This window comes from Lathyrus oleraceus, chromosome 5 (genome assembly GCF_024323335.1).
Source record: "Lathyrus oleraceus cultivar Zhongwan6 chromosome 5, CAAS_Psat_ZW6_1.0, whole genome shotgun sequence".
NCBI classification, from domain to species: Eukaryota; Viridiplantae; Streptophyta; class Magnoliopsida; order Fabales; family Fabaceae; genus Lathyrus; species Lathyrus oleraceus.
Genome location: NC_066583.1, coordinates 49,636,222 through 49,708,310, shown reverse-complemented (window position 1 = coordinate 49,708,310; position 72,089 = coordinate 49,636,222). Strand labels below are relative to the sequence as shown.

At 36.1% G+C, this 72,089-nt stretch overlaps 2 protein-coding genes across 3 annotated transcripts; both read left to right on the top strand.

Annotated features, from left to right (window-relative positions):
* Positions 1–42,986: 42,986 nt before the first annotated feature.
* On the top strand, positions 42,987–50,283 carry LOC127084803 (sucrose transport protein SUC4). 2 transcript variants are annotated; one of them, XM_051025318.1, is made up of 6 exons: positions 42,987–43,737; positions 45,440–46,179; positions 46,454–46,517; positions 46,602–46,645; positions 48,285–48,444; positions 49,782–50,283. In XM_051025318.1, exons 1-5 carry the CDS (start codon positions 43,221–43,223, stop codon positions 48,441–48,443), a joined length of 1,524 nt encoding a protein of 507 aa, XP_050881275.1. In that variant the 5' UTR covers positions 42,987–43,220; the 3' UTR covers position 48,444; positions 49,782–50,283. The 2 variants fall into 2 exon arrangements, 1 of the variants encoding a protein (XP_050881275.1); XR_007788798.1 differs by having other exon boundaries at positions 42,988–43,737; positions 48,285–48,507.
* A 1,161-nt stretch (positions 50,284–51,444) lies between these two features.
* LOC127084802 (protein DETOXIFICATION 48) lies at positions 51,445–53,528 on the top strand. Its single transcript, XM_051025316.1, has 2 exons — positions 51,445–51,726; positions 51,893–53,528. The coding sequence occupies exons 1-2, from the start codon at positions 51,568–51,570 to the stop codon at positions 53,459–53,461; spliced, it is 1,728 nt and encodes a 575-aa protein (XP_050881273.1). The 5' UTR covers positions 51,445–51,567; the 3' UTR covers positions 53,462–53,528.
* Positions 53,529–72,089: the final 18,561 nt, after the last annotated feature.

The window sequence follows — 72,089 nt, the reverse complement described above, 5'->3', positions numbered from 1 at the left end:
ACTGAAGAGTTTTGTTGGGCGGTATGGAGATATCTTGACAGTATTGAAGACGGTAGTGGATCCAGTGCCTCTGCAGACGCTTCTTCAGTTCTACGATCCAGAGCTCAGATGCTTCACATTCCAGGATTACCAGTTAGCACCTACTCTTGAGGAGTACTCTATCCTGTTGAGTATCCCTATTCAGCATCAGACTCCCTTCTTGGACGTCCCAAAGGAGGTCGACTTCAGATTGATTGCCAGAGCTCTCCGTTTGAGTGTTGAGGAGGTTAGTAAGAGTTGGAAGTCCAGTGGGGATGTTGTAGGTTTGCCTTTGAAGTTTCTATTGAGGGTAGCTAGAGAAGAAGCGGAGAAGGAAAGTTGGGAAGCCTTTCATGCTCAGTTGGCCGTCATGATCTATGGGATCGTCCTATTTCCCAGTATGCCAAATTTCATTGACTTCGCTGCCATCAGCATTTTCATCAGAGGGAATCCAGTCCCAACTCTCTTAGCAGATACTTACTATGCCATCCACAGTAGGCATGGTAAGGGAGGAGCCATCAGGTGTTGCCTACCTCTTCTGTTCAAATGGTTCATGTCTCTTCTGCCAGCCAGTGGACCATTTGTGGATACCCAGAGCACTCTTAAGTGGACTCAGAGGGTCATGTCGCTTACTTCCTACGACATCAGGTGGCAGTCGTACCGGATGGATGTGAAGGATGTCATCATAAGTTGTGGTGAATTCCGGGGCGTGCCACTCATAGGGACCAAAGGTTGCATCAATTACAACCCGGTTCTTTCTCTTCGCCAGCTAGGGTTCGTTATGAGTGAAAGACCGCTCGAAGCAGAGATAGCTGAGAGTTTTTGTTTCGAGAAGAAGGATGACCCTGTTAGGTTGGAACAGATAGGGAGAGCCTGGAGAGATGTGGGAGTGAAGGATGGATCCGTCTTGGGGAAGAAGTTTGCCGTTGCTATGCCCGATTACACTGATTGGGTCAAGAAGAGAGTGGAAACTTTGTTGTTACCCTATGATAGGATGGAGCCGTTGCAGGAGCAACCACCTTTGATCCTTGCTGAGAGTGTGCCTGCGGAGCACCACAAGCAAGCCCTGATGGAGAATCGCCGTTTGAGAGAGAAGGAGCAAGATACCCAGATGGAGCTGTACAAAGCCAAAGCTGATAGGTTGAACTTGGCTCATCAACTCAGAGGAGTGCGAGAAGAAGATGCTAGCAGACTGAGAAGCAAGAAGAGATCCTACGAGGAGATGGAGAGTATGTTAGATGCAGAACACCGGGAGCGCTTGAGGCTGCAGAGGGCTGAGGCCAGTTATCAGAAGAAGATCAGAGATTTGGAGAAGCAACTCAGAGGCAAAGATGCTCAGTTGAAGAAAGAGATGGAGTTGAGACAGAAATCAGAGGACCACCTTGGAGGAGAAGTCTTGGAGCTCAGAAGACAGTTGAAGGAGAAGATCACCCCTCTACCAGAATGCTCAGAATGCTCACTGTTGATAGACCAGTGCCATTACTTGAAGACCCTCATTCCAGAAGACCGTCTGTCTTAGTTTGTATCTCTGATTGTATTTTGTTGAGAATCACCTCCAGGCTTGTTGGATGGGATTCATTTGCGTGTAAGCCATCTCTTGGATCTTTTGTTAAGAATCACCTCCAGGTTTGTTGGATGGGATTCTTTTTCTTTGTACGTTGTTTATTCAGATATTCTGTTGACATTGGTTGTATGCCTTTTTACCCTTATGTATATATAAGGATGTCAGCATTTCCTTGTATCTGTTTGTTCTCTTGTTGCTGCAGGTTGCCATCTTTTCAGGATGGGTCAGGCTCTTTGAATGCCTGAGAAATGAGCATATCATGTGCATCATACGCATCATTTGCATCATACTCATATCATTTTGCATAACAGGTGTTCTTGATCGTGACTTCTCACTCTTGGTTCCTGTTTAGGCAGGATAGCTGATCAACGTCCGCACCGCTACTCAACAAGACTGAATCAACAGAGAAGTATGGATCAATTTCAAGCTGAGTTGGCTGAGATGAAGGCTAGCATGGCCCAGTTTATGAATATGATGCAAGGGGTTGCGCAAGGTCAAGAAGAACTTCGAGCTATGGTTCAGAGACAAGAGGCTGCAAATCCACCGATCAATCATGCTCCGCCAGAGGGAGGCCCGGTCAATGATAACAATATTGCTGCTGCTGTACCCGTCAACAACTATGCTGTAGGTGATGAGTTGGGGGGTATTCGGATCAACGGTCAACCTATTGTTCCAGATGCCGCTAATGCTAGAGTAGTCCGTGCTCCGGCCCGTAATCCTGTTCCGATTGTTGACAGACAAGAGGATATGTTCTCTCTGCTCAGTGAAGACGAAGACGTTCTGGGAAGGGTTAATGAGAGAGATCGCAAAGTTGAAGCTCTTGCTGAGAAGATCCGTGCTATGGAAAGTCAAAATTCTCTCGGTTTTGATGTTACCAATATGGGATTGGTTGAAGGTTTGAGAATCCCACACAAGTTCAAAGCACCGTCCTTCGACAAATACAACGGTACTTCTTGCCCTCGCACCCATGTGCAGGCTTACTACAGAAAGATCTCTGCGTATACCGATGATGAAAAGATGTGGATGTATTTTTTCCAAGATAGTCTATCTGGGGCTTCTTTGGACTGGTACATGGAATTGAAGAGAGATTCTGTCCGCTGCTGGAGAGATCTGGGTGAGGCCTTTTTGAGGCAGTATAAACACAACATGGACATGGCGCCTAGCCGGACTCAGCTGCAGAGTCTTTGTCAGAAATCCAATGAAAGCTTCAAGGAGTACGCTCAGAGGTGGCGTGAACTGGCTGCTAGAGTTCAACCCCCTATGCTGGAGAGGGAGTTGACAGATATGTTTATCGGTACTCTTCAAGGTGTGTTTATGGACCGGATGGGGAGCTGCCCATTCGGTAGTTTTTCTGATGTCGTCATTTGTGGAGAGAGGACTGAGAGTTTGATTAAAACTGGGAAGATTCAAGATGCTGGTTCCTCTTCTTCTAGGAAGCCGTTTGTTGGGGCACCTCGTCGAAGAGAGGGTGAAACTAATGCCGTTCAACACCGCAGAGATCAGAACAGAATTGAATACCGTCAAGCTGCTGCAGTAACCATTCCGACACCTCAACCTCGTCAGCAACAACAACCAAGAGTTCAACAACCGCAACAACAACAACAACAGCAACGTCCTTTCCAGCCTAGGCAGAAATTGCAGGCTGACAGAAGATTTGATCCTCTGCCTATGTCCTACGCAGAGTTACTACCCGAACTACTCAAGTTGGGGATGATTGAGTTGCGTACAATGGCTCCGCCTACAGTGCTACCTCCTGGTTATGACGCCAACGTCCGTTGTGACTTTCACTCTGGGGCACCAGGGCATCATACTGAGAAGTGTCGGGCTCTCCAGCACAAGGTCCAAGATTTGATCGATGCCAAGGCGATCAACTTCGCTCCAGTGCCTAACGTCGTAAACAACCCTATGCCTCAGCATGGTGGGCATAGAGTGAACAATATTGAAGGGAAAGAAGCTGAAGATCTGGTTGTTAATGTTGATGATGTTCAGACTTCTCTGCTAGTTGTGAAGGACCGTCTGCTGAAGGGGGGTGTCTACCCGGGCTGTGATGAAGATTGTTTGGGCTGTGCAGAATCTGAGAATGGTTGCGACCAGTTAAGGGCCGGTATCCAGGGTATGATGGATGAAGGTTGTTTGCAATTCAGTAGGGCTGTAAAAGATCGTGGAACAGTATCAACTATCACCATTTACTTTAAACCAACCGAAGAACACGGACCAAGGGTCGTTAGTGCACCTGCAGCAAATGGTACCCCAGTTACCATTCCCGTGCCTGTAACCATCAGTGTTCCAACTACTATCGTTGCGCCTGGAAGGAGGGTTGTTGAGAATAGTAGAGTCGTGCCGTGGAAGTATGATAATGCTCACCGCAGTTACAGAAGGGCTGAAAGTCAGACGAGACCAGTGAATCAAGCTCCAGTGACGATTGCATTTTAATTTCATTTAACTATATCATGTTTATCATTCCTGCCTATATATTATGTTGGTTCTCTTCTAACTAGTTATTTAACCATTATTCCATGCCGGTAAACTAAAATTCAAATGACAATTATGGTCAAAGCAATAAACTGGCACACACATGGGAGCAGACCACACTGCATGTGGTGCCTGCCACACACAGCTGTGACGTCCATGTGAGGACTGTAACGCCTGCCACAAGCCCCTAGTGGCGCCTGCCACGAGCATGAAAAGTGGTATCAGCCACTACACTTGCCTTTCACATGCACGCTACTACTAATTGTCACATCAAATCACTTAATTATTTTGTCATTTGCATGCTTAACAATGCCTTAAAGCCTTTTCAACCATTTTCAAAATTCTTTGACCAAGGCATTGAATACCATAAATGAAATTTATTTTATCAATAAATTTACAACCACCATCACCTCTATATAAACCACCAACATAACCTCACCAAACCACACCTCTCATAAGCATAATTCTCCTCTCTCTTGCTCTACTCTTACCGCATTACACAAGAAGTGTAAAATTCATCATGGCACAGATGAGGGAATACGAAATAGTATTCAGAAATGGCGAGCCATGTGAATTATAGGAAGAGACGTACACGTCTCTAAGCACAAGAAAGATCGAATCAACAAGGTACGTCGATGAATCCTGTTTATTTGCCTTAGGAATTCTAGACAGTGTTAACTATATGCTAGACACTTTAAATTTAAATTATTTCCTATCTCTTAAGGACCCTGTCTATGCTCAATTAACACTAGAATTTCTAAGTTCGTTAATTTTTAGTCCCACACCCAACACAAACTGCTCTAGTGGGACTGTCCAGTTTCGTTTATTCAACGTCGAATATGCCCTTACATTTTCCCAACTAGTGAACTTGCTACATTTCCCCCATGGGAATGGTGTAGTAAGTGAGGTCCCAGATACCCAGGGTTGGCAACGCGCCTTCCAACCATTTTGGAGGGCAATAACCGATACAGTAACCCATAGTTTTGAGGGAAACAAGGTCACTTTAATCCACAACCCGGCTATTCAATATTTCCGCCAAATATTGGCATCCATCATTTTTTGCCGAGCAAATTCTAACAAGGTGAACAAAAAAGAACACTTTTATTTGTTCGCCACATTTTTGCCACAAAAGGTGAATACCGTCCCTTTTATGCTATCTCACATTCAGGCCATTGTCAATGCGAAGAGAGGGCCAATTATTTTTGGAGGTTTAGTAATCTCCATAGCCAGAGTCCTAGGACTCGAAGAAAAATTCTCCAGGCTAACCCCGCTCCCGCATCATGCCATTGACATAGACATGGCAAGGAGCATGAAATTAGTAAAACGAAGGGGTGACAGAAATTTAATTTAATAATTGCAAATAATGTCTTACAAGATTTCATCCTCCCAAATCCAAATCGCACAGATGTGTGTAACCCAGATAATTATTGTTATATTAATGATCTGGTGCCTAACCAAGTCCCCGTGCACATTCCTGAGAATGTAGCTACTGGCGAGGATACCGATGAGGATCACATTTCGAAGCAAACTGCTCCCACTACTGACCCACACACCACACACATGTCATCTGAAAATGTTGCAGGTAAATCCTTCAGCCAAAGACCCAGAAGAAGAAATGTGGCACCAGCCACTCTTGATGAGATCTATGATGAACTGCCGAGGCTCAGCGAATTAGACGCTCAACACGACCTACAAATCCAAAACATGGAAGCTCAGCAAACTGAAATGATGCAAATCCTTTTCCAAATGCAGCATGACCAGCACGACTACGCTTTCAGAACCGGACAGAACATGTCTGGCTTGATCGATGAAATGGCAACATTGATAATGCGTGTGGAGGACCTACAAGACTATACGCCACCTTAACAGCCAGAAAACGATGGACGTGCATGTACACGTGGAAGAAGGCGCCAGTAGCAGGATACACAAGTTCTACCTTTCTTTCTTATCTTATGTCGTTGCATTGGGGACAATGCAAGATTTAAGTATGGGGGAGGAAGCTTTATCACTTTTATTTATCGCTTTCTAGGTAGATTTGAATTATTGTTATTTCCTTTTGTTATTTTTGTTAAGTGTCATTCGAGTCAAATATCAATGTGTTGTCAAGTCTTTATGTGTGGTTTTCGTTATTTACTAATTCTCCTATTCACTTAAGCCATACAATTTTTCTTGCAAAAATCTAGACTTAGAGATACAATGCATATTTTGAAAAATTCTAACCTATAAATCAAACTAAGGTTGAATTGTAGAGATTTGGAAAAACTTTATAAGATCGGTATCGTTTTAACACCTTAAATCTCCCAAGTATAAGATCGATTTGAGTACTTGTCATGCCATAGCCTTAAATTCTATCCTTTAATATTCCTTAAGTAGTTTATCTAGCAGTCAGCACCATCCTAAGCACAGACTACATAAGAAGTCGATGCAAATAAGTGTATGATCTCAGACTTAAAAGAAGAAAAGATTATGAAATGCATGAAAAATGTTGTTCCTTCTAAGTTAGGTGACTCTCACCCGGTCATTTAGCCCAACGGTATAACCATCTTTAACTATTATTTGAGCCAAAGTGCGAAAAAGAAAGAAATAAACAATGATGAGATCATAGTCACTAACATATTATCTTGCTATGAATGTGAAAGGATAACGGGCTAAATGTGACTGCGCCAGAATGAAAAAGGATAAAAAGAAGGTTTAGTAAGGTAGGCTTAGGCATGACAACATGATTAAGATTGGTTTGTATATGAGAAAGACTTATGGTTGCAATATTGTGACTATGTGTTCCAACGATACCCTTAGTATGGAAGTAAGTACCTGTTAATACAATTTTGAACCAAAGTAAAGTTTATAAACTAGAATGAGTATCCGAATGCAATTGTGTCTTTTACGAGTCTTGATACTGTATGCTGCAAAGATTTTATAAAACAGTGTATTCATGTATACGGCATTTACTTGAGGACAAGCAAAGGTTTAAGTATGGGGGAGTTTGATAACGCGAAAACGTGTCGTATTTTTGGCTTCACATGCATTGCTTTTTACTTGATTAACACTTATTATTACGTAGTATTTTATGTTTATTGCAAGTATTTATCGATTAAAAGATTTACAAGCAAGTAAAATGGAAAATAGTAAAAAGGAAAGAAAAAGAGAAGAAAATGGAGAAAAATAGAGATAATGTGCCACCATACCAAATGGGCTTGTGGCGCCCATCACCTAGATGTGTGGCACCCGCCACATGAACCAAAGAGGGTGGTGGCACCCACCACCAAGACTGAAGAGTTTGTGGCGTTCAACCCTAAAATTGTGGCGCTCGCCACGGAGTCAAGGACTAGGGTTGTGGCAACCGCCACAACCTAGTCTTCCCTGCTATTTCTCCATGATTTTAGCCACGAATTCACTCATATTTGGCTACAATTTAGGGGAGTGGAAAATATATAAATGAGTTTTATTTTCAACCGCAGACTCTCTCTCTTCCAGCTTTCAATCTACGCTTAATTTTTAGTCAAATTTATTTTCTTTTAGTTTCCTAGGCAGTTTTTCCTACTTTGTAAAAGTGATAGTTTCTCCACATCGGGGACTGTTGCAATTTATTTTACGCATTTGAATTAAATTGTAACGGTTACTCATTGCCAAAACCTGTCGACATTATTTTAATTGAAGAATCAAGATTCAGTTCCAGTTCTCAATCCGTAATCCAGGTTTTATTTTGATTTCTATTTTATTTATTTATGCCTTATTGTATGTTTGATTTTCCAAATACCATGTCTGTTACCGGATCCATGTCCGCCTAAACCCTTAGGTATCGGTATGTAAAAACCGTCGAAACAACGGGATTTGTAAATAATTGGTGTTATTTTTATAAAACTTATTTTTCCGGTTTTTAGTTTCTTATTTTAATCAAACTGCTTTTCGTACGAGAGTACAAAACAAACTAAGGTTACGGTCAGCAAGAACGAGAGTTTGAGATTTTAACCAGATAGCTGAAACTAGGCATTAATCCTAAACACAACGAGAGCGCTTTAGGATTAATTAGACTTTATTCATATTCAAAAATTACTTTTAAATTCAAAATGAGACCGCGAGAGCCAAGCATTCTGGTTTAGGAGTGTGGTCAGAGTCAATAAAAACGAGAGTGTGAGACTAAGTCCTTTCTATAAATAATTTCTACTGAAGAATATTTTGACCAACAAGATTACACCAACTATCTATTGAATCCTTGAAGTTTGATGCGTTACATACCGATATCTCTTTATCATATATCTTTATTAATCTTCTATTTACGTTATAGTTATTTCTCTTCATCCCTCCAATCTTAGAACGTTAATCAGTCTTAGATTTACATAGTAACATTAGATAACGATAGGTTCGATTATTAGTCCTTGTGGGTTCGATAATCTTTAAAACTACGCGATAGGACTATGCACTTGCAGTCACGATTCCCATAGACTTACTAAGTCGCGATCAGTTGACCGTTCTCTACAACAACACAAGAGTCAATGACATGCTAGTTTTAATTGGTTAAAGCTAACGACTTCCTCTTTTAAGAAGTCAAAGAATGGTGTATAGTAGCATGTTTCGGCCCCTTTGTAACCACAACTTCTCTATTTGCAAAGCCTTACATTAGTATGGTCCATATGTCAACATTCTGAGCTATTTCCACAACTAAACATTTATCATCCCATTAGTATTGTTTATTTTTGTTAACTTGGGAGGAAATTTTAGAACTCTAAAGCTAATTTTTACCATCTGCTTTAAGCTTTAAATCCCCTCCAAATCTAGTGGGACATATATAATAAACTTATATCTACATGAATGGTGTTGGGGTTGGTTGAAAATGTACATATTGAAGAAGTCTCATATCGCTTAGTTTTATGAATGAAGAGAAAGCCTAATGTTATATATGGAATACAAGTTCTTTGAAGTCCCACATTGCTTAATTTATGAAGGAATATGGAGTCCAAGGCTATATATAGGATTCAAGTTCTTCATTCCAAGATGCACTAGTCAAAAACACTTTAAGCTTGTATTTGACTTTCTTTGTTCTCTTATATTCTTGTATTAAAGTGTTGTGAGATGTAGTTAAATATTTATTTTGGAGGGTATGGATGTACTGAAGGTCTGGGTTAGTTGAAGGTATATTACATGTTGTAAATTTTTTTACATTGTGTTATTCTCTGGTTGTCTTTTGACAACGGTCATGGTTTTTTCTCTGGTTTTGGAGTTTCCACAATATGTTCTTGTATTGTGATTGTGTTCCTCTTTTTTTTCTCCATGCTTTATTTCTTTTTTTCCTAAAAATTGATATCAGAGATTTTCGTTCGATTTGGGGATAATTATTCTTAGTATGCTTTGTGGTTGCAGTTTTGTCTGATATTCCATATTAGAAAAGAAGGGTGATGTTGTGAAAGAGTTATTGAGTTATAGTCACAAATTCTGCTATGCAATTTGAACTAGAGAAAATTGATGGAAGAATCTTTTTTTGACTTGTTAAAAGTTCAAATCAAAGATGTATTGATACAATCAAGATTACACAATGTACAAGATTATGTTGGTGGTTGAAGAGTTTCCTGCCAACATTGAAGTTGCACCATAAAGTTTCAACCTGGTTTTCAACATGTGAAATTCTTGAAGTAGTTTAGCTTCAAGTGAAATTTATTCTCCATGATAAAGTATATGATTATCGATGATGACAATGTAAAATTCTTGAAGTGGTTTATCTTCAAGTGAAATATATTATTCATGAGAGACTGTGATATATTTTTAAAACTATGATTGTCGGTGAAAATAATGTGAAAATTCTTGGAATGGTGTAGTTCAAGTGACTATACTCTTTATGGTGGAGTATGATTGTCGATGAAGACAATGAAAACTTATTAATTATTTTAAATCAAGGTGGGGATTATTGAGATTGGTTGAAAATATACATGTTGATACTCTTTATGATGGAGTATGATTGTCGATGAAGACAATAAAAGCTTATGTATTATTTTAAATCAATATGGAGATTGTTGGGGTTAGTTGTAAATATACATGTTGAAGAAGTCCCACATCACTTAGTTTTTTGAATGAAGTGAGATTGTAAATCTATATATGGAATACAAGTTCTTTGAAGTACCACATCGCTTAGTTTTGTGAAGGAATAGGGAGTCAAAGGCTATATATAAGATTCAAGTTCTTCATTCCAATATGCATCGGTCAAAAACACTTTAAACTTGTATTTGACTTTCTTTGTTCTCTTATACTCTTATATTAAAATATTGTGAGATGTAGTTAAATATTTATTTTGGAGGGTGTGCGTGTACTGAGGGTCTGAGTTAGTTGAGGGTATATTATGTGTTGTAACAATTTTCACATAGTATTATTCTCTTGTTGTGTTTTGGCAACGACCGTGGTTTTTTCTTTGATTTTGGAGTTTCCATGTTATGTTCTTGTGTTGTGACTGTGTTCCTCTCTTTTTTCTCTATGCTTTGTTTGTTTTCCCCCAACAAATGGACCATAAAAAAATAGATAGTACTAGCAGGGAGGTGCTTACTCTCTTGTCTTGTGTCACTTTAAACAAAAAGAACATACCTTCTATTTCTTGTGTTTGAGTTAAGTGAACAAAGTCTCAGGCTTGAGAAGTTTTGAAATTGCATTAAAACAGAGTCGAAAAGAACACATGATAATGCTACAAAATCACATACTCTGAAAGCTCCAGAAAAGGATTTGTTGAACACAGAGAAGAGTTCAACAAATGTTAATAATGTATATCCAGTAGGGAAGAATGTGTAAATGTTATCACAATGTTTGAAGTTGCAACTTTTGATTTGAATAATATCCAGGAAAAAAAGATGGAAATCGATTCAGTTATGGTTATTGGTGACCATGCAATTTAGCGATTGATTAACATGTTATATGACATTGAGAATCTAATCTTCATGTTGGATCTTGGTGGGATATTTTGAAATTTATGCCATAATGATAGGTTCATTGAAGGCATGGAGATCTTTGTATATGTTAGGTGGTGGAAATGATCTTTTCCTTTTTCCTTGTTTTTTCATTTGTTAGACTTATAATTTTTTTTGTAGGATATGATATTATGAATGTAAAAAAATGATACATAGAGGAGAAATAAAATTATGAAAATGCTTTAAGTGGTAGAATGATACATAGAGGGAACAACATTTCACCATATCCGAAGGAGTTTAAGGAGGTTTATAATCCCCATAATTTAATGCATTTTTTATTGAAGTATGACGTTGATCTTAAGTGACTTGGCGTGTCACGTCAACTTCCGTTAGAGGAAGTAGACGACATTGACCAAAATTGTTGATGAAAAACTTTAGGATGACTATTATTCAAAAGAATTTTGTATACGGACTACAATTGTTATGAGTTATTTATAGGGATGGATAATATATTTATCCCTAATTTTAAAAAAATAGGAAGCCGCCATTTTTCACCACGGTTGAGAATTCCAACTGTGGTGAAAAATGACTTCAAAATAAATAAATAAACAAATTCGTTGGTACCGGGATCCGAATCCACGAGCAGTGCAATTTTTCTCTACGATTGAAATTTTCAATTGTGGAAAATGTGGCTTAAAATTGAATAAAAAATAAAAGTGCAGGTGTTGGGAGTCGAAGCATGTCACTAGACACTTTTCCCCACGGCTAAAAACTTTGAGAGTTAGAAAAAGTGACTTAAAAATTAAAATAAAAGGATTTACTTTGATAAATTAGTTGATCGAAGAAGTTGTTCATTACGAAATGTACATTTTAATAAAATATACCAAAATTAACCTTAACATCATTATCATCCATAACAACATTCCTTATATCCAAATCTACACAACACTCAAACATTACCCCTTTTGTGTTTGAATGGATTTGTATGTGTGTACATGTATCCTCTCTAAAATATCACTCTTGTACTTTTTGGTTCTTTATGTTTTTACTATATGTGTTACTTTTTTATTATATGTTATTATATTCTAAATTTCTTTTGTAATTTTTTTACTATGTAGTAAATGTTTGGTGGAATTGTTATTATACATGTTTTTTGAGTAAGATAAAGTTGGTGGAATTATTATTATACATGTTTTTGGAGTAAGTTAAAGTGACTTGAAGTTTATTTTTAATTATAATGCTTATTTCTATGCTAGATGATAAGTAATATTGATACTATTTACTCAAATATTTGACATGATTTTACAACCAAAACTTCCATTAACTCTATGGTTGAGGCGCTTTTGGCATGGGCTCAAGCATCTTTGACAAAATATGAGAAGTGTAAGGATATGAGTGTGAAACCTCCTTAAAATATAACTTTGTCTTGTTCTCATATTGAGTGTGTAGTTGCTCTTGATGAGATAGTGAATATTTTAGATGACACCTATAAAAAAAGTTTACAAATCCTTATTAGGGAGAAGTGTTTACCGTCATGACTAACAAGATGAAGCGTGAATGGGTACTAAGGACAAAAATTTATTTGCGTATGTGATAATAGTTATGAGACATAATTATCTTAATATTTTGTTAATGATATCTATGATTGTGTACTTCTTTCTATTGCCTAAATAATTGTTTGTGTTTTTAGTTGTTATTTATGATTTTTTTAGTTATGTTAAAAAAAATTATTGAATGTCTCGTCATTTGAATATTTTTGTTAATTTGTATTAAGGGTGCTTATGGGTGCAGATTGACCCACAAATTTATTGATTCAAATAAAACCAATTTATAAATCACTCGAAATCATTCATATACGGGTATACCCATAACCATCCGTATAGTTTTGTTTTGGGTATCTGGTTTGAGTTTTGCAACTCGTAGATCCATTGACCTAACTCATTGATGTGCCTTTAGTAATTTCTTATCATTTTTATTAGTATTTTAAATAAAAATAAAAAATAATATCTCACCAATAACCATAATTTTAAAAAAAATATTCTCCATCAATACTAATAGACCAATGAGTTTATGTAATTCTAAGATTAAATGTTGTTTCTTATTTTCTTTTGTATCATTTCCAACTTATGTATTTTATAAAAATAACGTGTCTTGTTGAATTTTATACTATTATCAAGTATTATGTTGTGTTGATAAATTTTATTAGATATTATATGACGTGTTTCATCGTATTTGAGTGTTATAAATGAGTATGATTGTATTGAGTTGTGTTAAAGAATCATAAAAAATATTTGTTTTTATTAGAAACACAACTCACAAACCCAACTCCTAAACGAACGGTTCAAGTTGGTTTTGATAAAAAAATTACGGGTTGATTGACAGACTCAATCTATTGAGGTTTAAATGGATATGGTAACGGTTTAGGGCAAACCCGATTCAACCCAACTTGTGTACACTACTAATTCATATGACATATTACAATTAGAATTAATACTAATAAAATGGATGATTCTACCTCTATTGTAAAATGACAAATTATATACTTTCTCTTTAATGGTATGTTAATTATAAAAATGCAAATATTAATTATAGGATTAAATATGTTTTCAAATATTTTTGAACAAAAGGTGTGGTATTTTTGTTGGGGTCAATTTGGGAGATCAGCACGATGAAGTATTTTTATTTTGGGAATTTTCTTTATGAGCATCACACATTTGTGAGAGGCACATTACATACTCATTCAAAATTTTAAGGTGATATGTGTGTGAGTTCTCCAACTTATAAATGCTTAAATATTACATTTCTAACCAATATTGGACTTTCCCATACTACTCACACTTGTTATTCTCAACCCTCAAGTATGAGTCTATCCACAATGCTTCCCCTTAAATGGAAGTTCTTTCATCCACACACACTTGTACCAACATTGACACTTTTTCAACGGGACACTCTACCCACAACCACATGATGATACTTTCGATACAAGTTAGTCAATCCATTTACTCGAACCAAAGACTTTGATACCACTGTTGTGGTCAATTCAAGGAATCAACGCGATTTAGTATTTTTACTTTGGGTACTTTCTTTATGAGCAACACACCTTTGTGAGAGACACACCACATGCTCACCCAAAATCTTAAGGTGATATGTGTGTAGTGTAAAGGCAAAACTATCATACAACATACAATCATAGGTTTCCATGATGACAAATGACCACCATGGATGAATCGGCATTGTCGATTCCACCTCTACAAAACAAATGCAACATATCACCTATCATATCCTTTTCTATGCCCATCTAAAACTACTATATTTCATACAACATATGTGGATAAAATGTGGTCATGACAAATTGCATGAAAACCACAAAACTATGATTTTTTGCAGATTTGCAGGGTTTGAGTCGACCACAAGGGTCAGCACATGAGCCACGGGTCAGCGCATAACATAGACCAGTTAACTGGTCAGCGCATGGTGGCTTGAGTCGACCACAGGTCGGCGTATGGCATAGTGCAGTTGGCCATGGGTCAGCGCATGGAAGACTTGAGTCGACCATAGGGTCGGCGCATGAAACTTTCATTTCTCCCACGGGTCAGTGCACGCCGACCTATGGTCGACGCATACTGAAGCATTCTTCAGCCTGTCCAAAATTGCAGGCCATGCATCGACACATAGACCTGCTATGGTCGATCGCTCGTGCACAAACTCAGTTTCTGAATATTTTCCACTCTGTTTGAAAAGCTGTTATTTTTGGTTGGTAAGTTGGTTACTATATATAGAAGTTTAGTTACTTGTATCAACTAACATTTGTCAAATTGATTCAAGTGTTCAAAGAAACAAGAAAAAGTGAAATAGGTGTCCAAGATTCATCATCTTCATCTTCAACATCTCACAACACATCAACTACACACAACCATTTTTGAAGTGCTTTGTGATTGGTTAAAGGTGATAAGGTTCGAAGCCGAGATTGGGGAATCCGGTTCGGGTTGAAGCTTGTGACAGGTTTTTTCTTGAATAAAACTGTTAGGGTTTTGTCCTCCAAGACTGGTTTGTATTTGGGGGTTTCTGGACGAATTTCTTCATCAATTTTCAGCTGAGCGAAAGTGATTGAGAAGAGGAAGTCTTCATCAGTCTAGTAGCGGATTCAGTGATATTGAAGGGAAGAATTCGGGTTCGATTTGTTGTAGTTGAGATCAGCCGGGCCGAGGGTTTGAAGAACTGAGGGTTTTCCAACAAAGGGGCTAGAATCAGAGGTCTATCAACAATAAATCGAAGGACTTGATTCATCTTGAATCAAGGAACAAGGAGTGGAAGCAACATTCAACGTCTTGAGAGTTCGGTGTTTATTTGCTTTGCAATCCTTGTATAAACGGTTAAAATTCAACAGGTGATATCTATTAAATCATCTCAATTCTAGTTTTAGAATTGAGGGCAGACGTACCCCGAAGCGAGGACGGCGGGGGAACTGCCTCATCAAATTTTTGTCTTCTCTAATTTTCTGCATAATTGATTTTTAGCTTAAAAATTAAGTGATTTTAGTATAAGAACTTTTATCAAACATTGATATTAATTGAGTAAGAGGTTAAAACTCTGTTTTTGAATCCAAAGTACAATAGGATATTGTACTAGATTAATTGGAATCACTTACTCAACATAAATATCACTTGGAGTGTTTTTGCACACCAAGTGTTTGATAATTTGCCTAAACCAAAATTATCTTAGTTGTGTATCTAGTTTGGTTTGGTGTCTGAATCATTGGAACTAGAAATCCTAGTAAGTGAAACAAATCCTTGATTGTGTAACTAGTGTAGTGATTCGTATTTTACATTATCACTAATCCATAGGCTTGACGCATATCCGGTTTTCCAATAACAGTTCGTTTTAGACTATATTTTTCCTCAGCTGCTTCCGCACTTAAAACAAATTTTCAAAACCAATTTTAATTGGTAGCGCCGACTCAAATTTTAATTGGGATCTATTCAACCCTCCTTCTAGATCTGTGCCATAGTCTAACAAGTGGTATCAGGAGCTCCGGTTAACTCCGTGCTTCAAAATATAACTTTGATAGAAAATGGCTAACGAACCTAAAGGGGCTTATAATAGAGCTCCCGTTTTCAATGGTGAAAATTATAGTTATTGGAAATACTGTATGCGGGTGCACATAAATTCCATAGATAGAAAAATATGGAACGTTATTCTTAATGGTCCAATTGAAATAACCATGACCAATGAGAATGATGAATTAGTGCCAAAGCCCGAAGCACAATGGACTGGTGATGATGAAAAGAAATACAATTATGATTGGAAAGCCAAAAATATCCTAATCTCCTCATTAGGTGTAGATGAATACTATCGTGTATCCCATTGTCCTACTGCTAAGGCTATGTGGGATTCACTACAAATTGCACATGAGGGGACGAACGATGTTAAGTTGGCAAGAATCAACACACTAACACAAGAGTTTGATCTCTTTTTCATGGAGCAAGGGGAAACCATTGCTGACATGCAAAAGAGATTTACTCATCTCATCAATCGATTACATTCACTTGGTAGGCCGGTTTCCAATGATGTTGCTACTAATAAGATCTTGAGATGTCTTAACAGGGAATGGTAGCCGAAAGTGACCGCCATCAAAGAAGCAAATGATCTTACCACATTAGACTTGACAACATTATTTGGCAAACTACAAGAGCACGAACAAGTACTCTTGAGCCTAGAACAACACGAAAAGAAAGAAAAGAAGGACAAAGCAAGGTGAGTGAAAAGAAATCTATAGCTCTAAAGACTTCCTCCTCGAAGTCTCAAGCAAAAGAGCAAAGTGATTATTCCTCGAGCGACGAAGAAGAAGAGGACAAGAGCAAAGATATGGGGTTGTTCGTTAAAACGCTACAATCGTTACGTGAGAAAGAACGACATCCAACATTCCTAGAAGAACTTGGTAAACTTCCGGAAACAATCTAGGTACTCTAAAAATGATGACTCAAAAGGTAAAATGACTAGAGGGTCGGGCTATACGTGTGGAAAGCCGGGTCATTACAAACCGGACTGTCCGATGAACAAGAAGACAAAGGAAAAGGAATCATACAAATCACACAAGAAATCATCAAAGCCAAGGAGAGCATACATAGCTTGGGAAAGCGATAGCGACTCCTCCGATGATGAAAGTTCTAGTGATGAAGATGAAAATGCAAACCTATGTCTCTCTGCTCATCAAAAGAACAAAAAGAAACAGGTACGACATGCTAAATATGAAAAATCCTCTAGTATGTCTCATCATGAATTACAAACTGCATTTGATACTTTACATTGTGAAGCTAAAGAAGCCTTTAAAAGGCTTGCCTCAAATAACAAAATTTTTACTCATTTGGAACAAAAAATTCGAGAATCCGAAAGGAAACTTGAGGCACTTAAAGCTTCTATAGTAGAAAGCACAAAAGCAGGTTGTGAGGACCTTAGAAGTAGGATGATCAACTTTGGGTGTGATACTTGTTATATTTGGCAAGGTGAGGTAAGAAACCTGAAGGCCAAACTTGACAAGGCTCTTGAGCCCAAGATTACCTTTGCTATCGATAAATCAAACTTTCGAAAAAGTATGGTTAATCCATATCAAAAATATAAATATGTTATAAAGGATGAAGATAGCAAAGGCAATCAAAATGTAAATTTCTCTTGTCTTTATTGTTGCAAGAAAGGCCACTCCATTGCTAAATGTAGGTTTAGGAGATTTTTAGTTCCTAAAGGCATTTATCAATGGCTGCCCAAATGCAACCATTTCGTTCCTCACCATTCAGGACCCAATAAGCCATTGGGTACCTTCTCGTGTTAATTGCATTTCCATAGGTACAATGCCTAGAGACTACCGAGAGAAGATGGGTTCTCGACAGTGGATGCTCAAGGCACATGTCAGGAGACATATCACTCTTCATTGACTTCGTGGCTAAGAAGAAGGGATATGTAACCTATGGTGACAACAACCGTGGAGCAATACTTGGTAAAGGTAGTGTAGGTAACCCTTCTTCCACTACTATTTCTGATGTATTGCTTGTCGAAGGTCTTAAACACAATCTACTTAGCATCAGTCAATTATGTGACAAAGGATACAATGTATCGTTTTCAAAAGATTGTTGCAAAATTGTACATAATGATGATAAGAAGAGTATGTTTAATGGCCTGCGAGTGAATAATGTCTATATGTTAGATTTGAATGAAGTATCGTTAACAAGTGACAAATGCCTTGTAACAATGAGTGAAGATTCATGGTTATGGCATAGGCGTTTAGCACATGTTAATTTTGACTTACTAAATAAAGTAGTCTCAAAAGATCTAGTCTTAGGTCTCCCCAAAATAAAGTTCACCAAGGATCACCTTTGTGATGCTTGTCAAAAAAGGAAGCAAACGAGGATCTCCTTTAAATCCAAAAATATAGTTTCAACAACGAGACCTCTCGAACTTCTTCATATGGACTTATTTGGGCCATCTAGGATTAAAAGTCTAGGAGGAAATTATTACGGTTTCGTAATAGTGGACGACTTTTCTAGATTTTGTTGGACTATCTTCTTAGTAAACAAGAGCGATACGTTCGCCGCCTTTGAAAGGTTTGCTAAGCTTTCCCAAAACAAATTAAATACAAACATTGTTTCAATTAGAAGCGACCATGGGGGTGAGTTCGAAAACCATTTATTTGAAGAATATTGCGGTAACCATGGTATCGATCATAACTTCTCCGCTCCACGTACTCCTCAACAAAATGGGGTTGTGGAGCGTAAAAACCGAATTTTGGAAGAATTGGGAAGAACAATGATTAACGAAAGTGGTTTACCGAAATATTTTTGGGCCGACGCCAGTAGTACGGCATGCTATGTTTTGAATAGGGTGCTCATTCGCCCCATTCTAAATAAAACACTGTATGAGCTTTTAAAAGGGAGAAAGCCAAATGTCTCTCACTTACATGTTTTCAGTTGCAAATGTTTTGTGTTAAATAATGGAAAGGAAAACTTGGGAAAATTCGATTCCAAGGCCGACGAAGGTATCTTCCTCGGATACTCTCAATCGAGTAAAGCATATAGAATATATAACAAACGATTACTTGCTGTGGAAGAGTCTGTACATGTCACTTTTGATGAATCCAATCCGAGAAACGTCGGAAAGGGTAGTGTTGTTCATGGTGCAGGTACATCTACAGAAGACATACTCAAAGGTGGCGAGCCGGGGATTGATCAACCCGACAAAGTCAAAGTTGAGGAGGATAAAGATGTACACCATGAGGAAATCGAGGTAGCTCATCCGCCTTCAAACGATGATCTCCCTCAAGCTTGGAAGTCTCCCAAAGACCATCCAATCGACAACATTCTCGGAGATATCTCAAAGGGTGTTACAACTCGATCGAAGCTAAGTAATTTCTGTTATCACTTCGCTTTCGTTTCGCAAATGGAACCTAAAAACCCTAAAGAAGCCCTACTCGATGAACACTGGTTTTTGTCAATGCAGGAGGAACTAAATCAGTTCACTAGAAATGAGGTTTGGGACCTTGTCCCTTCTCTACGAGATCATCGAGTAATCGGCACCCGATGGGTGTTTAGGAACAAGCTGGATGAAAACGGGGTAATAACCCGTAACAAGGCGCGTTAAGTCGCGCAAGGGTATAACCAAGAGGAAGGCATCGACTATGAGGAAACTTATGCGCCGATTGCCCGACTCGAGGCTATACGCCTTCTCCTTGCCTTCGCTTGTGCGAAAGACTTTAAACTATTCCAAATGGATGTTAAGAGTGCATTCCTTAACGGTCACATAAATGAAGAGGTCTACGTCGCACAAACTCCGGGTTTTGAATCTCATGAGTATCCTAATCATGTTTATAAACTAAAAAGGGCTTTATATGGTCTCAAACAAGCTCCTAGAGCTTGGTATGAGCGACTAAGTAAATTTTTACTCGATCAAGGTTACTCAAGAGGAAAGGTTGACACAACTCTCTTCATTAAACGTCAAGGAAAGCACTTGATATTAGTACAAATTTATGTAGACGATATTATATTTGGGTCTACTAACATGAATCTTGTGAGAGAGTTTTCAGATCTTATGCAGGGTGAATTCGAGATGAGTATGATGGGGGAGCTCACATACTTTCTCGGTTTGCAAATTAAACAACTCAAAGAAGGAACATTCGTGAGTCAAACAAAGTACTGTTTGGACCTTATCAAGAGATTTGACATGGCAAAAGCTAAGGCCATTGACACCCCCATGCCAACATGTACAAACTTGAACAAAGATGAAAACGGTAAGGACGTAGAGGTAAAACGGTATAGAGGTATGATTGGATCACTTCTCTATCTTACTCCTTCTCGTCCCGACATTATGTTTAGCGTGTGCATGTGCGCAAGATATCAATCATGTCCCAAGGAATCCCATCTAAAAGCTGTCAAACGAATACTTCGATACCTATCCGGTACTCCGAAGTATGGACTATGGTATTCCAAAGGTAATGATTGTTCATTGGTAGGTTTCTCCGATTCCGATTTTGCCGGTTGCAAATCGGATAGGAAAAGCACCAGTGGCACTTGTCACTTATTTTCAAATTCTTTGGTCAGTTGGCATAGTAAGAAACAAGTTTCAGTTTCTTTATCAACCGTCGAAGCGGAATACGTTGCCGCCGGTAGTTGTTGTGCTCAAATCCTATGGATTAAGCAACAACTATTGGATTTTAACCTCAAACTCGAACGTATTCCCATTTTTTGTGACAATACAAGTGCCATTAATCTTACCAAAAATCCTGTGTTGCATTCTCGCACCAAACATATCGAAATTCGACACCACTTTCTTCGGGATCATGTAGAGAAAGGTGATATTGTATTTGAACATGTTAATACTGAAAATCAACTAGCGGACATCTTCACAAAGCCGCTAGCTACTGAACCTTTCTTTCATATTCGCCGAGAACTTGGTATTCTCGACATTTCGGAACGGGCATTATAAATTGCTGGACTTATCTGAATTCATTTAGAACTATAGTCTTGTACTTCTAACAAGCTGATGTTGTTGCAAGCACAAGTGTATTGTTCATCAAGCTATTCCGGCATCAAGGTGATATTGTTCCTTTACCCTTCTCTCTCTCAACCTTCATAGTTAAATGGTTGTTCTACATGAATATATTGTACATATATGTATCGTTTCTTATGCCATATCTGTTTGGATGTTTAAATGTTGTGTGGCTTTGTATTTATGCATCAAACATGTAAGCATATGTGCATAATAGTGAAAATTGCAAATTTTGCCTGTATGAGTCAACCATAACAGGGCAATGGTCGACGCACACTTCAAATTTTTCCTTCTTTTCAAAAATTAAACAGTATGCGTCGACGCATGCAGAGGTATGGTCGACGCATCGCTCAAAAATTCAGTTTTTCTGCAGAAAACCTTCAAACTTCTCATGTATCTACATTCAAAATTCCCATTAAGTGTGCGTTTACATTTCAAACTTCCCACTACATTGTGAGTTGCATCTACCTAGTGCCTAGTGTCTATTGGTCTCTCCTCTTCCCAAAACCCTAAATCCTTCTCTATAAAAAGGGGAAACCTCTTTCTTGCAAAATCATTCTCAACATCCTTCACCAAGCTTCACTCTCTAACCACACACAAAGCTTCAAAAATCATTTTCAATGGCTTCCTCATCCCGCAGACCTACCGGTAAGAGATCACGGGAATCATCCGCTGCATCTCTACCCATCTCCGATGTATCGCTAGTTCCACCGGCTCTCGTCGAATCCTTCAACAAAGATATTGGTAAAAGAGGAGTTGTGCGGCAACATGCATTCTACAAACTCACTGCCGAACGCATGCATCTCGTGGAAATCATGTCTCTACTACAGTACCACGGCATTGTCAAATTCCTGGAATGCAATGCCAAATACAGCGAAGACCTGGTCCGAGTGTTCTACGCCTGCCTTCATGACAAATTTCGTGGGCACAAGTTTCACTCTAGGATCGACACGAGAAAGGTATCGTTTAAGTCAAATGTTTGGAACAAATCTTTTGATATGTCATTGGATGCTGCTGAAAATCCTCTAGCTGAGGTAACTAACTCTCACCCAATAGAAGGTTACGAGTTTAAGAGCGCGTTGAACGACATGCTGAAACGACCCTACCCTGATCAGATTGTGAACAGTGATACGTTCCCACGAACTGTCACTGCCGACAAGCTGAAAACAGGAGAGCGGATTCTCCAGTGGATTGTCTCATGCATCCTGCGACCTAAGAAGGGTGGTCTCTCCAGAGTTGAACAGGCTGAGGTTCATCTCATATACATTCTGAAAAATAAGCGGAAAATCAACTGGCCCTACTACATTGCCAGTAGGATGTTTAGTCTACGTGACTCCGGACGAGGAACGACTCTTGCCTACGAATCTTTTATTCAAGAGGTCCTTACGGCAGCCGACGTTGATCATCCGTCCTTCCCGTATACCTCCATTTCATCAGACAAAGAGTTCAGCCCAAAAACTCTGTCTATGATGGGATATTTTTGGTGTGATGAGCGGAGAATCTACAAGTTTGTTCGAAGAGGGAATGTTCCTGCGACTGTTGAAGCAGATGATGAAAGTGATGAAAGTGAAGAAGAAGATGAAGAGGAAAATGAAGAAGATGGAGCAGGACAAGCCTTTGATCAGCATGGTGGAGCTGATAGTCCTCCACAAGTTGACACTCACGACTACTCAAACTCCGCTTGGGTTCAGCATTCACATTCAATTGAAGAAGATGCCCCCAACCAGGGTGGCTTGGGTGAATGGCAACATACGGGCTGGTCAACACAACGTCAATTCTACCAGCCGTATCACTATGATGATGAAGAATCTCCTCCGTCTCCTCCACAACACACAAACTCTTCCGAACTGTTGGATATGATGCGAAATATGCAGCTGGCTCAACAATCCTTCATGCAAACTCAGGATGAGCGCTATGCTCATATTAGCAGCCAAATTCAAGCACAAAATGAGAGGCTCGATAACCTCTCTACAAGCATGAACGAACGGTATGCAGCATTTACCGAAACGTTTGAACGCCAGGAACGGTCGGTCGACGGGGGTATCAAGTATCTAGGCGGTATTGCTGACCAAATATCTTCTCTGGCTGACCCCTACAGAAACCCGGATATATGTTACCATCGAGGACAACACCATTAGGACATAGGACTGCATATGCATCTGAACTTTTTTTTGTTGTTTGACTGAATTAATTTTCTATTGTGCTCGTTTGTGCAAACCCAATTTAATGTTATCTTCTTTTTATTTGTTCAGTAATGATATTTGGTGTGATATTGTTATCTGATTCCCTATCTCCTGTTGAATTTTATGTTACGTTGAATTATCGTTCCTTTTCTCTTTTTGATGTTGTCAAAGGGGGAGAAGAGATACAAGCAGCCAAAATATTCCCAATAATTAACAGTCATTTTTGCATATAGCCTTAGATTACAAAAGAAATGGGGAGTATGCATAATGTGTGTAAATATTGCATGTTGTTTTTCCCTTTGGCTTTACACAAGTTGTCATCATCAAAAAGGGGGAGTATGTAAAGGCAAAACTGTCATACAACATACAACCATAGGTTTCGATGATGACAAATGACCACCATGGATGAATCGACATTGTCGATTCCACCTCTACACAACAAATGCAACATATCACCTATCATATCCTTTTCTATGCCCATCTAAAACTGCTATATTTCATACAACATATGTGGATAAAATATGGTCATGACAAATTGCATGAAAACCACAAAACTATGATTTTTTGCAGATTTGCAGGGTTTGAGTCGACCGCAAGGGTCAGCGCATGAGCCACGGGTCAGCGCATAACATAGACCAGTTGGTGACTGGTCAGCGCATGGTGGCTTGAGTCGACCACAGGTCGGCGCACGGCATAGTGCAGTTGGCCACGGGTCAGCGCATGGAAGACTTGAGTCGACCATAGGGTCGGCGCATGAAACTTTCATTTCTCCCACGGGTCAGTGCACGCCGACCTATGGTCGACGCATACTGAAGCATTCTTCAGCCTGTCCAAAATTGTAGGCCATGCATCGACACATAGACCTGCTATGGTCGACCGCTCGTGCACAAACTCAGTTTCTGAATATTTTCCACTCTGTTTGAAAAGCTGTTATTTTTGGTTGGTAAGTTGGTTACTATATATAGAAGTTTAGTTACTTGTATCAACTAACATTTGTCAAATTGATTCAAGTGTTCAAAGAAACAAGAAAAAGTGAAATAGGTGTCCAAGATTCATCATCTTCATCTTCAACATCTCACAACACATCAACTACACACAACCATTTTTGAAGTGCTTTGTGATTGGTTAAAGGTGATAAGGTTCGAAGCCGAGATTGGGGAATCCGGTTCGGGTTGAAGCTTGTGACAGGTTTTTTCTTGAATAAAACCGTTAGGGTTTTGTCCTCCAAGACTGGTTTGTATTTGGGGGTTTTTGGACGAATTTCTTCATCAATTTTTAGCTGAGCGAAGGTGATTGAGAAGAGGAAGTCTTCATCAGTCTAGTAGCGGATTCAGTGATATTGAATGGAAGAATTCGGGTTCGACTTGTTGTAGTTGAGATCAGCCGGGCCGAGGGTTTGAAGAACTGAGGGTTTTCCAACAAAGGGGCTGGAATCGGAGGTCTATCAACAATAAATCGAAGGACTTGATTCATCTTGAATCAAGGAACAAGGAGTGGAAGCAACATTCAACGTCTTGAGAGTTCGGTGTTTATTTGCTTTGCAATCCTTGTATAAACGGTTAAAATTCAACAGGTGATATCTATTAAATCATCTCAATTCTAGTTTTAGAATTGAGGGCAGACGTACCCCGAAGCGAGGACGGCGGGGGAACTGCCTCATCAAATCTTTGTCTTCTCTAATTTTCTGCATAATTGATTTTTAGCTTAAAAATTAAGTGATTTTAGTATAAGAACTTTTATCAAACATTGATATTAATTGAGTAAGAGGTTAAAACTCTGTTTTTGAATCCAAAGTACAATAGGATATTGTACTAGATTAATTGGAATCACTTACTCAACATAAATATCACTTGGAGTGTTTTTGCACACCAAGTGTTTGATAATTTGCCTAAACCAAAATTATCTTAGTTGTGTATCTAGTTTGGTTTGGTGTCTGAATCATTGGAACTAGAAATCCTAGTAAGTGAAACAAATCCTTGATTGTGTAACTAGTGTAGTGATTCGTATTTTACATTATCACTAATCCATAGGCTTGACGCATATCCGGTTTTCCAATAACAATTCGTTTTAGACTATATTTTTCCTCGGCCGCTTCCGCACTTAAAACAAATTTTCAAAACCAATTTTAATTGGTAGCGCCGACTCAAATTTTAATTGGGATCTATTCAACCGCCCCTTCTAGATCCGTGTCATAGTCTAACATGTAGGTTCTCCCATTTATAAATATTTAAGTCTCCACATTTCTAATCAATATGAGACTTCCTCACACTACTCACATTTATTATTCTCAACAATTTTAAACGTGATATAATAAAATTGTTTTCTAAGCTTGTCAAATGGATTTTCTCATCTTCATATATTTAAAACGATTTTCATGCAATTCTTCCCAAATGATTTTCTTTACAGTATTTTAAAAAACTGGACAACAAAATATATTTTTTATTCTTTTTTTAAAAACATTTTTCTAAAATAAATTTATAAGACAAATTTTAAAAACTAAAAATAGAAACTAATTCAAACACGACCCTTTATTTCCGTTTTCTAGTTTTTAAAAGTGTAAAATTGGAAATAATTTTTAGAAACAGTTTTTAAAAATAAGATTTCCAAATAAGTTTTTTAGTATTTAATTAAAAAATTTGAACTCTTAATTTAATTTTTCTCTTTTTATTTACCAACATCACAAAACTAATTCTCCTATTTTAAAATTGAACGTTTTTGTCCCATTTTGACATTTATTTATATTTTTCCAACTCATATTTTGGTACCTAGAAGTGATGATGTGTTGCACTTTATAATGAACCGGCATGAAAAGTGATGTTGTGGCAAATATACATGTAAAAAAAGGGGTTGTCCGAGTTAGAAAATGAATAAAATGATAATGAAAATTATAATTTATATTATTTTAATAAATATAAAACTAAATATAAATACGGTTTTTTCATTTAGAAAATGTTAGGAATATATGTTTTATTTCAAGGATCTAGAATAATTTCATTTGTAAATGCTAATTGCTAAGAATATGATTATTTTTACGGTCATTATATGCCATTGTTTCGTTAATGCTATTAAATAAATTAAGTGAGTGATGAATCATAAGTTAATAGGTTCAATTGATTTTGTGTTGTTTGTTGAGAACAACAACATGCGTCAAGCGATAGGTGAAGATATAACTTAATAATTGAAAGTATATATATGATCAAGAAAATACATTACAAAGTGGTTAGTAAAATTTAATCTTAACAAAAAAAACTTAACTTTATGTTATTTCCATTGCTTTTACTACTTTGATCTTTTTATGTACAAATCAAACTAATTTTTATATAAAACCATAATAATTATTGAAAGATGTCGATATCCACTATTACAAAATATATCTTTGGTAACACGATTTTACTATAACCATTTTGTCAACCGTAGTACTATTTCATTTTTAGCGCGTCTGATTTTTTTTGTTAAAAGGTTTTTCATCGCGGTCCATGATAACAATCCTTGACATAAATTAAGGGACACAAGCTTTGAATCCCAAAATCAATATTTTTCCATTTTTTCTATAAAAAAAGCATGTGTCCCTTAACTTATATTTTAAAATAAAAATTGAAAAACTTTTAACTATGATTTTTTATCAACATGGTTATATGTGATATATTTTATTAAAGTGGGTATTTGCAACCGTGGTAAAATTCTTTCCTGCAAAATTAAAACATAACGGGTTCTTTATTTCCTTCATAACACATGTCTTAGCAAACTAGACGACGATGATAACAAAATCTTCATCTTTACCATCTTCATATGTTTCTTGGAACGTCCGATCTTCACCATCTTCATTCATTTCTTAGAACGAAAATCATTTCTTGATCTCTTCCTCCTCTTCGAAGTATGGTACATCCAATCTTCACCATCTTCATTCATTTCTTGGTCTATCTCTCATGTTGTGGTCAGATTTTCATTTATGCAGCGTGGATTTTTGTTTTGTTGCAATTGGATTACTTCGTGCTTTGATTTTATTCAGATTTTGTGGTGTTTTTGTTGTTATAAGACTATGTGATATTGTCACGTGTCCTATTCTCGTGTTGTGATGTTTTTGTTGTTATAAGGCTAAGTGATATTGTCATGTACCTTGTTGTCGTGTTGTTGTGTATTTTATTGTTACAAGGCTATGTTTTTGTTTTTGTTTTTGTTTTGTTGTTATAACTCTATTACAAATGAAGAAAGAAATATGGTTATAAATATGCTTTAGGTTTTGATGTTCCAAATGAAATTTTTGGGTTGTTGATTGATGTCATGAATTGTAGAGGCTAGTTATGAATATGCTTTAGGTTTTAGTGTTATAATATTGTGATAGATATATTAGTATGCATATAAACATATTAGTATGTTGTGTATGTAGCATTAGTGTGTCATTCACATTAGTCTTTTGATATAAATTTCATAATTTATTATGGATCATAGTTGGATGAAAGCTGATAGATTAGGTCTGATGAAGAAATGAGTTATTGAGTTCCTTGAATTCACGGAAAAAATCTTCCTGACAATAATGGTCTCTTTTATTGTCCTTGTGTTAATTGCGAGAATATCAAAATATATTTAAAGGAAGAAATATTACATCACCTATGTTGTAATGGAATATGTCAAAATTATAAAACATGGATGTGGCATGGGGAATTGGATAAAAATAAAAATGCAACATAACAAATGCATGAAGTTGATGAAGATATGGATGACCAACTAGAAGATATCATTTGTGATATTGGAGAATCGTCTTTTATGAACGCTCATATTTATGATACTTTATATAGTGGTAAGGATTCACCTTTATATAAGGGGTACACAAATTTTACACAATTGTCTGTGTTATTAAAATTGTTTAATCTGAAGGCAAAAAGTGGGTGTTCGGATAAAAGTTTCACGAAATTGCTTGATTTGTTGAAACAAATGGTACCAGAATATAACAATTTGTCGGATCCTTGTTATGAGACCAATAAGATATTGTGTCCAATGGGTTTAGAGTATATTTAAATACATGTATGCCCTAATGATTTTATATTATACATGAAATAGTATGAAAATTTGGATCAATGTCTGGAATGTGGTGAGTCATGCTACAAGGTTAAGGACAAAATGGTGATGACAATGATAATGTTAGTAAGAAACGTCCTCCTGATAGAGTGTTATGGTACTTTCCAATAATTTCAAGGTTCATGAGAATTTTTCCTAATGCAAATGATGCAGAGAATATTAGATGGCATGTAGTTGAAAGAAAATGTGATGGAAACATTTGTCGTGTAGCTTATTCTTTGCAATGGAAGAAAATTGATTCGTTGTTTCCGGATTTTGACTTTGAGCCAAGAAACCTTAGGCTTAGTCTTTCCATGAATGAAATGAACCCTTTTGGTAATCTAAGTACTAACCATTCTTCGTGGCCTATTCTTCTCATGATTTACAACCTATCTTCTTGATTGTGTATGAAGCACAAGTATATGTTGTTAAGTATCATGATTTATGGACCAAAACAACCTGGAAACAATATAGATATTTATCTAAGTTCATTAATTGAATATTTAATACTTTGTGGGAGGAAGACATTAATGTTGATAGTGCATATTCTGGTGAAAAGTGTAAGATGCATGCAATGTTATTTTGCGAAATCAACGACTTTCCTGCATAAGGTAATTTGGATGGGTACATTATCAAAAGACATAAATCGTGTCCTATATGTGAATATAATACTTGTTTTCTCCAACTTGAGTTTGGAAAAAGAATGTTTACCTTAGGCATCAGAAATTTCTAAAACCCAATCATCCTTATCGTAGATTGTGGAAGGTTTTTAATGAAGAGTAAGAGTGTGAAATCGCTCTTAAACCTTTAATGGGCGATGAATTTTATCAATGACAAGAATACCTTACTATTGTATTTGGAAAGAATAAAAAATGTCACATTGAGAGAAACATTTGGAAGAAGAGATCAGTGTTCTTTGATCTTCCATATTGGTCTAGCCTCGATGTAAGACATTGTCTTGATGTGATGCATGTGGAGAAAAATATGTGTGATAGTTTGATAAGAACACTTATAAACATTCTAGGAAATACTAAATATAGTAATAATTCCCGTTTAGATATGGTGGAGATGAGTATACGACAACAATTGGCTTCAGAAGATAGAGGAAAAAGAACTTATTTTCCTCTTACATCTCACAATCTTCTAAAAAGGAAAAGAAAAGCTTTTGCAAGTGTTTTAATGGTATACAAGTTTCCTAAGGTTACTCATCAAACGTCAAGAAACTTGTATCAATGAAAGACTTCAAGTTAATTGGCTTAAAATCTCATGATTGTCATGTTTTGATGTAATAACTTCTACCAGTGGCTATCTGTGACATCCTTCCAAAAATATAAGAGTAATTATAATTAGATTGTGCTTATTCTTAAATGATATATTTAATAAAGTTATTAATTTAAAAAAATGATATGAATTAGAAGATGAGGCTGCAATAATCTTGTGTCAATTGAAGATGTATTTTCCTCCATCGTTTTTTGACATGATGGTTCACTTACTTGTTCATCTAATCAGAGAAATCAAAATTTGTGGTCTAGTTTGTTTAAGGTGGATGTATCCAATAGAGCTATACATGGAGATATTTAAAGGATATACGAAGAATCATCACCAACCAGAATCTTCAATCATTGAAAGGGACATCACAAAAGAAGCTGTTGAGTTTTATTCAAACTATTTGTCAGAAGCAGAGTCTATAGGAATTCCAAAGTCTCTTCATGCTGACAGATATGTAGGTAGAGGTAATCAATGTTTAAATGTTAATTCAATGGCTTAGAGAGTAGTTATTCAAGCACAATTCTATATATTGAATAATCTTGATGAAGTTCAACCTTACATAGGTACTCACAAAATACTTATGAAGAAAAAACATTCCCGTATGAGTGACAAGTGGTTATTTACAAAGCATAATAAGAAGTTCATAAGTTGGTTTAGTGAAATGATTTCTAATGATGACAGTGCATCCGAGATAATTAACTGATTGTCATACATGCCAAAATTTAATGTGATAACTTGGACTACATACGAAATTAGTCATTTTTCTTTTTATACAAAAGCAAAAGATGATGGTAGTATAATGCAAAAGAATGAGGTTATGGTTGAGGCTGAATCCATTTATTTCTCTAGTTCGAAAGATAATATTCTTGGCATATAAAGAGTTCTATGGTGTCATTGAGGAGACTTTGAAAATTAATTATGTTATTTTTAAAGTATCTTTATTTAAATGCAAGTGGTCAACTATTCTCCAAGGAAAATACATTCCTTAGAGTGATAATAATTTTGATATTCCTTCAACTCCTTCTTATGCAACACAAGCACCTACTTCATATGAAGAAGTTGATAGAGATGATGTGTATAATATTCGTAAAGATCATGAAGAAGACATATGGGAAAATTAACAAGTAAGTATTTTTATTCTTTATTCATAATTTTTTTTTGAAGTTATAATTTCTAAGATTATTTAATAACAAGTATTACTATTTGAAATTATAGGTGTTTAAAGTCAAGACACCAAGAGACGAGATATTAAGACACCAAGATACTATTATTTGATATAATGATGTGTAAATTATAGGCTATTTTGTTCCATTTTTGGTTTTGATGTAATATATAATTTTTGGTTCTTAATGCAATTTTGGCTTTGATGTAATAAAAATGTTGGTCTGATACAATTCACGAATGGGCGTGTTGATGTTTCTGATCTTATAGGATTCATAAAAATTCAGGTTAAAAAAATGGGAATTCTATAAAATCAGAAAATATATATTTAAAAAAAACAAAAAATTTCACAACGATTATTTAATACAACAATTGTTATAGGTAGACGTTATCTAGAATAATAAATGCCAAAAATGTCATTGCTGGGTATCGAACCGGATGACTTCTCAGCAAATATACCGATAATGTTGCAGTAATAAAATAAGGATCTCATCTATCAAGACTGTTATTTAACAAGAAAAAATTGTGAAATGCGTATAAAGTAATAAATGAGGGGTTTTCAGGCTCAAATGCGAAAAGAAAATAAAGTTGTTTGACAATAAGAAGAAAACGGTTAGGTTGTGTATATAATCCCCTATTTATCTATTGTATATAATCCCACAACGAATTAATAAAGTTGATATACCCAATCCCTTGCGGTATAGCTGACTAATTAGTACTCATAGTTTTCTATCCCTAGTCCTCGGTCGAATGCCTTATTGATCCTTCATGATATCCATATTTCACATCTGGATCATACCCAGGTGGGTATGGTTATGCAACAACTTCAGGGGTTTATGATCCACCAACGAGCTTTGAATCAGAGGTTGCAGAATCTGACTGTATGACATGGGAATTAGATCAAGAGGAGCATTCCTTCTTTCCAGGTTGTTACGAGGCCTATGTTGGCTCTGATATCCTCGACCCTGGGCTCACTGGTTTGAATAAGGAGTGATCCAAAGTTGATGGTATGGCGCTCTAGGCATTGTTGGTTGCCTATAAGGATAACATGGTGCTGGAAATGGTGATCGCTGAAAAGATGAAGGACCATAAGGTTTTGACGGTGAACCATGAGAATACTCAACATCTTCCATGTCTGCATTGATTATATCATCTTCTTCCTCTTGGGAGCTGCTGAGGATTCTGTCTCACTAGCTTGGCTGCTCGAGCGTCTTGGACTTTTCCAGTTTTGAGGCTACTCTCGATGCGTTCTCCAACTTTCACTAGGTCAGAGAAGCTTGATGACATAATGCCTACCATTCTTTTGAAGTATGAGCTTCACAAGGTATCCATAAAAGCGTCACCTAATTCTTTCTCTAACAGTGGTGGTTACACTTGGGCTGCAAATTCTCTCCATCGTTGCGCATATCATCTGAAGGATTTGTTGCTCTTTTGAGATAAGCTTTGCAGCTTCCTCCAATCTGGAGCTATGTCCAAGTTATAGTTGTACTGCTTCAAAAAGGCGTTGGCTAAGTTTTCCCATGACTGAATATGGCTTCTTTCTAGTTTCATGTACCAACTCAATGATGCCCCACTCAAATTGTATTGAAAATAGTGAATCATCAGTTTACCATTGTGGGTATAGGAAGTTATTCTTCGACAGAACATCACCAGATGGTGCCTTGGGAAGCTATCCCCTGTGTACTTTTCGAAGTTAGGTACTTTGAATTTTGAGGGAATAACCAGGTCTAGCACCAAACACATTCATCAATTTTCAACGTGCTAAAACCTTCCATAGACTTTAGTCGTTTCTCAAGATCACGACCTATTTTAGAGACTTCAGCCGCTTGAGAATGCTTAATTCTTGTCATCAGAAGTGCATTCTGAAATTTGGGCACATTCCTTGTGAAGTGAGGACCCTCTTCATCAATATGAACAAATGGGTTCTTCTACCCCATGGGGACCTCATTGGATATCGGGACGTGCACCGACTGAAGTTAAGTAGGAACTTGTTAAGGAGCATAGTCAGAGGGGAAATCATACATCAGGTTAGTCATCATGGTAAAGCTTGGTGAGGGACCAACATTCTCCGCAACAGCATGCTGAAGATTTGACATATCTACCACAACTTCCAACATCTGGTCTACCTGGCCTTTTAAGATATATATATTCCCTCTTATTTCTGCTTGATTTTGCTTCAAATGCTCAAATGTCCTTCAACACCTACCGCAGGTTCAATATAGTGCCGAGAAATCACCTGACATATTATGGACAATGGATGGATGAGTTTTTTTGTATTTTGTTTGGAAAATGACATGGATTCTGATGATATGCAGATGTAATGGAATATGAATGAATGCAATGAAAGCCATGTATATTTGTTTTTTTTAATACACAATTCAAAATTCCGAGGTACTGATGAATCTTATTGCTTTCCAAGAATAGGTTATCACTGGATATGATATTAGGGGTACAATGATTCCCAGAGTCATGGATCCACAAGACTGTTTGATGCTTGCGACAACTTACTTGTCGGGCGTCAACTCCATCAAATAAATCTATTCTGGTTGAGGTTCTCATATCGACCCAACAAGAAATGTGTCTCACAGACCCACACTATGAAACCATCAATCCTAGTTGGCCAAAGGATTAAGGTTCTACAAATGGTCCTTAGAATCATGGATCCTAATGAAAATATCGAAGCTTATGACAACTTACTTGTCGGGCAACAGTATTCTCCAAAGGATCTACTCTATGTGAGGTTCTCGCACCGGCCCAATGAAAAATTTATCTCACGGACCCGTACTACTCAACCTCATCATATCTTATATTTGTACTCGAGACTTAGGTAGAGAGTCTTTCCCACAAGGTTTGCAATAAGAGTATCCAAGTATCAAAGCATGATGGAACCAATACAACAAATTATATTAATATGATAATAAAGACAACAAAAGCAATAAAGAAAAGCCACATAAGTAAAAAAAATAAAGGTACACAAACGATCCAACTAGGCTTGACTCACTTAGGGAAACATGTAATCCCCAACAGAGTCGCCATCTGTCGCACCTCGAAAAATGAGAACACGACTTATGGAAGCGCAATTGCACGCTCGCATGCTGGATTAAACAAAGTGTCCACTGAACTTTATTTATTCCTAAAAAGGAAAGGGGAAATATAGATAAAACCCAAGAAAAAACATCAATAATTATGGTCGTTGCAACCAAATTAGGGTTCGGGAGTCGATTACGCAAGAGGAAGGTATTAGAATCCCTCACGTTCGTTGTACTCAATGTGAACCATTATGTTAATTATGTGCGTCAGTGTTAGCTTAAAAATGTTAGGCTTCTCAAGTTATTATGAGGGAAAGAATAATAGGATCAAAAGAAAAGAGATGTTTTTGGTTTTTTTGCAACGAAGGGACTAAACCTAAGTTTTTTTAATTAATGGGCCTGACAAGATTTTGCAATCCTGCTCTTACGTATCTCAATAAATAACTTAAGGAACATGTAGTTATGGGTAGAAAATGTTTGTCTGTTGGTCGATTTTAGCGAAAGCTATCTTGTATTAATCGACGAGAAACATTGTTTTACCCAAAATAGATGAGGAGCGGACATATACATCACATTGAACGGATTTACAAATCAACATTCGAGAAAACGTCACTTATCTCAACTCAACAATTATGGATGAAACATTGATTTGCATCATCTTAAGACAAGATGTCTTTCATCTATGCAAAGGTTTTTCTGATCAATTGCACAACAACGAATAAAGAGTTTAATTGGTTGAATGTATTTTTGGGCTTGAAAGACGAGTATTTATGACTTGCAAGCTCTTACAACTTGGGTCTAATACTCGGGACTATGTCTGGACCTTTCACCCAGGTAATCTTTTTCTTTAAATTTTATTGAGAAAAGAAGTTTGAATATTTACAAGTGTTTTAGAGGGAAGACGAACACTTATGGCTTGCAAGCTCTTACAACTTAGGCCTATCATTCGAGACTACATCTGGACCTTTCATCCAGGTAGTCTTTTTCTTCCAATTTAGTTATGAAAATGGTTTGAATTGAGAATGGTTTGAAGTGATTTGAAGGTAATTGAAATGCAGACAAATAAATGCGAGCACGCAAAAAGAAAAGAGCTCATTGTAAGAAGGCCCAAGAGCCACGTGACTGAAAGTCAACCGAAATCGAGAGTAAAATGAATTTAGCTCTAAGCTAACTTAGAGTGGATTCATGTAAGAACCACTCTATAAGAAGTTGATCCAAATGAATCTATGCATCCAAAGAAATTTCAAAAGTTAAATTGAATTTTAACTCCGAGATCGCAACGCAATAAAAAGCAACAATAAGAATTATATTTACAATAGTACAAAACTTATTTACAACAATCAAAATTAATGATAAAATCCAACTAGGATCCATAATCGAATTACGCCAAATGTACGGATCATTCAGATCTGATTTGATCAATACAATAACGAAAAAAGAACAAAAATATTTACAAAACACACATAACGCCATTTTGATCATAATGCGGATCAGTAGAACGCGAACATTAGGCGTCACAAATCAAAATAAAGTGTAAACAAATTTGATTAAGACAAAAAAAAAACTATTTGAAAGTATATAATTATTTTTAACTAAATCAGTAGAACTATATAATTATATTATCATAATTGAAACAAAATCAATTTTAAAGGATAATAGGGATTAAGAATCATATTTAACTATATAAGTAAAATTGTACAACTATATTAGTATAGTTAGAACAATATCAATTTAAAAAATAGTAGGGATTAACAACTCACACCATCAGAAGTTAAAAAAAACAAATATGCTAAGAATGTTAACTATAAATATGAGGTGAACATACACTAAAGGGAAGTGCATTCGGCGCCAGAATCAGGTGTACACGGTAGGGAGGTGATATTTCACCGAAATAGTGGCGTTTTACCAAAAAACGCTGCCGGCCAGAGTAGGTGTTTTTGTGTTATGCCTTGAAATGGAGTGAAAGAGGTTAATAGTGCTTTTATTGGAATTTTTTTTATGAAAGACGAGTGAGTTATAGTATGGAGTGGTGATATTGTTTATTTGGAAACTAGGTATTGTTGCACGAGGATAAGAAGATAAATCTTCTTCTTTCAAAATTTTGTTTTATTTCCAAACCAAAACAAACTACTAAAGAGTATATATATTGAAGAATTGGTATGTTTGGTTACTATTGGTATAAATGGAGTGGTTTCTTTGGAATTGAGAAAAAAATGGTGTGTACATGAAGATCAAAGCTCAAGATATCTCACCTTTTTCAATTGTTTCCTTTTGAGAGCTATTGAGAGAGAGGTTATCCAATTGATCATGCGCCGTAGATTGGTTGACTCTAGGTTACCCGTCTCAATTCTCTCAACAATGCCTTTATATCAATAAGTTAGGACTTCTAATTTCTAAACAAATGACAACAAAGTCGTTGGTGCTTATTTTAGAGACAAAAATAGTTAGAATCAAACTAAACTAAATAAAATTAAACCATTATAATTATAATTAAATCGAAATGAAAATGTCGAAAATTATAATCAATTAAATCAAACATTTTGACAAAGAAATAAAAATAAAATATCTCAAAATGTTCGAAAAATTAAATTGAATGCACCAAAAAATGATCAGCATGAAATAAATTTCTCGGAAACAGACAAGTTTTGGTCAAATTTTGAAATAAAAAATGACCGGTTAAAAGGCTCATGTTGATCAAAATGCGACCAAAAAGTAGTCGAAAAAATAAAATGAGCACACCAAGTTAAACTACGCAAACCATAGATTAATAAATTTGATGTCTGTAAGCTCGATTTTGAAATTTTTCGTCGACTTATTTCAGGTACATTTGAGAGTCATTTTGACCGATCTGTTGGTAAATCCAAAAATTTATTCTAACTGACATTTTGGGCATTATGCAACATGAAATGAATGTTATGCTATACAGATGATGCAAATGTTATGATGACTATATTGATTTATTGAATAAGGGTCAAAATTGGGGTATAACAATAATGTGAATTCTGCACACACAAAAACCGGTTATACACGATGGGTTGCCTCCCATCCAGTGCTTCTTTTTCGTCATTAGCTTAACATCTCATGCCTAAGGCATGTCAGGCGCAATGGTTACCCTTACGCCGATCAATTCACTTATTTTTATTTCTTCACTACTACAAATAACACATCTAACATCGGTCACAAAATGCATTTAACCTCGGCAACACATGCGAGGTAACGAAGGGCGACATGAAAAGTAATTATTTGTCACCTCAATGTTTTTAAATTGAGGTTAGAAATTAAAAGATCGTGGATTTGATCCCCGACATCAATATTTTTATTATTTTCAGAACTAGATGACGCGTCCAATCTTATTATCTCGGTTTTATGTAAATGCCAAGGTAATATCTCAATGTTATTACCTCAGTTTTATGTAAACACCAAGGAGATAAGTTGTTTTTGTATTGTTGTTTGCACTTATATTATAGAACCATTTACATAACCATATTCCTGAATATAGAATCATATTTTTGCAGATTCCTGAAACATAAACATTGTACATTTTGCCAATTTCTCAATCTGAAACATTGTATCACAAATGTTCATTGGTTAAACTAAATGCAAACCTAAAATGGCACACGTTTTATAATTTTACATCAAAACTAAAACGAAGAATTATGAAACAAAAGCAATAACCAAAATGGAAAATTTTGTAGGCTATCCAATAGGATTTGTTATTGGTCCTTAAGCACCTATAGTTTGAACAACATTTGAAACCAATTAGGTCAATCAAAAACAACTTAACATATATAGTAAAATGATTAAAATGAGTAAAATGATTAATTATAAATTTTAAAGGGATATAAAACGTTTACTTACTAGTTTTCCCATATCCCTCTTCATGATCACGACGAATAACATGCACATCATCTGAATCATTTTTTTCAGATGCTTGACGTACATGTGTTTCTAAACAAGACGTCTCATAATTAAAATCTTGATTTTCATCAGTACTATCGGGAATATGTTTATCTTGAAGAAAAATTGACCATCCAGTGTTAGAAGGATCAGTGACATAAAAAACTTGTTTTGCTTGGGTTTCTATGATGAAAGGTCTGTTCTTATAAGTTGTCTTACGAATATCAACCCGTATGAATCCTAATTCATCGGTTTTTACACTAGTGTTATTGTAATTCCACTTGCACTTAAATAAAGACACTTTAAAAGAAACATATTCAATCTCCAAAATATCCTAAATGACCCCAAAGTACGCTCTAGATGCTAGGACATGATTGTTATCTTTGGAACTAGAAAAGTACATGGATTCAGCCTCAACCATAACTCCACTATTTTGCATGGTGCTACGATCATCCTTTGATTTTGTATAGAACAAATATTTAGAAATGTCGTATGCACTCGAAGTAATTACATTAAACTTAGGCATACATGACAAGCATTTGCAAAGATCTGATGCACTACTCTCTTTAGAAATACTTTCATTAAACCAATTTATGAAATTTTTGTTATGCTCTGTCAACAACCATTTTTCATTCATCCGAGGGAATTTTTCCTTTAAAATACTTTTGTGAGCAGTAAAGTAAGGTGTTCTTTTGTAATTTAATTTTCTATTGTATTTAGTTAATGAAAAATAGTGATAATTCATATAAATTCTACCCAACCTCCAACAACCCCGCATAAATATATAAAACACTCCCATCAATCACTTAAGCACATAAAACACAAATAAATTAATTTAAAAACTGGTGTATTACAAAAGGCATCTGTTGGCCCAACTAGGAAAAACTTACCAAAAGCAAGGATATTGGGGGTTGGGGATCAAAACTATGAGTTTGATGAATGAAGCGTTGTTGGCCATGCAACTTTGGAGACTCACCACTAACAAAAACACATTGATTCATAAATTACTTAATGCAAAATATTTTTCTAAGACTAATATTCTTGAGGCGGCTAACAATCAGGGAAGAAGCTATGTATTTTTAGAGGCACATGTTTCTCTTTTCTTGGCTATGTATTTTTAAATGTGTTTATCTTCATACCCTATTTTTCTAATGCTTCAACATATAACCTATTAGATTTCATGTCATGTGTATGCATATGAATGAATTTGTTTGCAAGTTTTACTTGCAAAATGTATAATGAAGTTTGGAGAAAGTAAGTTCAAATGTGAGTGATGAGAGACTTTGTATAAGTATGTTAGGGTTTTCGTGGAAAGCTCCCCTTACATCCTAAGATAGGGATATTTATATAAATCTTCATGGACCGGGGTATAAGCAAAGAAACATTTTCCGTTAGTTTTCTAGTGAAAACATGGGAATAGGGGAAGAATGATTCTTCCGTAAATCACAGAGAAATAGTTTTCCCCTTTTGACTGCACTTCCAAACCGTTATTCCATGGACACCTGACATACAACATGACATAAACAAGTAAACATGGATCTTAGTTTGGATTGGGTAACCCAACCCACTAGGCGCAACCTAGAGAGCGGCCAAGCCTAACATGGAGACACAGTATACACCTGACCTGCATCCCAACACTTTATTTGGCCTGCTTCGCTATGCATTTAAAATATTTGAAGTTCACATATCCTAGATATTCAACCATTTTGGATGTGTTTGGTCTATATATGATAACCGGTCTACATAAAAAACGTAGTTCATCTCATGCATTTGACTATTGACATACATTTTGAAAGGAAAATTTACAATAATACCAAAATGGTTAGATCAAAACTTAACTTCATGCACTTCAACTAGCTTGTAGATATATGGACCACAACATTTAACAATAGTAAACATAATAAATTTAAAGAAGATAAACAAGATACCTAGACCACCCTATTAGACAATTATGTCAAACAATAAACTAAAGACCACAACCCTTAACCCATAAAATAACCATTACCAAACAAAATAATGTGTAATTAGACCATAAAATATTAAAGCCTCTCAATAAACTTCTCATCAAACACACAATCAAGAAAGTAAGTGATAACCTTACCAAAATACAAGTAGCCACTACGCCAAATAAGGGAAAAGAGGGCGCTTATTTTGGCCTATAACAGCGCTTTTAAGCGCCCTCTAAAGTGGCGCTGGCATAGGTAAAGACAGCGCTTTGTTTTCCTAGAGAAAGCGCTGTCTAAAGTGGCCACATTATAGTGCGCTTTCAGAAAAAAGCGCCCTCTGGAGTGGTCCATAAAGGGACACCTTAGAGGGCGCTTTCTGGAAAAAGCGCCCTCTAAAGTTGTCAATGTAAAGTGTTTAGAGGGCGCTTTCAGGAAAAAGCGCCCTCTAAAGTTGTCAATGTAAAGTGTTTACAGGGCGCTTTCAGGAAAAAGCGTCCTCTAAAGTTGTCAATGTAAAGTGTTTAGAGGGCGCTTTCAGGAAAAAGCGCCCTCTAAAGTTGTCAATGTAAAGTGTTTAGAGGGCGCTTTCAGGAAAAAGCGCCCTCTAAAGTGTTAGTTATTTTAAAAAAATTTGTTTGAAAAACAGTGGATATTTAATTGGTAACCTGTTCGCATGCTGCAAAAGTGTAAAATTCATATTGAATTCATCCTTTAATCCAATGTTATACACTATTAATCCATTGATATATACAACATGAATCCATTTATATACAACATTAATCCTTCATATATACAACATTAATATATGATTCTTTGATCAACAATATACAACAACATATTCATGATTTAGTAAAAGTACAACAACAATATACACTATTAGTCTCGAAAGATCCATAGCAACCAACACCCAATGACCACTGTATCCAAAAGCTGTCTAGTAGTTCTAACCAATACTAAACAAAATAACGCCCATCCACCCATGATGAATAATAGCAAGTGTGCATAATAGGCAGGAGGAACTGCATACAAGATAACATTTTTGTTAAACTAAAGTTTTGTATAGCCTAAAACAAAAACAAGCAAAGGGAATCGAGTAACAAACCTATTGAGACAGATCGAGTACACCTCGCATAACTGAATGGAAAAAAATAGTATCAGAAGGCTTCTAAAATTAAATGAAAACAATACAAGTTTAGAAAACATTAATTAAGATTAAAAAAGCAAATCATATCATTACGTGTAGCACAAGTTATTGGTCAAACTCTGTAGCTGGTCTGCAGTGAATTTATTTTCATCATACAACACATGATAATGCGTTGGTCGACTAGTCCTCTGCAAAAAGAACACGTCCAAATGCAAATAACACAGAACTGTCAAAAGGCGATTGAGCAACAAATAGTAAACAATGGCATAAAGTTAAATGACATAGCTAATATTACCTGAATTCCTGCATGGCTGTTAAGGTAAAAATCAAATTCCCTAGGGTGACAAATGCTGGTGTCTACCACGGTTCCTTTGACAATTTAGAACAACAAAATCAGCAAAAAGTGATAAATTCAAATGATAATATATACCAGCTGCGTTGAGAAATATATTGAAAAAACCTGGCATAATATTTCCACTTCTATCGGTCTCTTTGGGGTTGACAGGAAAGAGATGGGTGTGATGTCTCTTTTGGACCACTACAAAAGTAACTTTAGGTAGATACCCATCCTCTATTGAGACACAAGCCTGATGAAAAAAAATTAGTTGGTCTTCAGCACTCCAATGTACTTCAAATTTTACACCCTTGTCTCTTGCACGAATGATTGACTTCATAATAGCCATTTTACCTGTAATAAAGAAAACAATTAAAATCAGATGACAAATCGATTGGAAGACATCCATGTATTATCCATTACTGGGGTCTTCGGCGTGCGCAACGGCAAACTTAACGAATTCTGATACCCCATTCTCGTACTCTCTCGACAATCGATTGGAAGACATCCATGTATTATCCATTACTAATTAGAATAAACAAAAAACAATTTCAGAAGAGTTCAAACACATTCGGACCTAGGTTTCTAATGATACTGGTGTTGACACAAAATCATATGTTCATAGGTCGTATAACCCATTACATCCGCTATCATGGTCACTAAAAACCAACCGTCAATTTTCTATTGCATCCGCTATCATGGTCGAAACAAACGTAGAAGGAGGAAACGCGCAGTAATAAGGTAAAACAGAAATTGGGCAAAGCTAAAACAAAGCAATAACATAAAACAGAAATTGGGAAAAGCGTGTACCTTTGATTGGTAGAAGGAGGAAACGCGCATGTAGATCTAACAGAGGTGGAAGGAAAACGCCTCAGAACCCTAACGTGAAAAAGAACGCTAATAACAGATAGTGAAATAACAAAACGCGCAGTATGTTATAATTTTAATGTTTACTAAAGGGGACATTAGAGGGCGCTTGTGGAAAAAAAGCGCCCTCTAAAGGGGGCCTAAGAGGGCGCTTATGAAAGCCCTCTCTAAGGCTTTCCAGAAGCGCTTTATAAGCTGGAAATGCACGTGGACTTATAACAGCGCTTTATTAAAAGCGCCCTCTAAGGGTAACCTTAGAGGGCGCTTTCTAAAAAGCGCCATGTATTGTTGTCCCTCTATCTCCTCCTTATTTTTTCGTTTCACCTTAGAGGGCGCTTGTGGAAACAAAGCGCCCTCTAAAGGGGGCCTAAGAGGGCGCTTATGAAAGCGCTCTCTAAGGCTTTCCAGAAGCGCTTTATAAGTTGGAAATGCACATGGACTTATAACAGCGCTTTATTAAAAGCGCCCTCTAAGGGTAACCTTAGAGGGCGCTTTCTAAAAAGCGCCATGTATTGTTGTCCCTCTATCTCCTCCTTATTTTTTCGCTTCACCTTAGAGGGCGCTTTATTACAAAAGCGCCCTCTAAAGTGCGCTGTCTATTGCTCCTTATTTTTCGCTTCACTTTCGAGGGCGCTTTTGTAATAAAGCGCCCTCTAAGGTGCGCTGTCTATTCCAGTTTTTGGCGTAGTGAGCACCCGATGACAAAAACTCTAAAAGTTACACATTATTTACCTATCAAAATATTTTCTACCACTTCCATTCGCACATGTGTTCACGAGTTGAAACGATACAGAAATGCAATTGAGATGAAGAAAGACAAAGAATAAGGAATGATATGCAATAATAAAAACTAAAAAGATACGCAATTTAGAGTTTCTATTTTGATCTCACCAATTGTGATTTTCATATTTTTTAATTTTCAATTTATTTATATTTAATTAGAGAAATACTTGAATAAAAACACACTTAAATCCATATTCTTAAAAGTATCCTATAAAAAGAGAGAGAAAATTTTAATTTTATTTTTAAATTAATAAAAAATTATAATAGACAATGTTACGATTGTTTCTATAAAAAAATTTCCTTTTAAATAACTAAGTTGTAATTTTGATTATTATTTTATTAAACAATGCAACATCATGACTTTCATGCCAATTCATAGTGCAACATCATCATCATCGTTTAAAGGTGTCAAAATACAGCATTATCCTATGTGAGGTGTAGTGAAAACGTTTATCACAATTTTCAACAGAATCACAACCTGGTCTTACGCGATGCCCTTGTCCTCAGGAAACGCTCACAAAGTTCATGCAAACAAGGTAAACATGGACACCCAATCCCAAAACATCACCACATTTCTGAACAATGCCGAATCCCGACTCTTCCCGTCAACCCCACCGCTCCAAAACTCGTCCCTCATCTTCATCGGTTCGATCCAAGCCTCGCCCTAAAGACAGAGTTCCGCTCACCAAGCTACTCCGAGTAGCGTCAGTTGCCGGTGGGATTCAGTTCGGATGGGCTTTGCAGTTATCTCTTCTAACGCCCTATGTTCAGCAGCTCGGAATCCCGCATGCGTGGGCCAGTATTATATGGCTCTGCGGCCCGCTTTCGGGGCTTATCGTTCAGCCGTTGGTTGGCCATTTGAGTGATCGCTGCACCAGTCGATTCGGCCGGAGGAGACCGTTTATCTTAGGCGGAGCTATTTCGATTGCTTTGTCTGTTCTCATCATTGGTCACGCTGCGGATTTGGGATGGAAGTTTGGTGATACCAAGGAACATCGGCGGTCCGCCGTCGCCTTTTTCGTGTTCGGGTTTTGGATTTTGGATGTTGCTAATAATGTCACTCAAGGTCCTTGTAGAGCATTGCTCGGTGATCTCACCGGTAAATTTCTCATCTCTATCAATATGATATTAGGAATAGTTTTATTTTGTTGCTGCTGCTGAGGCTGAAATTGTGTGTTTTTCTTTCTTTTTATGATCAAATGCTAATTCAGTAATGTGAATTGTCCATTTCTTTTGTGTGGTATTGTAGCTCTGGATGTTAAGTAGTTCTATGTTTCTGTCATTGTTGTGAGATGCTAGGGTTAGGTTGGTACTTATCTGCAATCTCGACGAGTGCATGGCGATGATTGCTGAATCTTGTGTTTGCGACTGCGTGCATGCCTATTCCGTATTCACCTTGCACGTCTCTCTGTTACAATGTGATTTACGTTTATTTGTCTAAACTACAGCCACTGTGATAAGCGTGAATGCTTATTATTTATGATTAAGTATTTTAGAACATGGTTCGTTTTCAATTGAGCTTACAAGTTACAGTAGAACTGGTTCAGATTGTAATTGGAAAGGATTTAGTTTATTGACAAACCTTAATCACAATCCACCTTGACTTGAAACTCCTATTTTAGAAAGTGCTAAATACAGAGGTTTTGACAAGCACATAATTTTTGTCATTATCAAACATGCTGTAGTCTGTTATCCGTGGATATTATCATTTCATTCATTTCAAGGAGAAAATTTAGAACCCTTTTTGATAATCTCTTAAATATATGAGGAGTGTCATCATAGTCATGATGAGTACATGGTGTCTAAATAGATAATTTTTGTATGGGTTTAATGGTGATGCACTGACGGTGTAAAAAAGTTTTACACAGTCATCCAATAAGAATATAACATTTTGCCATGTCATACAAGTATTTTGAAATTTCCAGTCTGACTTGGCGGGATGCATGGTCGTCATTGGTTGACAGTGTAAAATAAATTTACACTGTCAGTGCATCACCCCTTTTCTCTTTTTGTATTATATGACATGTTTGTTAGACAGTATGAAAGGATTATATTGCATAACAAATTTTTATATGTATTTTGGATAAAATGATCCCAACCAGAAGCTAGGATATAATCAGAGTAGTAAAAAATAAATATGTTCTACATCGGCTGTCACCAGATTGTCTTCATATGCAGCTGAATGCAGTTTTAGGTTAAATTTAAATGACTTAGTAATCATCTTTATTTTAATTATCTTCCCTACATTTTTTTTTGCAAAGGTGGCCTTAAATGTCTGGATAGATCTCCTAAAAATAGAAAAAGAAACACTGAGAGTTTGTGTGAACTATAAGTCTTTTGAAAAATGAAAATAACTTGGCTGTCAAAAGCAAACTACACATTGACATCGAGAAAGTCAATATTTTAGTTCTTGAAATTGCAAGGTTTGGACAATTTAGTCCCTCAAATTGTAAAATAGCAATTTAGTCACCAAGTTTAAAGAATGTCGTTCAATTTAGTCATTTCCCTGAGTTTAGCAGCACTATTTCAAAGATTTTATATTTATCTTGATGCAACAAGAGACTATTCAAGATAAATATGTATGTCTTTCATTGGTTTGGATAGAGGTTTTTTAAAATATGTTTTTGGGAGAAGACTAAGTTGATTGATGTTTTTTTAGTTTAAGGAGCTAAATTGTCATTTTGCAAATATGAGGGATTAAATTGTCTGACCTGTACGATTGCAAAGACTAAAATGCTGATTTACTCCATTGGCATTCTTCATGTTTTATTTATCTATCTTTTTCTTCTTTGGAATGCAAGGTAAGGATCATCGAAGGACACGAGTCGCAAATGCTTATTTTTCCCTATTTATGGCTATCGGTAACATTCTTGGATATGCAACTGGATCATACAGTGGTTGGTACAGGGTCTTTCCTTTCACACTTACCCCTGCATGCAATATTAGTTGTGCAAATCTCAAGTCTGCTTTCTTTCTGGACATTGTTTTCATGCTCATCACCACCTATATCAGTATCACGTCAGCTAATGAAGTGCCTCTTGGGTCAAGTGGGGAACCCGATGCTGAAGCAGAAGGGGAGTCAGGTGGTAGTGCGGAAGAAGCTTTTTTATGGGAACTATTTGGGACATTCAAATATTTTTCAAAGCCTATATGGATAGTATTGTCTGTTACTGCTCTAACATGGGTTGGATGGTTCCCATTTCTTCTATTCGATACTGATTGGATGGGCCGAGAAATTTATGGCGGTGAGCCAAATGAAGGCACTAATTATGATTCCGGAGTTAGAATGGGGGCACTTGGTTTATTGCTTAATTCAGTTGTTCTTGGAGTAACATCATTACTCATGGAGAAGCTATGCAGGAAGCGGGGGGCTGGGTTTGTGTGGGGAATCGCAAATATCCTAATGGCAGTCTGCTTTATAGCAATGCTTGTTTTAACCTATGTGGCAAATGACATTGGTTATTTAGGAAAAGATCTACCACCCACTAGCATCGTGATAGCTGCACTGACAATCTTTACCGTTCTCGGGTTTCCATTGGCAGTAAGTTGCTTTCTCTACTGCTTAAAGCATACTATTTGTGCACTGTCTTTTATGTTCCTTAAAACCAACATCAGTCCTTTATGCATACGTTGAAGAATATGTGTGTATTGAGAACCCAATATTTAATTTAATCTGACTTCCTAATTGTTTCAGATAACTTACCGTGTTCCATGTGCCTTAATTTCCACACATCAGTCCTTTATGCATACGTTGAAGAATATGTGTGTATTGAGAACCCAATATTTAATTTAATCTGACTTCCTAATTGTTTCAGATCACTTACAGTGTTCCATATGCCTTAATTTCCACACATATTCAGCCATTGGGGCTCGGCCAAGGTGAGCAGGATTGATACCTTATGATTCTTTCGTGGAAATATATGATTTTACAAATGTATTTATATTAATTGTTGGCACTTTCAGGATTGTCAATGGGAGTTCTAAATCTTGCAATAGTGTTCCCACAGGTATTGCCTCTTTCGAGTATCTGTTTTTTTAATGGTTAAATTATTCACCCCTAGACGGAAATCCAAATGAAGATATATGGAATTGTTTAGCACTTTCAATAGTTGTTAAGTGAACCAGTTTAACTTCAATTCTAAAAACAACATATCCGTTGAATTGTTTAGCATTCCCAATATTTGTTCAAGACTTCAAGTGAACCAATTTGTCATTGTCTTAAATAATCAAAACATATTATCTTGAGTTCAATGTGACAAATGGTCCCGGGTCTTGAGGTGACCACTCACAATTTCATCACAGGATAAAGAATTATAATTTGAATAATCAATTAATTGATGTTGATACATGTTGTATTCTAAACTTCTAAAACTTTTAGTGGCACGAGGCAACAAGATTATAGTCTGCAATCATGTACTATCACTATGAAATGGCCAAAATCCAAGCATGAAAACTTGACTTTTTGATCGCTCTCAATGGGTTTCTCTAAATAAAATTATCAGCACAGTGGTTTTCATGCCGGGCCAAATTTCTATGACTTTCGGGACGCGTTGTGAATAAGAAACATGAAAATCAACACAGGAATAGTTACAGAAAAATCTAGAGCGTCTCATTATGATTGAAGTGTCGTGTCATTTCTGGTACAATTGTCCAGTAAGGGTCTCACAGACATAACTCCTCCGTTTTAAAAGTATCCATGTTTAGTGGTTTTGACATTTGATTCACCCAACTCGTTCATGCTTTTATATTTTCATTGCATGACTATTATAATCTGCTCAATGTTGTGATTAGAGAATAAAGATTACTGGATAGAAGAGAGGAACACAAATACAACAATAGGACTGTTTGTTAAATATTATTCAAAAATCACTTTTGATGCTTTAGTTATGTTTGTGTTTAAGGTTTTTAGAAAAAATGTTATTTTTATGTTACAAATGAAATAGCTGTTTTGATTAGCTTTCGAAGAAAAAAAATCCTTTTTAATAGAAGAGAGACAAAACACAATATATGGTGACTATGCCTTTTCAGCCATATTGATGAAAAACTAATTTAATATGCAGAGTTTTTCGACTTGAATGCTTTTTCAATTATAATTTATTTTTTAATTTATTCATATCAAAAAAGATTTTTTAAAAATCTTAAACAAACAGGCCCAATAAATCCCCTTCAACAAAAGCACAGAAACAAAAAATCTCCCTAAAAAAAACAATAAAGGTTACAGTCTTTGCATATCTCTAGAGTAGATTTTGTTAAAGAAACAATGGCCTGACAAAAACCCCCTTCAACAAAAGCACAAAAACAAAAAATCTCCCAAACAAAACAATAAAGGTTACAATCTTTGCATATCTGTAGAGAAGATTTTGTTAAAGAAACCATGGCCTGGCACTTGAGGTGTAGAGTCATGGAGAAATTCTTATCACATAAAAGATTTAAGGATAAGAAAGAACACTCAAGAAGAGTATAGGCATTATACTCCAGAGGAATACACCTTAAAAAGAAAATTTAGCACAACTCAAAGAAATTATTATATCTTGCCGATGCTTTCTCTTATAGAAGTTATCTTATGTTTAACAAGTTTAATACTGCAGGATTTGTATTTGTATTTGTATTAGTTAAAGAGTTTATATATTTTCATATTTGAAACAGATGATAGTGTCCTTAGGAAGTGGACCATGGGATCAGTTATTTGGCGGAGGAAACTCTCCGGCGTTTGCTGTGGCAGCTATTGCAGCTCTTGTCAGTGGAGGCATAGCTGTCTTTGCTATTCCCCGAACTGGTTCTCAAAAGCCTAGAAACCCAGTATGAGGTATCATGTTCGATCTGCTTTTGCCACCGATTTCTTTTGAAGATGGATTATGAAATTGAACAGGTAGAAATAATTTGTATATAATCATGTTTACAGTTTAACTTCTATTATTAGTTGTTTTTCTATCAAGTTTTCCTTTCCCTTAGAACTTCCTCCCCATTTTCTTTCTAATACGAATGACTGAATACGTTGATGCATTTTCATATGATTGGTCATTATTTAAAGCCAATGACCTAAATTTAGAGTGCTATTATTTTCTGAAGTTTTGGAAACTTTTCCTTGTTTTCTTCTTGGTAATCCTGATGAGTGAGTGGTCTGTTTAAAACAGTGAGAATATATGTTTTGTTATGCATGGGGGACCATGTACTGGATGTAAGAAAGAATGAATACTCTTGATGTATAAGGATTACGGAACAATGTAAAAGAAGCAATTCATATTGCACTACTTTTCCAAACATCCTGACAACTCAAATGTAATCATAAAAGCTGTCACCAAAATATTGATTAGATTATCTGAATTCAGTGGGGAATTTCTTCATTGTAAATCTGTCCCACTTGTGAAAGGTGTTTCTTTTAAAGATTAAATGTTGTGGGAAAGTACTTGGGGCATCTTCTATAGGTTCCAAATTTACTTAGGCAACATCCTTTCCAATCATACGAGTTGCTGCTGATTGGGAATTATTCCATTCCACATGAAAAGTTCTTAGTTTGAGGCAATGCTGTGCATCGGTGCATCAGAATTTGTTTGTATTAGTTTCATTAATGCACGCTTAGTGGCCATTAGTGAGTATGTTAATTGTGCTGATCGAAACCTTAATTTAAATGTAACTATATACTCCAGAGACTAATCTCTCGAGATAACCAATTTAAGGGGCTTTTGTTGGTGGTTTATAAGGGTCATTTAATGTGTACATTTAATTCGTTTTGCTTCTTTTGAATCATGAAATGAATTCTCTTGTTAAGTACATTTCACTTTTCATGAATGTCTGATTTGCTTTCAATTCTTCTCGTACAATTCCTGTTTCTAAGACTCGTAGCATTAAAAAAATACCAACCTTTATATCATCATTTGTCCTAACTAGTAGTGATCCAATTTTCGAACCATGTCCCAGCTTCACAACTGGAATTTGCTAGTTTGGTTAGCCTGCAAAACTAGCAAACTTTGCAGGTTAATTATAGTCTACGATTCATTAGCGTTAACCACTGATAAGATGATTAAATGTACATAAGTGTACAACGCTTACACTGCCATTGTTTATTTAGCTTGTTTATAAAATCCAGACTATTAAGTTTTAGATGCTAAATACTCATCTGAATTTTTCTGTTGTATGATGCAGATTTTACTACTTTCTCATGTCAATGGAGAAAATCTCTTTTCTGGCGGAAGCATCCAACCTCATTTTAGCTGTGGAAAAGATTTAGCTGGAGGGTACACAATAAGCGAATCTGTGGGAGCTACCAGAGGAGCATTATTGTTGCTAGTGCCAATTTTTACCGTCTTTTCTGCAATAGGATGACCTGTTTTAAGATACATTATATATTTGACAAATATACTTTTTTTAGATAGACCACCACAGTAAATCCGAACTCCATGATTACATGATCTCGAGTTTTTATCTGTTTATAAAAAAAATTGAATCAAATCCTTTGGGTGGGATATATCTGGAACATCCTGAGCAGCATTTCGAGACGGGTTATTTTCGAATTGATATAGTAGTATTATTAATCCATTCATTGGAACAAGAGTTTGTTTAAAAATTGTCCATTGTCAGAACTTGTGATGCTCTGGTTTATTTTCAGAGCATTGGGTTCCCCTGTATGATACATATCTTTCATTTACATCAAGTGCATGAGCTAGAATACAAAGCAATGGAATCTGACATAGGTTGGCCATATGTTTCAGAGTATTTTAATTAACTTTTCTAATAATCAATTAAAGATGCAAGTAATGAATGAATATCTCTAATGTTTCATATCTCCCATCTGTCTCTTGTCCATACGGCCAACTACCATCATTCTCCATTAACTGTTAACACCATCACAGGTGGTCCCTGTCCCTCCCTCCATGATATATACCACCAACACCTACCTCCATAATCCATATACATATCCACCAAATCAAATTAGATAAACTTTATAATACTCTTATTATTACATCTGAGGATGAAACATTCACTCACCAAGAGTGTGGTGGGGCCTACACTAGATTGGAAAGAAAAGTTGCTTCCTCTGTTGTAGCCAAGGGAATGTTTGTGTGTTTGACACGGTCCGTCTATTTTTAGACTCTAGTTGCGTTTGGAATTTGGAATCAAACATAACATGCATGTGTTGCTTAAACAACATGCAATGCCAAACCTATTTTTTCTACAACCTACCACATACGTATCTGTCTCTATGTTTTACATGTTTTAAAAACCACTATTATCCACATTAATTAATAACCATGCGAGATTAAACCAACCAACGAACCCACTAGTTTGCTTTGGGCCATCACTGTCAAATCAAAACTCTGTTATTGATTTGACCGCTAAAAAAAACCATTAAACCGAATAAATCCATCCAACTTAAACATAAATAAAAAAAGAGAGTATAATATTAATATAACACTCTTTCAATTTTGAGAGAAAGCTAAAGTCGGTTGCCTCCCATTAACCTCCACAAGCCATTTCTTTCATTTAGCCTAATCTTTCTATATATATTTCACTTATATTCTTGATCAAATAACTTAAATTCTACCTATTTAAATATTAAAAAAATTTATAATATTATCTCAAAATGGGTTGGTGGTAAATGAAAGGTAAGGTAAATAATTTAGTGTTACTTTTGAGAGACAAAATGTGTTGGTATAAGAGAAAAATAAAATGTCCCTTGTAACTAGTACACTATAAATTTTAGCATTTTGTTCCATTTATGACACGTTACAATTGTAGGTCCCAAAAACCTTTCATTCATGCATAAAAACACACTCCCACCTTCATCTTCTTCCTCCCATCCCATACACAAACACACAAACCATCCTCACCATTCTCTCTCTCTCTCTCTCTCTCTCTCTCAAAAACCTTCTGCATCCCCCCCTCTCTCTCTCTCTAACTTGTGTACATATCCAGCACTAACTAGCTAGTGATGTGTAATCCCATTCCCAAACCATCCTCAACATCTCCATTTCTGTCTCCCACACAAACTCACCTTATAAGTCCAAACCCAAAGCCACTCATAGATTGTCTCTCTCATGATGAACTTCACCACCCAAATGAACTTCAAAGATGGCCAACTCCAAATGAGGTAGTATAATCAAATAGAACAAAAATAATAATCACTTATATTAAATGAAGTTGGTAGCTAGTTGCTATCATCACTCTTTAGTCACAATCACATGCCACTTTCATGATTAACAAACAAACATATATTAATCATTTCTCTTTTTTTCTTTTCTGCATTCATATTTCAGGTGATAGAAGAAATGAAAGCCATAGGTAAAATATCAGTTCCAACTGCAATAACTGGTTTACTCTTATATTCAAGAGCTATGATCTCTATGCTTTTCCTCGGATATCTCGGCGAGACTCAGCTTGCAGGAGGCTCTCTCTCTATAGGTTTCGCAAACATCACCGGCTACTCTATCATCTCCGGTTTAGCCATGGGAATGGAACCTATTTGTGGACAAGCTTATGGAGCTAAACAATGGAAGATACTCGGTTTAACTCTTCAAAAAACAACACTTTTGCTTCTCTCTACTTCAATCCCCATTTCATATCTATGGCTTAACATGAAAAATATTCTCTTGTTATGTGGTCAAGACCAAGAGATTTCATCCACAGCACAAACTTTCATCCTGTTTTCTTTACCGGATCTTTTCTTTCTGTCCTTTCTTCATCCTCTTCGTATTTACCTAAGAACGCAAAACATAACGTTACCATTAACGTATTGCTCCGCTGTATCTGTGATTCTTCATGTTCCTTTGAATTTCGTTCTCGTGGTTTATTTCAAAATGGGTGTTGCGGGGGTGGCGATAGCAATGATTTGGTTTAATCTTAACCTTTTGATTTTTCTTTCGTCTTTTGTTTTTTTCTCGGGTGTATATAAAGACTCATGGGTGTTTCCTAGTATGGAATGTCTCCAAGGTTGGTCTTCGTTACTTAAACTTTCGATTCCGTCGTGTGTTTCTGTCTGTTTAGAATGGTGGTGGTATGAACTCATGATAATTTTGTGTGGACTTTTGGTCAACCCAAAGTCAACGATTTCTTCCATGGGTATTCTTATTCAAACAACGTCGTTGGTTTATGTTTTTCCTTCTTCTCTTAGTCTTGGTGTTTCAACTAGAGTTGGAAACTTGTTAGGTGAGAATTCTCCTTCAAAAGCACGTTTCTCTATGATAGTGTCCATGTTTTGTGGCTTTGGTTTGGGAATTTTGGCTATGGTTTTTACTATTTTGATGAGAAATCAATGGGGGAGATTGTTTACAAACGATGAAGAGATTCTTAATCTAACGGCTATGGTTTTGCCAATTGTTGGGCTTTGTGAGATTGGAAACTGTCCACAAACAACAGGGTGTGGTGTTTTGAGGGGAAGTGCTAGGCCTACGGTGGGTGCAAATATCAATTTGGGTTCTTTCTATTTAGTGGGTATGCCCGTGGGTATTTTTCTTGGGTTTGTTGTGAAAATGGGCTTTGTTGGGCTTTGGTTTGGGTTGCTTGCGGCCCAAGGCTCTTGTGCTGTTCTCATGTTGTTTGTTCTTTGTAGAACGGATTGGAATAATCAAGTTGAAAGAGCTAAGAATCTCACAAAAACTACTATTTCTGATTCTGATTCTACGTTGTTACCAACATTCATCACAAAAAATGTACTGTCTCATGAAGACAAGAACATCAACAATCACTGTGGTTGTCTTGAAGAAACCATAGTAATCATAAACCATGATGACGACGAAGACGAAGACGACGATGATTATGTTACCAAGACATGTACACACTCACTTGAAACAGACCCACTACTACCAAACATGTTAACACTAAGTTAATTAATTAGTGACTAATTAATTAGTTAATTGTGTTTTTTTTCTTCTTGTAATGTATAACTTAACTTATTAATGTATGCTTGCATATATTACAAAAGAAGTGTTTATATTTCTGTTATTTTGTTCCGTCAAAAAAATTCAATGATATTAACTCATAAGCTTGAGTTTGAACTCATAATGAAATTTCATTTATGATTAATGGAAGAGAGAGAAGAAGATGCTGTTTAATCTCCACAGGACCATTCTTGAGAGAAGCATTGGGTTGTTGAGATGTCGGTTGATATTGAAGAAAAACAAAATGATTTTTTTTCTACCTAACTTTTATGTTGTTTGTTCCTTTCCATAAATGGAAACTTTTTGACTCTCTATAAATGGAAATACATTCTCTAACACACTTGGAATCACCAACTAAACCTACTTTTATTTTCAAGCACAAGCATCCTATTCTTATTCTTAGTTAATCTCTTTATTTAGAAGTAAATAATGAAGGGAAAATCTCGTGTATATCATTAACTATCCCAATCATAGTATGATAACGAAAGTTACACACATGATTGACTTCATTATTTATCACTAAATTTGAAGGGATCTTAAGTCTAATCACAGATTCTGTTAATCTTGTCGTACAATTTCGTAATCAAGTGCTTATTCTGTGATATAAACTAGCCTTGGCCTACCCTAGGAGGATGTGCCTCTCTCTCTCTCTATATATAATTAAAATCAAATATTTCAGTAATATGATAATTATGAATATATGATTGATATACACCGAAATATTAATAATTTATTTATTCAATATTATGTTATTTTTCATATATTGATTTATTTATAAAAAAGATCAACTTTCAAATGAACTTTGATTATAAGATATCAAATCTCAACCAAACTTCAACTTATCAAAGTATTAAGTCTGTTTTTTTTTATTCTGTAAACATAATTGGTTTTTATTTAATTGATAATGTAAAATTTATTATGACTAAATATAAGTCGAAAGTAAAGCAACTTATGTTTGAATAAATTTTTTAGGCATGTGAGTTGAAAATTAAAAATCTCAACTTTAAATAGAATCAATAATAAAAAGCACAATCAATTCTAAAATAACCAAACATGTAAAATCAATTCTAGATGCTTCAAATGTGAAATCAAACATACATTAAATATGTGTTTGATTTTGCGGTAACGAGAATTGATTATGAGTGAATTGATTGAGGTAAAAAGTGAATTGAATATAAAATGATTAATGTTTGATACATTTATGTAAAAGTGGCTTGAAAACAAATTTCAATGTAAAAATCACATTAATTTGAACTGTAAAATTACAAATTCTAACTTTAATTAGAATTAATTTTGGAAGCAAAATTAATTCTATTTTGAGAAAACAAACAGGTCAAAATCAATTTTTTCATCTAATTTTTTTGCCCTTCTAATGTATGTTTGGTTTGACGTAGGACCCAAAATTAATTCTCGATGTGTAGGATTGATTTTGATGTATTTTGTTGTTGTCAAGTAAAATTGATTATACTTTCAATGATTGATTCTATTTGAAGATAATGTTTCGTTTTGGAACTAGAACTGTGATTGGTTTGTGATGATGGACTCTTGATACGGTGGTATGAATCTCCGAAACGACAACTCGATGATGGACTTACAAGGTTAGCACTCAAACTCCCCAAGTTAGTCACAAAGTCTAAAACGATTAAAAAGTGTCAGTCTGAAAAGTGAGTCTGTATCTTATACTTTACGTATACCAATTATATATGCTGGAAATTTTTATCGGGCTTAACCTCATTTGGGTTATCACTTAGATCTTACCTGCATTGGATCTTTTGCCGACCCATAATAGTTGTCCCTAAGGCTTGCTAGGTATTTTTTCAGTAGGGGAGACTTTTGAAGTCGAGGACGACATCTCATTATTAAGCCAACCATAAAGAGAAGTCGAAAGGCCATGAGGCAATTGCAAAAGTTGTGGGAAATAAGTCATTAAATTCACTTCCCATCATTGAGACTTTTTGTTGATTTTTCAGATGCATGACCTTATGCTCGTAGGTTAGGGCGTAATGCTCATCTCTAGGGCACTGAAGTGCACCCAAGTTCACCCGTATTTCCAATGCAAAAATTCAATTATTGATCCTGACTTTACATCTCCCTCTTTCTCTAACATAATGTCCACTTTCTCTATATAAAGGTTCCTTGGTTCTTTGGGTGAATGTTTTGCAACTTCTTCAAATTAAAATCCAGTTTCACCCCCGTGAGAGCAAGAATTAGTGAATGATTGAATTTGATTTGCAGTATTCTTGTGTGATAGCTGCATGTTTCGTATGATGATAGTTGGGCCTTTTTATAGTGCTTGGAGATGATACTGTTGGATGAAGCATTGAGTTGATATCTTGCTAATGATGAGACTTAATTGACATTAAGTTTATTGTCCTTTCCATAACAGTTTAGGAAAGTATGCAATTCTTTCCATATAAAGATTCATACCATATTTGGAATACTTCATTGTTAAGTCTTAATGTTGGCCTGTTAGGCATGAATCAGAGTGCGCGGAATTTAGATACTTCTTTTAGATCTTGTATTCTTCAAATAGTTGCTTAGATGTGTTTCTCTGCAGAAGTTCTTGATTGATCTTCAGTTAGTCCTTCGTTAGATGTAAAGATCATCAGAGTAATCATGTGTGGGATCCTTCAGATTCAGAATATTAGAGTCTTCAGATGTCAGATGTCGTGGACATCGCTATCTTCAGAGCCAGAACGAATGCCTTTGACTCTAAGTCAGCTGTTCTAGACTAATGTGACGTCAGATGTTGTTTCGTCAAATTAATTTCCCGTTAGAGTCCTTCACACTTAGAGAAATTAATTAGGGTACCAAGATGTTTCATCCTTTGTTATCATCAAAACTTAGAGATAAATTATAGATCCAAAATCTTATTCTAACAATCTCCCCCTTTTTGATGATGACAAAACTTCAGACTGTTGATGAGACAATGATACTTCATAATAATTAAAGGAGAACTATTTCAGAGTCAGATGTAATATGACTCCCCCTGAGATAAGAAATCTCCCCATACATTTGATACTTAAGAAGGTTTAGAGGTTCTTACCAGGTCTTCTTATGTTGCTTAGCTTGTTTCTCAGATGTTTTACTCAGATACTTCCTACAAGAACTTAAACTGTGTAAGACCCCAATTTTGACCCTAAGATCCCTCATGTTATCTAATCATATGCATTAGCTTTGGGATCACACATTGACATCCTCCTTACCCCTCATTCATTGGGTTTGCATTGGGAGAGATAACCAAGCACATTTGATTGTATCATACTTTGTTTTCTCATTATTTACTAAACAAAATACCAAAAATATGTCAATGTATAGTTTGTTGCTTTTGTAGGTAGTGTGTGTGTTCACCCATGCTCCATCAAGCTCATATCTAGGGTTTGAGACCCTCAATGCAAGGAAATCAAGAGATGGTTCACAATGACTCTAGACATCATATATGGATCCCCATGATCTTTACATATCATTTTGATCAAGAGATCATTAAGATTTTGAAGCTTGTTTGCTTTGGAAGCCCTAATTCATCTGGGTATCTTGTGTGACTTCCTCAGCAAGTTTCCTCATCATCTGATCAAATATTTCAAGGGATACTTAATTTTACATCATCTTACACATATATGATTCTCTATAAGTCCCAAATATCAAGAGAGTGTCAAGTTTTCAAGTTGGTTCATGGTGGTTGACCAAAGAAAGTCAACTGGTCAAAACTGGGGTTCACTAGACCCTATCTCCTACGATTTTTGTCATATGAAAATGATTTCAAGAGAAACGTTACTCCTTATCACATTCCAAACAACTTTTATGTTGAAGTCAATATCTAGTTTTGCTTGTAAAGTCATTTTTTATGGTGAAAGATTATAGGTCATTTTGTTTGAATCCTAGTTAGGAGGTCAACTTCCAAGGACCATAACTTGCTCAATTTTTATGAGATGGAAGCTATTAAAGTTTTATGATAAAATTCAAGATATCCTCTCCAACACTTATGTTTGGAAGAAGTTCAAATTCAACTTGCAAATGCATGTGCCAAGAGGAAACATTATAGGTCATTTTGGGCCATTACCATTGAACAAGTGATTTTCCTCAACTTCTAAAATGCATAACTCCTTCATTCCAAATCCAAATGAGGTCAAATTTGTGACCACATTGAACAGGTTTAAAAGAGATACAAATTTTATGAAGGAACCTTTTCCATTTGAAGTCCATAGCAAAATTTATTCAAGATGGAAGAAGTGAACATTTGACTTGGTACTTAGAAAATTTTCAAATATGTTTGATTTTCCAAACTTCCACCTCAAAATTCATCATAATCCAATATTCAAATGGAAAAGTGTTCAACATGAAAGTTGTTCCCCTTGATCTCACCTTTCCAAAAAGTCCAAGGTCATATCATTTGGCCAAGAAATGAAGGACTTGCACATGGGTTCTTTTCAAAGATCCATTTGGATGAATTTTACCTTCACTTTCCAATTTCAAATGCATGGCCATATGAAATGATTTCAGCATTGCACATTATGGATTTTGGACCTGAATACATCACTTGATGGGCCTACTACACGCCCATGCAAACATGCGAGGCAAATTGCTAAATTTGGTAAATTTTGGAAGTGTGTAGAAATGAATTGCACTGGCTATAAATACAACCCTCATGGCTCAGAATTGAGGACCTCATGCCCAAGCTTTGAACCTACAATCCAAACCATCACCATTAAAGGATAATCTTAAAGGTTTTCATTTGAAAATTGAGCTTCAAATCTCATTCTATTTTGAGATTGAAACTTCAAGAGTCTAAGCTTTTCTTTGATCCTAGTCACCTCCTACAAGCTTTTGAAGCCAAGCCAAGGACAATTGGAAGCAAGATCAAGCAAGGTTGAAGCTCATTCGAAGGTGATTTTTTAGAATTTTTATCTCTTCGATTCTCTCTCAATTCTTCACTATTTTTTGTGATTTTTGGATGGCTGAAGTCCTATCAATGTAGGTAACAAGATTGAGTTGCTTTGAGGTCAAATCGAAGAAACTCAGTTCATGATCCTCAAAATTCAAATCCTTGTATCTCTTGATATACTTGGAATCAGAGAAAATTATGGTTGGTGGTGGACCAGTCCAGTGAGGTCCACCGGAGAAGACAACCGGAGCTAGGGCTCCGGTGATATGGTGTCATATCTCCTGGCCGTTTGATTTGTTTGAAATGTTTTAATCCTAGCCATTTGTTTTGATTACCAACCATGTGACACGTTAACTGAAGATTATGGTGGATAGCGCGCGTGTGACCATCAAATCTGTCACCTCAATAAATGAGGGAGATCTGATGGGTTTTTTCTATTTTTATTTTAATTTCTGATTTTATGTTTAATTGCTTTATTTTGTTTAATTCATATTAATTTAATTTTTAATCCAAAAAATATGGGACTTTCACCAAAAATATTTAAATATTTTTCTCTCTTCCATTTTCTAAATAAAAATTATTTTTTGGATTAATTTTGATATTTTTCATGAATTAAATGTTTTTGTGCATATTTTTAATTGTTTAAAAATACTTCTGACTTTTCAAAAGTCATGAAATTTTTTGTCTAAGGTCCTTTAACCTTGTTTGACCTAGGATAAATCTTTTGGCCATTTATTTGGTGTTTAAAAGAGGTTTTAGGTTTTGACCAAATTAAAATGTATTTTAATGCATTTTTAAATTGATTTTTAATTGATTAATTGTGTAAAAATTATGTTGAGCCATTTTTATGGTCTTGAGATGTTTGACTATTTGTTTCGGCCTTGGTCAAGGTTGATTTGAATTTTGTTGGATTAAAACCATTGGATTTAGGGGATTGATGAAATGTACATTTCATCTTCCAAAAAGAATGAATGGTTTTAATTTGATAAAATTCTTCCCATGACCAATTTGTGTTTCTCTCATTCCCCTCCCTCTTCATCTTCATCCCCATTCTTTCATATTCCCTCATTTGACCAATGAAATCTCTAATGTCTAAAGGCTAATTGGTTCATCAATGACCTTGGGTCAGATGAACCAATACAAGTATAGATGAGATATGTCCATCCCTCTTGATCTTTTCTTTTAGTGTGTGATATGTTTTAGGAGTTTGATTCTTCATACCAAATATCTAATATGCATTAACACCTAAATTTTTATTGCCCGACCTCAGATAGTTGAGACTTCTACATAAGTCCAATTACAATTGCTTAACATAGAGCTAAATTTGACCCTCAAGGCATAACATTCTAGTAAGTGAGATTGTAAGTCTCCCATTCTTCATGGCATTTTGTGTGGAGACTTGACCTTTTTTCCTTTCATGAGAGCTAGTGGCATACTTGTTGAATTATCCAAGTTGGAGCCCTTCTCTTGGAAGATGTCTTGGTTTAAGGATTCATACTTGTGAATGAATGGTTGAGTGTTATCAAAAGAATGACTTAATCGATTAAAAATCACCACTAACACTTGATTAACTTTTGACTAGCATTTGACTAATTCTTGTTAATATTGCTTTACTTTCAAGTCATTTACTTTATACAATTTAAATTTTAGTCATTTATCATTCATTGCCATTTACATTTCATTTAACTTGTTTATGTTTATGCCATTTTCACTTTGCTCATTTGAGCCATATCTTGTGATTGTATATATTGTTTGTGAATTTTGATTTTGTTTATGGTCTTAGGACCTTAAAATACTTAATAAACAACAAAAACCCTAAAAAACATTTGGTGGACTGTTGTCCTTGATCTAAACTTTTGGACTTAGGATTAGGCAACATTCCCTATGCAAAAAGGACTTGGCCAACGCCAACATTTTGAAACCAAGTTGTTGAGAACTGAGCCTTCATCTGATGCAAGTCTTGGAGCTTAGTTGAATTCATATGCTACTTTGTCTTAGTGCTAATTGATAATTATTATTATGTATGATATTTTGTTCTGAGTTGATCAAGGAATATTGCATCTGATGCATGAGAAGACAAAGAAGACTGCTAGCTATGGAGTTGCTTGCTTGGATATGGCTATATTTATTTGATGCCTTGATCTTCTTGATGATTGGATATTGCTAATTGCTTATTGAGTATTACTTGATTTAAAGTCTAAAGGGAAAATAGGTTTTCTATATGACATTCTTGTCTGTTGGATTGCATCTCATTGGCCAGATCTTTTCATCCCTTAACTTTTAATTTTATGCTTAGGATAACCTCTTCATCTCCTCCCATTTCTTAAATTTCAAAATATCTTTCCCCTTTTCAAAAACTTTCTTTGCTTATGATTTCAAACTTAAACCTTATTTCAAGTAGAAACTTTGGCCTTATGCCATTGAATTTTTGAACTTCTTTTTCTTAAATCAAACTTGTAAATGAATCTAATCATATTGACTTAAAATTTTAAAAGACAAAAAGAACTAACAACTCCATTCAAACCTTTGGCCCTTTGTGCCCTTTCTCAATTAAATTTTTGTTAAAAACAATTCACTAACTTTGAAATTGTTACCACGAACTACGAGATTTTGATCCCTCATTTTTAGGTTGGTACGTAGGCATAAGTCCGAAGGTCTTGTCAAACATAAAAATATCATTAATGAATTCTTTTCTTATCCCCACATTCTATTTTTATCAAACATCTTTTATACCAAAAACACATACGCACATAAAAAGGGCTCCCTAGGAGTACCTATGACACTTTGGGTGCTAACACCTTCCCTCTATGTAACCAACCCCCTTACCCTTAATCTCTTCCATTTTATTAGTTTTGATTTGAAAACTTCTTATCTTTGGGTTTCATTCGTTATTTTCCCTTTTTCTTTGGAAACAATAAAAGCGCGGTGGCGACTCTGGTTTTATTGACGTTAAGCTTATCCATAGCTTGATGGTCATGAATTTACCACTACAGAAATTAAGTGGCGACTCTACTGGGGAGTAGTCCTCAGTGGGTTTAGCCTACTTTTTTTATCTGTATATATAATTGTTACAAAGACTTAAGTCTCTCACTAATGATGATATTGTTTGGTACGATTCTGCATTGAGTAACTTGGATATTATTGATAGTTGTTGTGAATTCTCTAATGTTCCTCTCATTGGTACACAAGGAGGAATCAACTACAATCCTGCTTTGGCTCGTCGCCAACTTGGGTTCCCCTTGAGAGATAAACCTAATAGCACTCAGTTAGAAGGTCTTTTCTATCAAGAGGGTAAAGATCCCCAAAATTTGAAGCAGAAGATGATACATGCTTGGAATAATATGCGTAGGAAAGGAAGATCCGAGCTTGGTCCATGCAATTGTGTAGCTTTGGAAGCTTACATTATTTGGGTGAAGAAGAGAGCTTTGGAGCTGAAGATGTTATATGCTTGTGAAAGACCTATGTCTTTGGTTGTGGCTGAGCCATCAACTCTCTCTAACCAAGTTGTAGAGGAGTTGGAAGACGCACTCACCAAGATGAAGCAAGAGAAAGACATGTGGGAAGAGCGGTTCCATGCTTTGAGCCGAAAGCACGAGGAGTTGCAAGTTGAGTCGAAAGACAAGGATGCACTTATTGAACTTCTCGAAGACCGAGTAGTGAAAAGACAGAAAGATCCAGAGGGTCTATCTTCCTCTAGCATGCCTCAACCTTCTGGTGCTTGGAAGAAGATTGTTGATCAGCTTGTCCTTGAGAAGGCTCAAATGAAGACATCTTTTGAGTCCAAGATTCGACGCATCTGAAGGAAGTACGCGCCCGCAGCCAGATCATCTGATACCGTTGCTAAGGGATCATTAGGATTATTAGCTTCCTTTTTTATTGTATTTGTACTTTGGTTTCTGAAATTGTACTCAGTGTAATCCTTCCAATTTTTTTGAATAAAAAGAGATTTTATGGTCAATCAAATTATTATTGTTATTATTTGAATATATATTTGCAAATAGGACTTCATATGTTTCTTGAAATTAAAAACAAAACAAAAACATTGCATTTCATGCATCATTTGCATAACAGGTTTTCTTCAGCTAGATGTCTTATCAGTTCTTCTTCCGTGCTTCAGCCAAGCTGACTCACCGATACAACACTTGTGCTAATCAACCAAGGATAATGGAGCATATAGAGAAAGAAAACAGAGAGCTGAAGGATGAAATTTCCAGGTTAACAATATTGATGGTGTAGTGGGGTATTCGTTACCATTAGAGATATTGACTAAATCCAAGGTAAATCATACAAGTCGAGTCGCCACCGCACTTCTATTTATCCAAAGGAATGGTTAGAAAGCGAGCAAAAACCTAAAAGTTTTATCGAATAAAAAACTAGTAAAAATGTCAGAGATCTGGGTAAGGGGGTTGGTTATGCAATGGGAAGGTGTTAGGCACCCAAAACATCCTAGGTACTCCTAGGGAGCCCTTTTCATACTTGTTGTAAGGTCATTGTTTTTATGGAAAATTATTTGTGCAAACATGATTGAAGAGATGAGAAGAGAATATACAAGTTATTTACATTTTTTGTGTTTGGATGGATAAACCCATTGCCTACGTACCATCTTAAAAAAGATTAGGATCAAAACCTCGTAGTTCGGGGTAAAAATTTCAAAATGATTTGGTGAATTGATTGGTCCAAAAGCCCTAAGGTCCTTTGTTATCCAAGGGATAAAACTCAACCTAAAACCACAAATCCACCCTGTGAGGATAGCTTCAACATGCTAGTGAGGGGTTAACCCTATAATAAGCATGGAAGACTCATTGTCCATCACTAAGGACATAGGTGATTATTACATCTACCACAAGGATAACTCAAACCTAATAGCTAAAGGTTATGGAAAATTTTGATTAAGAAAGTGGCCATTGAAACCACAAAAGACATTTGAATGGGTCATATTTACCAATGAGAAGTATGTACAAAATGGTCAAAGTTGATTTAGAGATTCAATTCAAAATAAGTATTAAGAAAAGAAAGTTTGAAAATCAAAAGCATAAGGCTTAGGTTTCTAATGTTGAAAACAAGTGTTAGATGTTTGCACAAAAGTTTTGGCTTAGGTTAGAGTGGAGGGAAGAAGAAGAATGGCTAGAGTCCTAATCATGCAAAGAGGTAAGGAATAAGAAACAAAACCACAAATGGAGTTCCTCTCTTGAGATCATATTGATGATCCAAGTAGCTCCCACCCTTTGGAATATGCAAACAAAATAATAGTAAGCTCAAGCAACAATCAAGCAAGCCTCATAAGAGATCCTCAATGCATCTTGTATCTTTCACTTTGGATGAACATGGCAATGGTTCTTCAATTTGAGCTCTCATAGAATTCCCTAGCACAAGAGCACACACATCAAAAGTTTTATGAAACAAAATCAAGAATGGACAAGAGTGAGTTTAGAGGTTTGGTCCTTCTAATCCATCTTCACATCAAGGTCCTTTTACTCCAATTTGCATAGGGAAAGTCCTAGAAACTAAGTCCATTTGTCCATTTCTTTGCATTTGGTCCATAACAATCAGAACAAAACACAAGCACAATAATATATACACAATTATGTGCTCAAGTGAGCAAAAGGCAAATGGCATTAGCATAAACATGTGCGCAAGTGAGCAAAGGAAAAAGCAAATGAATAGTATGTACAAGAATAGTAAATTTCATAAATGTAAAGTGCAAAAAGTAAATGTTAATGGTTAATGATTAGTGTTAGTAGTTAGTGTGCCATAAGGCAAATTTAGCGCTATGTTAAGCAATCGTAATTGGACTTATGTAGAAGTCACAACTATCTGAGGCCGGTCAATAATAATGTAGGCAACAACACAAGTTAGAAGTCTTGATTAGTGAACCAAGTTCTAACAACTTGCCATGCCAAAAGGAAGAAGAGAATTGATCTTGTATTGGTTTAAGTCCTTTGCATGATTTAGGAAACAACCTATCCTTAATGCAAAGTCATTCACTTGATCAATTGATCAAGATGAATTAGATTTGAATCAAGGAAGATTAAGTCTCCCTAATCAATGCTAACTTATCAACCTTCAACTCATTGATCAAGAAGAAAAAAGAAGAAGAAGAAGAAAGAGATGAATAATGGAAAAGGAAATGGAAAGAATAAAGTGCATTAAATGAAATAGCATGTACCAATCAACATATGTTGACCAATGACATTGAGCATCATGATCAAACAATCAAAAACAGAAGTGAGATGAAGATTGGAAGTCAAGAAATGAACAAAATATTTTTGGCTTTTTTAATATTTAAAATAAACTTGAATTAAATAATAAAGAAAGGTCAAACTTCAAAATCACTTCAAATCAACCTTGAAAGGTCCAAGTGATTTATCCCAAGTTCAACAAGGTCAAACAAAGTTTGACAAAAAATTTCAGCATTTTTAAAAGTCAGAAACTATTTTTAATCAATTAAAAATGAATAAAAATAACCTAATTGAACTAAAATCTCAAATAAATCTCAAATCAATTGATAAATTGATGAGAATATTTTTCATAGATCCATCATCATTCAAATAGGTTGAGAAAATATTTTTGTATTTTTTGAACATCAAAAACTATTTAAATTGAATTAAAAATAACCAGAAAAGAGAAAATTCACAAAAAATATCAAATGACAAAATAAAAAATATTAAAAATCATTTTTAGAAACTAGAATTTAAATGGAGAAGAATACAATTAGTCCCATATTTTTTGGATTAAAAATGAAGAAGTTATGAATTTTTGAAATCAAAGGAAATAAAAGAAATTAAATCAGAAATTAATAAAATCAAAAAAACAAGGAGCGTCTGATCAAGCCTCATTAATTGACGTGGCTGATCAAACGCTCCAGAAGCGCGCCTCCATGGTGAGTCCAAGTCAAACGCGTCACACCTGGCATTAAAGCAAGTAATCCAAACGCGTGGCTGAGATTAAAACATGGGAAGTGCATCCAACGATCCAGATCAAATCTGGCATGATGGACAGTGGCCAGCGCCACCGTCTTCTCCGGCGAGCACTCAATCTTCGGCCAGAGTTGCAGGTCCTCCAAACTCAGCCAAAATCCACGATCTAGGTACCAAATTAAAGCTGGGGTGATGTACATCACCCCTGTGCCATCTATTTCTACTCTAGATCTCCATGATGAGAGAAATCAGAGGTGTAAATTTGATGGTGTTCATCATGAACTTGTTAGATTTTGAAAATTGAGCACACAACAATGATGCCTCTATAGAAAGGACTTCAGACAACACAGTAGCCAAGCAAATAGATCAAGGATTAGTGAGTTTCGAAGGAAAAACCAGTTGAGAACCACCTTTGAATTGTGAAGATTTGAGCTGATTTCCTTGCTTCCTTTGGCCAAACAGAAGTTCTATGGATTGGATAATGAAGGTCTAGGAACTTTAGATCTAAAGATTCAACCAGATTTAGTTGAATTTTAGATCTGAAAAATTGAAGAAAATATGAACTAGTTCCTTTGGTAATGGCTAGGTTTTGATTTCTGCAGCATTTCAGATGGATTCAGGGTCCTCAATTATGAAGCATAGCATGTCTATTTATAAATGGAATTGGCTGAGCAAGTGACAATTCTCGTGTGCATGGCAAGTGGATATTCTTTGCATGGGCTTGCATGATCATATAGAAGGCCCAAATTCAATTGCATTTGCATGCCGATGACCAAACAACTTGTAATGGACGTGCAGATGGCAATGCAATGGCTTGTGTAATGAATTCTCACATGTTATGCATAATTGAGCCTAAAACTTCACCTCTTCGAAAATGCCACTTGAAAAATTGAAACATAGGCATGTGGGTAATGGTTGGAAAGGTCTTGACATAAGGAACAAATGTTATGTTGGACCAAAACTCATTTGGAGTGTGGAAATTTATGAAAACAGGCCATGAAGTTCATAGTGCAGAACATGCCTTTGAGAATTTTGTCAAATTGAACCAACTTCAAGCCCTTATGTTTTGATGATGCAAGCTTCAAATGAAAAAACCTCCAACATCAAATGTGTAGATCTTTTCAAGACAATCAAAATGGACTTAAATTTTGCATCATTTGGATTTTTTATGAAGGCATTATGGGCACTTGAAGTTGGACTTTTTTGACTTTCAATGCATTTGGTCCAAAGTGACCTATAATGTTTTGCATTATCACATGTATTTCTTTTGAGATTTTGAAATTTTGTTCAACATAACATTTGGTTTAGACATCTTAAGCTTTCCAATTCATTTGATCCCACCTCAAAATAATAAAAAATGAATGAGTTATGTTCTTGGGAAGTTGACCCAAAGTTAAGGTTTCAGTCAAAATGACCTATAATGTCTTAGAATGGGAGATGACCTTCCAAGCTTCAAATAAATTTTTGATGAACATGAAAGTTGTTCATATTTTCCTTAAGAACATTTGTTCTTTAGAATTATCTCCATTTGACTAACACATAAAACGTTAGGTCTCAGTGCATTTCAAAATGGTCAGATGAATTGACTGGTCAACTTCTCAAGTCCACAACTCATATCTTGATGAATTGATGATTGAGGGCACTCAAATAAGTTCAAATATGCATGAAATTATGAATTAGAGAACTTCCCTTGATTGTATTTGATCATGGGTTGAAGTTGCTTCAAGAGCAAGGCATTGTGGATGATCAGATGAACAAGGGTTTCCTTGGGGAACAAACCTCAAACCCTTTGACCTGCTTTGATCAAAATGATGAATTGAGATGCTAGGGAGGCATATTTGATGGATGAGAGCTTTGGGAACCATTTCCATGTTTGCCTTCATCTTCTCTTGGCCATACCTTTGTACTTATGATCTCCTAGAGGCTTTTGACCTTGTGATTGATCAAACTATAAACAAAAGATGTTAGTGACATATTTTTGTGCTTTTGGTTAGTAAATAAAATGAGAAAAGCAATGATATACAATTCAAGCATGCTTGGTGACCTCAAACTACTCACAAGAGGTCCCACCCAGAGGCAAAGGGAACCAAGATGCTTATGATCCTTGAGACAATGCAAATGCAATGTTATGATGCCATGAGGGATCTTAGGGACAAAATTGGGGTCTTACAGATACCCCTATTTAAGGTCATTCTAGCCGGAGAAGTGAAGGTTAAAATCTTCGTCTCGACGGGGTAGAATGGGCTTAAATAATAACAAAGAGACGAATTTTGGTCCCTAAGTGACCTCGTGATGCGAATGTATGTATGCAAACAGTAATACTCTGTGGGGGGATGTGTCCACAAAGGAAAAGATCAGAAGGAATCTGACAATCCCTATGAATAATTCATTCTATGGGGCAGAGACTCTACCGGGGAGTAAAGGGATAAAAATGCGTGAGCAGGTCACGACTTGAAACTTGCTGAGAGGTACGAAGGAAATCCAGTGAAATACATCAATGGAAAGACTCGACCTGACTCACAGATGCACGTATTGGGCAATATGCCAATATAGCAAAAATTATCCATAACGGATACTTCAGATAAAATTCCGGACTCAGGCCGGGAAAATCCACTAAGGGATTTCACTGGAGAAAAACCAATCGCAACTCCCTTGAGGAAGCAAAGGGATGAGGTATTACCGGTTACTGGGTAATAAGCTCAATGAGACACGTGATCTGAACACCGGTATAAGGGTGAGAGGAAAACATGCTCCGGGAGAATGAATATCTAAGACCGATACAAGGGTGAGAGATATCAAACGTCCGAAATCATCTAAGGAAGACCTATAAAAAAGGTACACTTCAGCTCAGGAAAAAAAAACTGACTCCGCACAGGGACAACAAGTCAAAATAGGGAGCAGAAGGAAGGAACACCAGGGATGCCGGTTACTGGGCATATAATAGGTGACCAACCAAATCGTGACTTGAGGAATATTCCCAAGACAGTCATCATCCAAAAGAGGGCTAAAAGTGAACTCGATTATAGGATGGACATTCGATTCCAAAAAAGGATACGAATCTTGTTGGAAAATTGCCATCCAAGGCGCAACGGAATTTAAAAATTTCTCCATTTAGTGATCCTTACAAATGGGCATGATCAGTGATAGAATCGTTACCTCTTATGGCGATTCAAACCTTTGGTGCTGATCTCTGATAATGATCAAAACCTTTGATACAGATCCACGGGGCGATCACGAACATTGAACGATGACAACGTCTCTACTCAGTCCACACGAACGAATTCCTTCAATCGCAGTGCTAGCTGTTATGAATGAAGGCTTTGAGTGAGAGAGAGAGATACGAAATTCCAACTCTTCAGTTGTGTTTTCTGTCTCAGTAAGTCACATTGCTTCTACCCAAGGGGTTTTATTTATAGAACCACTTGTGTGGGCTTCAAGCCAAAAAGCCCACTTAAGTGCACTTTGGCCCATATCTCATAATATGCCAAAATCACTTAAGTATTTGGTACCTTACCATATTTCGTATTCTACTTAAGTACACCGTACCTTACGATGTTCCTTAATTATTCTATCTCTCATCAATCCGTCCTTTGTGTGTGACCCTATAGGTTTTCGCGACGTTGGCAATTATATTAAATCACGCATTTAACATAATAAACAGTGAGCGGTATCTAGCAACACATCACTGCTACCCAAGTCACGAAAATGTCATGTGATCTGACAAAACCACCTGTGATAATAATTATGTGTATAATTACCCCTTTGCCCTTATGTCTATATTGAACACAAGGTATAGACCGTGTCACCCTTGTCCAGTTCAATATTGAGCCCATAGACATTTATCCTGTTACGCAGGATTGACAAATTCCATCTAGGACACTCATATCCCTCAGCATGCTTCGTGGAGTACCCATCAACTGTCTTTATGGTTATCCAGTTACGGACAACGTTGGATTAGCAATAAAGCACTCGACTCTACATCTAGGATCCATAGTGGTTTCAGGTCGAAGAGTGGTATACACTATTATCACCATGAGAATAACTTATGACACTTTGCATAACTTTCTATATAGTATTCTCATACCGGGTCAATCCGGTATAAATATTACTCATAATATTCATACCTATGTTTAACACTTGATAACTCTTTATCCATGATCCATGAGATGTAATCATCAGTCTACAAACATAATAGTCTTAATGCTTTAATATTATCCCACTTCACACTAAAGCTCGACTACGGATACTTTAAGAATAGTGTCCTTATGTTTAATGTGTTCTCATGATTAAGTCACACTTAATACATTAAACGGACTATCTATTCTAGGGACTTTATTAATCAACCATAATAAAGAAAATGCCTTTTATTATTAATAAATAATTCGATACAAGTACCAAAAGTATTGGCCTCTAGGGCTTACACCAACAATCTCCCACTAGCACTAGAGCCAATCAGGCATACCCCGTATACCCATTGATCTAGTATGGCTATCATGCTTCTGCTGCGCAAGAGGCTTAGTCAGTGGGTTAGCAACATTGTCAAGTGTAGGTACTTTACATATTTTCACACAACGTCTAAGTATGTGTTTGGATCGTTGGTGAGATCTAGGCTCCTTAGCTTGTGCGATAACACCATTATTATCATAATAGAGACCAATGGGATCCATAATGCTAGGGACTATGCCAAGTTTATTGATCCAAACAGCTTCCTTTGCTGCACTTAAGGCAACAATATACTCAGCCTCAATTGTAGAATCAGCAACTGCATCTTGCGTTGAACTTTTCAAGCTCACAGTGCCACCATTTAAGCAAAACACATAACCAGATTGCGATCTAAAGTCATCCTTATCTGTCTGGAAGCTAGCATCAGTGTAACCAATTACAGCCAACTCTTCCTGACCTCCATATATCAAGAATGATTCCTTAGTCCTTCTCAATTACTTAAGGATATTCTTAACAGCTACCCAATGGGCATCACCAGGATCAGATTGGTACCTACTCGTTGCACTTAAAGCATACGAGACATCTGATCGAGTACATAACATGGCATACATGATAGATCCTATTGCAGATGCATATGGAATCTTATTCATGCGTTCCCTTTCTTCCTTAGTTGAAGGGGATTGTGTTTTTGATAGACACAGGCCATGTTGCATAGGTATGAATCCTTTCTTGGAATCATCCATATTAAAGCGTCTCAACACTTTGTCTATGTATGTACTCTGACTTAGGCCAAGCAGTTTTTGTGATCTATCTTTATAGATTCTGATTCCTAATATATAGGCTACTTCACCTAGGTCCTTCATAGAAAAGCATTTCCCCAACCAAGTCTTTACTTGTTGCAGGGTAGGGACATCGTTTCCAATGAGTAATATGTCATCTACATATAACACCAGGAACACGATCATGCTCCCACTAACCTTCTTGTAGACACAAGGCTCATCTTTGTTCTTGATGAATCCATACAGTTTTACTGTTTCATCAAGGCGAAGATTCCATGAGTAGGTCACAGGCTCATCTTGATCCATGAGTAATACATCACCTTGATCAGATATCCATATATCTCAGGTAGGTGACGTATCCTGCCTGACCTACGCTGGTCTTGTTCTACTTGAGCAGGTTGCTCTTACACAACTATTTGTGTTTCCTGCTCTAATTCCTCCATAGGTGTATCGATGCTTTGTGATTCTTGAATTTCTTCAAGCTCTACTTTCCTCCCACTGGTTCCTTTGGAAATAAAATCCTTTTCTAGGAAAACTCCAGTTCGAGCGACAAACACTTTGCCCTCAGAAGGATTGTAGAAGTAATATCCTCTTGTTTCTTTAGGATACCCCACAAATAAGCATTGGTCAGATTTGGGCTCAAGCTTAGTTAAAATTTGTCGTTTCACATAAACTTCGCAACCCCAAATCTTCATGTAAGACATATGTGGTCTCTTACCACTCCATATCTCATATGGTGTCTTATCAACCTTTTTGGATGGAACACGGTTAAGTGTGTAAGCTGCGGTCAACAACGCATGTCCCCAAAAGGAGTTTGGAAGATCGGCTTGACTCATCATGGATCAGACCATGTCCAACAGGGTTCGATTTCTTCTCTCAGACACACCATTCCATTGGGGTGTTCCAGGAGGAGTGAGTTGGGATAGGATCCCACACTCTTTCAGATGGTCATCAAGCTCTAGGCTTAAATATTCACCACCTCAATCTGATCGAAGAACTTCAATATTCTTACCTAGTTGGTTTTGTACTTCATTCTTGAATTCTTTGAACTTTTCAAAGGACTCTGACTTGTGTTTCATTAAATACACATAACCATATCTACTGAAATCATCAGTGAATGTGATGAAGTACTGAAAACCTCCTCTGGCTGATATGTTCAGTGGACCACATACATCAGTATGTATGAGGGCCAAAAGATCATTTGCTCTTTCACCTTTTCCTGTGAATGGAGACTTTGTCATCTTTCCAATTAAACAAGATCTGCATGTCTCATATGATTCATAATCAAAAGAGTCCAACAATCCATCTTTATGGAGTTTGGAAATGCGTTTCTCATTTATGTGGCCTAATCGACAATGCCAAAGGTAAGTTGGATTTAACTCATTAGGTTTCATCCTTTTAGTATTAATGTTATAAATAGGCATTTCAAGATCAATGACATATAGTCCATTGTTCATTTGTGCAGTTGCATAGAATATATCATTCAAATAAATTGAACAACAATTGTTCTTTATTATGAATGAAAAACCGAACTTGTCCAAACAAGAAACGAAAAT

What these genes read in the sequence shown, in the direction of transcription:
- LOC127084803 (XM_051025318.1), top strand. Translation starts at nt 43,221, where the DNA reads ATGCCGAATCCCGACTCTTCCCGTCAACCCCACCGCTCCAAAACTCGT. An exon ending in ATTGCTCGGTGATCTCACCG is followed by an intron (nt 43,738 to 45,439) that starts GTAAATTTCTCA and finishes TTGGAATGCAAG; the next exon opens with GTAAGGATCATCGAAGGACA. An exon ending in GCCATTGGGGCTCGGCCAAG is followed by an intron (nt 46,518 to 46,601) that starts GTGAGCAGGATT and finishes TGGCACTTTCAG; the next exon opens with GATTGTCAATGGGAGTTCTA.
- LOC127084802 (XM_051025316.1), top strand. Translation starts at nt 51,568, where the DNA reads ATGTGTAATCCCATTCCCAAACCATCCTCAACATCTCCATTTCTGTCT. An exon ending in GATGGCCAACTCCAAATGAG is followed by an intron (nt 51,727 to 51,892) that starts GTAGTATAATCA and finishes TTCATATTTCAG; the next exon opens with GTGATAGAAGAAATGAAAGC.